This window comes from Myotis yumanensis, unplaced genomic scaffold, assembly GCF_028538775.1.
Source record: "Myotis yumanensis isolate MYYU_CA2020_CCGP unplaced genomic scaffold, mMyoYum1.0.hap1 SCAF_6, whole genome shotgun sequence".
Taxonomy (NCBI): Eukaryota; Metazoa; Chordata; class Mammalia; order Chiroptera; family Vespertilionidae; genus Myotis; species Myotis yumanensis.
This window is the reverse complement of record NW_027223757.1, coordinates 45,471,032-45,543,120: the sequence shown is the minus strand read 5'-3', so window position 1 is coordinate 45,543,120 and position 72,089 is coordinate 45,471,032. Positions and strand designations below refer to the sequence as shown.

The 72,089-nt window shown below is 37.4% G+C and overlaps 1 pseudogene; it reads right to left on the bottom strand.

Annotated features, from left to right (window-relative positions):
• Positions 1–46,679: 46,679 nt before the first annotated feature.
• LOC139012844 (ATP-dependent RNA helicase DDX54-like) lies at positions 46,680–59,839 on the bottom strand (annotated as a pseudogene).
• Positions 59,840–72,089: the final 12,250 nt, after the last annotated feature.

The window sequence follows — 72,089 nt, the reverse complement described above, 5'->3', positions numbered from 1 at the left end:
CAAAAGTATCTAATCCAATCCTAGTGTTGGTTGCTAGGAGAATATTTGATGCAAATTAATCAGTAAACATCAAGCAGCCAGCTACCTGAGGAGAAGGGGAGTGGGAGAGATTCATAAGCTGGCCAGCAGGGAAACTGCTGATGGGGAAATGACTGTCAAGGGTTTTTATGCACACTAGCTAGTGGCATCACACTGTGATATGTGTGTGTGTGTTTTCCCCTCTATAATTTTTGTAGGTAAGGAGGGGAAAGAAAGCAGGAAAAATTGGAAAGATAAATGGAGTCTTTCCAGTTAAGGTGAGCTCGATATTTTCTGTTGAACTCGGGCAAATCAGCAAGGGTTAGATTAATTAATGATTAAGAATAAATGAAGATTAGTGAGAATGGTGTAGAGTACCTAATCCTACCTAGATATTTGTATTTAAATTTTACTTTGCATTATATCCTATTTGAAAATAATATTTCTATAAACTACAACCACAAAACAGTTTGTGTTACCCTAAAATTTTGTCTGGGACAAAATTCTAGAATATTTTAGAAGAATTATGGACAAACATCTAGCTGTTTTTAAATGAATATTATGCTTTTAAAATATCAACAAAATAAGAATTTTTTAAAAAAATTTCAGTGGAATTTTGGTGTGTTCCACAGATTTAGGTCACTGATTGACATTCATATCTGTGGATACAAAGCATCAATCTATTAGAGCTGAAACAGGTTAGATACCAAGAAACAGTCACTCTAGTTTGCAATACCTGGATTAATTTATAACCTTAAGTTCTTTAAAAAAAAACACAACTTGTTATTTGTTTGTTTTTGTTGTTTTTTCTTATGGAAGAGAACTAAAAAGTAAAATTTATAGAATTTTACTTTGTAATGAATTTATGAGAACATAGGTGCTTTATATTTAGAAATGAGTATCTATGCAAATATATAAGCACAGAAATATCACACAAAATTACAAAGGAAATAAGAATAAAAAATATGTTCATTAGTTGCACAAAAACGCATTCAAATATTTTTTAAACAGGAAAATATTTGGTATGATTAGAGGGTTTATTAATTTTTGTACTGAAAATAAGTATTTTTGACTTTTCTATTATAAGAAAGTTTATTTATACAGCTTCTTTATAAAATGATTTCCACATACACACTAAAGTCATACCATGTATTTTAATCATAATCCAACATTAAAATTCATAATTCTCCTCAGAATTTTGCCATACATGATGCTAATCTAAGTTCTAGGATGTTGACTAAGATCATTTATTTTCTCCTTTGTATAAAATTACTATGTGTCCAATAAGTTTAACTTGCTGCTCCATTTTTAAATTATCTGCTAATAATTTATATAGAACATTATCTTATTTCCTTTGTTCAGTCTTTCTCTGTAGGGCTCAGGAGAAATAAATCTACCAATGTAGAGAACACCAAAAATATATATAATTAATATGGTTGCTAGGGACTATGAACCTTAAAGTGAGATATTGGAACCCTGATCTAAAAGAGATTAACTTCTGCTTTCAGAGTTAAAATTAAAACAAACATAAGAAGCAAAGTGAAGATGATACATTTTGGTAAGGATCATGTTCTATAGAAGTTTGTAAACAAAAGTATTTGAAAGCTTCTATAGGCACCAGAGTAGACCTCAGAGAGAAGAGGAAACTTGCATGGAAGCTGAAGAATGAGGAGGAATTAGAGGCAGCCGCAGAGCCTTAGAGTTACAATATGTTTCAAAATTAAGCGTTGAATTAGCAACTGATATCAACTTATTTGCCTTTGCAAATGATTATTTTTGCAAATGATATTGAATGTATTCATTTTTTATATAATCACATAGCATACACTCTCATAGAATTCTGCAAAAAAATTACCTAGTTAATAAAAATACAATTATGATATGTTCAAAATACATTAATTTTATATGTAGCAAAATCTAGGGTAATGAAAGTGCTGTCTACAGAGAAAAAACAGTTTGGAACAAAAGCTAATTTAATTAAGGGTATTTTTATAGCCTTTATTGAATAGCTACCTGAATTAATTTTTTTCCAAAATAAACAAGGTTATTACTTTTGTTTCAAAACACATGTATGAAAAGATACAGAAAATTGAAAAAGCATAACATCTAACTAAAATATTAAGAATATTGAACTAAAATTCTCTGATACCAACATGAATCTCTTGAATATATAGTGAATCTACATATACAGTGTAAGTGGACCATTGATTTTCCTTAATCTTTTTCAAAGGGAAATCTAGATCACCATAATGCTTTAAATTCTCTTATACTTGATCAGTGAAACAGACCCATATTGAGTGGTTATGATTTGGCTATAGTGATAATTACTTATATGAAAATTGTCCATCTGAATGTTTGTAATCTAAACTAATAAAAAGGTAATATGCTATTTAGACCAGGTCGACTAGCTATCTTCCGGATGTCCAACTTCCCTCCAGACAAACCATGGTGGTGGGGGCTGAGGCAGAGGCTGTTAGGGGCAATCAGGCTGGCAGGGGAGGGAAGTTGGGGGCGAGATCAGGCCGGCAGGGGAGGGCAGTTGGGGGCGAGATCAAGCCAGCAGGGGAGCAGTTAGGTGTCGATCAAGCTGGCAGGGGTGTAGTTAGGGGGCGATCAGGCTGGCAGGCAGAAGCGGTTAGGGGCAATTAGGCAGGCAGGCAGGTGAGCGGTTGGGAGCCAGCAGTCCCGGATTGTGAGAGGGACCCCAGATTGGAGAGGGTGCAGGCTGGGCTGAGGGACATATCCCTGCCCCCTGCACCCCCCCCCCCCCCAGTACACGAATTTCGTGCATCAGGCCTCTAGTGACCATATAAAGCCCATCTTGATTTTAGTGCACATTTCTCTTTCAATTGCTAGTTTGCCTCACAAGGCTACCTCAGCCTCTCTAAATCCAAACTCCCCTATTCTAACTTACTCAGGTATATCACATAGTGGTTAGCGATATCACATTTACCCAGGTATATAAGACAGCAGGCATGACCCTCATCTTTGAGAGCCATTTGACCTCAAATTTCTATTAGTAGTGCTCTGCACTACTTCTGTCTTTATTCCTAATTTCAAGCATGTGGTGGTTAATTTTGTATGTCAATTTGATTGGGTCAAGAAGAGCCCAGACATTTGGTCAAACATTATTCTGGGTATGTCTGTGAGGGTGTTTCTGGACAAGATTACCAACTGAATTAGCAGATTGAGTAAAGCAGATTTCCCTCCCTAGTGTGGGTGGGCCCCCTCCAATCAGGGGGAAGCCTGAATAGAACAGAAAGGTTGATCCTCCCAGAAGTAAAAGGGAACTCATCCTGCCTGGCTGCCTTCAAACTGACACTAGTGTTTTCCTGCCTTTGGACTCAAACTGAAACTTAATCACAATTATGACTCAAGTCTTTTTTGTGCCTAAATGATTCCCTGGCAGTACCTCAGGGAGCTGGGGCCACATTAACTCAAAACTGCCAGGGCATTTTGTGTCACAATTGGGTGTGCTCCACTCATGCTTTTAGTCCACACTGAATGTAATACTTGAAAAAATAGTGTTCTCTTGAGTGCTGCAGGTGCTGTGTATAATAAGCCCACGTAGTCCAGAAAGCACCACCAGACATGTTCTGTAGATACACTGTGGTGCCTGCTGCCTGTGGAGGCTCTGAACTCTCCATTGTCCTTCCCAGGAGGAAAGCACTACTACCCTGTCCCTTCAGAGCTGTTATCTTTCTCCAGGTCTGACTCCTGGGAAGCCATGGAAGCACCCATGGTAGTCTGGCCCAGGATGTGGTTGGCAGTGCAATGCCACTTTATTGTGCCCTTTTAGCATTTTGATCATATATATAAATATGATGTTTACAGGCTTAAAAATTGGAAGGGATGCATATGCTTTCACGAATGAACATTCTTGAAAAAGGAGACACTGTATTTGAGAAATTCATGCAAACAAACAAGTACAGTTCTCTACGGTTTTCAGATTTCAGAGGTCAAATTTTCTTATGCACTTAAGGTAAAAGGACTAAATTAGGTTGCCTATGAGAGCTACTTACTCCTGAAAGCTACTTTTAGAGGATTTAAAATTTCAGATGTTTTTTTTGCAGAAACAACTGAGTTTTCTGAGAGCTTCTTCAGCTTCATATTATGTGACTAGAGTGCACTTGAAAAACACCCTGAATAGACTCTCTGGTGTATGGGTGTAGTTTTTTTGAATATATATATATATATATATATATATATATATATATCACCTTGTATACATCTGGTGGATACCAAAAATATACTCTTTTTAAGTATGTCATTCAGATTTGATAAAAGTACACAAAGGGATTGGTCTCCAGATGGCATTAACGTATATAACACTTTGTTGCATACCTAGTCCCGTGCCCACATTAAAGTAATAGAACCAAAGTAGCAGATCACCAAGGGAATTTAATGCATAAACTGTCCCTTGTTAACTTCAAATCTAGGTTAAGATTCTGTCATGTCCTGAAAGGTCCCAGATACAAAGTCTAGTTTAATGACTGAATTTTTCTGAAGGCCGTGTTAATTCAACAACAACAACAAAATATATTTATAGGATGCATTAGACAACTGTACGCACGCAGTAACAATTTCTGTGAGTATATGAGCATTTCAGTTCCTATTTCAATTTAAACAATTGATCATCTAACAAAGTATATTGTTCACAGTGGATTCTATACATTATATGCAGATCTAAACTGAAAGTGTCTCAAGGGAAAGGGTGAGCCATAGAGGCAGAACCCCCCAGGGTGTTTTAGGTGGGTAACAGGAGTGATAGTCACTGTAGCCTCCTCTGATCTCAGTGGTATCAGTATATCCTGACTGATTATTGGTTCTGGCATCAGTGGAAGTTTCTAATGGAGGTAACTAATCCTAATGAAGCTGGAGAGCCTCAGGGAGTGGAAAGAACCTGATGAGTGGGAAGGATACAACAAGTAGACAATAGTAAGTCAAGACCAGCTAATTTTTTGCCAAGGCATTTGTTATGGCTAAGGTGGACTCAAAAGCACCAATATAGGGATAAAAACAAAATAAAACAAACAGAAAAGAACAAAGTAACAAAAGATAAAACATATGTGAAATTTAAGTGCAATATAAGTTAAAAAAGGAGGAGGAGTGCCAATCATATTTCCAGTTTCCAAAACAATTCCAAGAGATTCAGTTTATTTTGAGCCTCATTCAGGATAAATTGGTTTTAATGCGGGAAAGAAGGGATTTAACCCTGACATTTTTAGCAAAATTTCTTGCCAGAACCATTGTGGTTGGTAATTGCAGAAAGCAAAACAAAGAACCACAGAGGATAAGAATAGCTATAGCTCGAACCAACAACTGAGTCATCAATGAAGATAGGGCCCTTTCAGGGTAGAAAACACAGAATTCAAGGATCCTAATTAGATTAACAGAGACACTAAGGTGTCTTCAGGAAATGAAAGTTGTATGTTTCCAGGAGATTCAGAATAGATTGAAGTAGAACTTAAGCACACGGCATTTTCTAGCCAGACAGGCAGAGTTAGGCAAGTTGGCAGAATCCTCAGCAAATGGATTAGTCATGAAAGGTGAAAGCAAGGTGACTGCTCTTAGGTTGATATGGCTAGGGATAAATAGAAGGTACGATTTGGCTAACATTCTTGTGATGGGGTATTTTTTAAGATAATATTTTTATTAAAGTGTAATTGGCATAAATACTATGTTAGTTTCAGGTATCTACACTAATAAAAGATAAACATGCAAATTGACCATATCTTCACCATGCCTTAAGTCATGCCCACCAGCTAGTCAGAGCGACTATATGCAAATTAACCCAACCAAGATGGCGGCCGGCAGCCATGGAGCTGGAGCAAGCAGGAGGCTTGGTTGCCCCAATGATGGAGGAAGCCAAGCTTCCTGCTTGCCGCGTCGGGCTCTGAGCTCCACTCAAAGCAACAAAGTTTCAATTATAGAAGGTAAATAAACCCCAGATACCTGCTTTCAGCCAGCTGTGGCCACGGAGCTAGAGCGAGTAGGCGGCTTCCCTCCCGCCCGCCCTGGCCGGCTCTGAGCTCCTCTCAAGGCTACAAAGTTTCAATTATAGAAGGTAAATAAATCCCAGAATAAAAAAAAAAAAGAGAGGCTGGGAGCTTTTGTCACCGGGGGGTCTTGGCCAGCCTGAAAACGGCCCTCAGCCCCTCACCCAGACTGGCCAGGCACTCCAGTGGGGACCCCCCCCACCCTAAAGGGGGTGTGGCCAGCCTGAAAACAGCCATCAGCTCCTCACCCAGGCTGGCCAAACCTCCATGGGGTGAGGGTACCTACTGAGGGGGGGGGGGGGGGGGCGGCTTGACCAGCCTTCAAACAGCCATCAGCCCCTCACCCAGGCTGGCCAGGCACCCCAGTGGGGACCCCCACCCTGAAGGGGTTGTGACCAGTTGCAAACAGCCATCCGCCCCTCACCCAGGCTGGCCAGGCACTCCAGTGGGGACCCCCACCCTGAAGGGGGTGTGACCAGCCTGCAAACACCCATCAACCCTTCACTCAGGCTGGCCAGGCACCCCAGCGGGACCCCCACCCTGATCCAGGACACCCGTTAGGGCAAACCAGCCGGCCCCCACCCATGCACCAGGTCTCTATCCTATATAATAAAAGGGTAATGTGCAAACTTACCCTAACAGCAGAATGACTGGGAATGACTGGTCACTATGACGCACACTGACCACCAGGGGACAGATGCTCAATGCAGGAGCTGCCCCCTGGTGGTAAGTGCACTCCCATAGAGGGAGCTCTGGTTAGCCACAGCCAGGCTGATGGCTGCCAGTATAGCTGTGGTGGTTGTGGTAAATGCTTCCCTCCACGTCCCGTGTGGTTCAGGGTTCAGGATCTGGAAGAGGAGCCGCACACAAATGAAAAAGAAGAGATGAGATAATTTGGAAATATTGGGGTGCCAGGCGGGTAAGTCCAACTCAAGAGGAAGGACTTCCACTGGTGCTCAGGCCTCACCAAGCTTTTATTGGTATGAGATACACCCATAGCCCTTAGGCAGGGAGGTTCCAGTGACACACAGACTATTTTATCAATAAGGATTTACATGACTTTCTTATCAATAAGGATTTACACAAGTAAAGGTGGGGAGGTTGCTTCAGCTGGATTAACAGAGGTGGTGCACAGCTCTGACCTTTGCTAGGGCTTCAAAGGTCACCAGCCTTCTGGGTTCTCTGTCTACACCTCTCTGCTAGTGAAGACAATAGGTGGTTTCCCACAGGTGGTAGGAGCCTCTCCTGCCTCCTCAGCAGTGCTAAGGATGTCCGACTGCAGCTTAGGCCTGCTCCCCACTGGCAAGTGGACAACCCCCGAGGGCTGCCAGGCTGCCAGAGGGATGTCTGACTGCCAGCTTGGGCCTGATCCCCCAGGGAGCGGGCCTAAGCCAGCAGGTGGACATCCTCGGAGGGGTCCCAGACTGCAAGAGTGCATAGGCCGGGCTGAGGGACCCCCCCCAATTGCACAAATTTTTGTGCACTGGGCCTCTAGTATAAAATAATGATAAGACCTTACAATGTACCTTATGATGTGATCACCATATTAAGTCTAGTAACCATTTGCCACCTTGCAAAGTTATCACACTATTATTGATTATATTCCCTTTAACCTTTGTAAATGATCCCTCCACTCCCCTTCCTCCTAGCAACCATCAGTTTATTCTGTTTCTATGAGTCTGTTTTAGTTTTGTTCTGTTTATTTTATTTTTTTAAGATTCCACATGTAAGTGAAATACTTGCCTGAGAAGTATTAACCCACCCACCGTATTCACCAGACCTTGCTCCTTCACATTACCATTTGTTCCTATCGATGGCACACACACTTTCTGAGCAGCACTTCAAAATGTATGAAGAAATGGAAAATTGGGTCTCTGAATGGCTTGCCTCAAAACAAGAAAAGTTCTATTGGGACGGTATCCACAAATACCTGAAAGATGGGGAAATGTGTAACTAGCAATGGACATTATTTGAATAAAGCACTTTTGATGTTTCTCTGGAAATTATCATGTTTTGATTACAAAATCCACATTATTAACTGGTACACCTATGCTGTTTATATAAGACACTTCTTCCTCTAATGGAAATGTTAAATAACAACATTTAGATATCATCAGATGACAGCAAAAGAAAGTCTATTTCCTCATCAAACCATGCACAGTTCTAGATGCTGGCATCTACTTCTTAATACACACTGGAATTCTAGTGATAAAGGTCCCTTCCATGGGATCTATTGACCTTCCATGGGATCTATTGACCATTGTCCATTGCTGCATTATATCTGTAATCCTCATTGTAGACTGCTTTTAACAAACTTATTATTGCCTTCTACTGATTAGCCCATCTATCACCTAGCCCAATATCATGCCATCATCTGTAACTCTCTTCAGAAATGTTTTTTTTTTGACAGAAAGAAGACTATAAACTTTCCCTCCCAATGTGACTAGGGAATAGAATGTAAAGATGTTGTTGTAGCAATATAAAATCAGTTTCAGATTCTCTTATAGGACCCAGCCCAGAGAAGGTGATCAGTTTGTTGAATGGAAATACAGTGTGTAGTTCAGTGTGCTATATATAGCCTTGGATTCTTTTCTAACAGTGAAACTCACTGTTCTTTAACATTTTTTTTTTTGAAACTTTCCTCTTATTGACTTTTCTTGGGTGACATTGGTTAATAATATTGTATAGGTTGCACATGTACAATTCTATAATATGTCATTTGTATATTGTATTGTGCGTTCACCATCAAAGTCTAGTCCCCTTCTATCACCATTTAGTCCCTGTTCCTTTATTGGACTAGAAGCACACATGCCTCACTGCTCAGGGCAAGTTTCTTCTAGCCCTAGTGCCTTACCAACTCTCCTTAGGAGTGGGTGGATTGCTCTTTCCAAATGCTTGCTTTCTTAATAAGAAGCAATGGGACATTGTACTAAATAAGAAACAAAAACCCCTTCAACTATGAGATATGACTGTTTCCTGGAACTTACTTGGAAACTTGTTTCTTTTAGTGTTTCAACAAATTTATTTACTTTTTAAAATTATGACACCTTGCAAAGAATTCTTATGATATTGTCTGGTTTTTTTTTAATTTTTTGTTTTTAATATTTTCACTTATTTCAGAGAGAGAGAGAGACATAGAAACATCAATGATGAGAATCATTGGTCAGCTGCCTCCTGCACGCCCCCTACTGGGGATCGAGCCCACAACTCAGGCATGTACTCTGACTTGGAATCAAACCCTGACCCCATGGTTCATAGGTTAATGCTCAACCATTGAGCCACACTGGCTGGGTGATATTGTCTGTTTTAGTATCATGTAACCAGCAGTTCACAGTTCTTAAAAAAAATCTAGAATAGAGGTTGGCAAACATTTTCTGTAAAGGGCTCGAGACTAAATTTGGGAGGGGCAACTTGTGGGACTTACAGCCTTTGTAGCAACTACTGCCTTTGTAACCTGAAAGCAGCCAAAGATCATATGGAAAAAAAAAAAATGGTGTGGCTTGTGAATGTTCCCCCATGTCCCGAATGATTCAGGATTCAGGATCTGGAGGAAGGGCCGCACTCAAATGAAAGAGACAAGACAAGAGATAATTTGGAAATATTGGGGGCCAGGCAGGCAAGCCCAACTCAAGGGGAAGGACTTCCACTGGTGCCCAAGCCTCCCCAACCTTTTATTTAGTTTGGAATACACCTATAGCCCTTAGGCAGACAAGTTCCAGTAACAGGCAGACTATCTTATCAGTAAGGATTTACATCACTATCTGGTGTGGAAGTTGCTTTAGCTACCATTGTCTACCAGCCCAGCAAAATGCGGCCCAAGGGCTGGATCCGCCCGTTTGAAATGAATAAAACTAAAAAAAAAAAAAAAGACCGTACCCTTTTATGTAATGATGTTTACCTTGAATTTATATTAGTTCACACAAACACTCCATCCATGCTTTTGTTCTGGCCCTCAGGTCCAGTTTAAGAACCCATTGTGGCCCTCAAGTCAAAAAGTTTGCCCACCCCTGGGACTAAACAGTGGGTGCACAGTCCTGACCTTTGCCAGATCTCAAGGGTCATCAGCCTTTCGGTTTCCTTGTCCACACCTCCCTGCTAGTGAAGACAATGGACAGCTTCCTGCAGTGGCTGTATTTCAGTAAATTTTTATTTAGAAAACTTTTATTTAGAAAACCAGAAAATCGTATTTCATATGCTCTATGGCTGCTTTCAGGTCACAGAGGCAGTAGTTGCTACAAAGGCTGTATGTCCCACAAGTTGCCCCTCCCAAATTTAGTCCCTGTCAGTCCCTAATCTAGAAAACAATACAGAAGTACACCCTTAAAGATAGAATTCACTTTACTTTACCTACCACATTCCAGGCAAGAATATGCTCCATCCCCAGGATTCACTGCTCGAGTATATAAATGAAATTCAGTGGTAGTGATATTACTTCCGAACATTCCAACCTCACAGCTCCCATAGGTGGGAGGGGAAAATAAAATTTCAGTAATTTATTTTTTCTTGTTTTGATGTATTAGCTTCTATTTAATTAAATGTAAGAAAAATACATTCATAGTATAAAATGATGTAGCTAACATCAGCATATAATAGTTATACTGAGATTTGCAAAACTAGCTATATAGTTTGTATTTAGTAGTTTCACCCATTAATAGGTCAGTGATATTGGACAGATGCAGCATTTGATGGATCCCACTCCTGTGGAAGAGAGGTTTGTTTGTTTGTTTTTAAACTCTACATTCACAGTGTCACATTATATAAAGTTATTGCTACATCAGATGACACAAAAGAAACTGATATTACATGACCTGATGCAAATTCAAATAGAAAGTTTGGAGCATACAAATGGATTACACCCCTTGAAAATCAGGTAGAGTACAATTCCAAGGGATTTTAGGTCATTCAGAAATGCTATTACCTCTCAGCTAAGGACTGTAGACTGTTTTGTTAGTGATCACACTGAAGCATGAAATTGGGGAGGAAGACTGTTAATGGGTCAGGTAAGGTAAGAAATCAGAAATATTTTACAGGTGGAATGTTGTGACAAATATGGGGCAAAATGTAAAATTACCTCTCAGAAAAATCTGTGTTTATTTTCAGTCACTATTTACGGTATTATGACTGGAAAATCTCACTTGAAAAGTTCTTAGCTTAAAAATCTCACCAGCCTTCTTAGAATAGGTCTGTCATTATCTATGCATGCTGCACAATTCTTCTTGGAAAGCAATTTTTATATCATGTAGAATGGGTACTTTTTTCTAAAATAGCATTTTATAGTTTTTTAAAAACAGGTTTTTATTTTCTAGTCATTGTAAAACTACTGTGAACATATAATAGAAGAATGAGCCAACAAATATGTTAAGGCTGGAGTACTTTGCTAAGTTAATAAGTGTTTACTATCTTACAAACCCTGTACAGATTAAAATATATTCTTGATTGTAATAGATGGTTATCCATCAGTAGAATTAAGAGCTTTATTTTTAAATATTTTGAATATATAAAGTCAGATTACTTAATTGAAACCACTTTCTTTAACTTACTTTAAAAAAGTATTGATTGATTCTTCTTACACCTTCAGTATTTTTTATATTTAAAATGGATTATCAGGAAAATGAAGTTAATAATTGAAGATTTTTTAGTTGGTATTTCTTAACATGAAGTTATGTATTAGAATTGTTTTTAAAGATATTTACTGTAGGAAATGAGAAACATCTAAATTTTTAAATGTAATGCATAGAAAAAGAGTAGTAAATAATTAGCAGAAAGTTATAAAATATGCAATGAAAATTTAAATACTCTGATGATACTGTAAGAAATGCATTTAACAAGTTAATTTTGGTTGGATTCTTCAGTTACCACATTTGTAACACTCATCACCCCTTTGTTTCATTACCCATAAGTAACAGTACTTTAACTTTGAGGCAAGAAACATGCTTTATTCACCTTTTTATTCCCACCTACTGTCTACTCACCTAAATGCCATAGTCTCTTGGCTAATCTCTTTTTAAATGTCATTGGTGTACAACAGATGTATTTTAGAATAAATGAATGAAGTCAACAAACCAAACCTGCACATAATGCTCTCTCCAGGGACAATACCATGACATTACTTTATATTGACTGCTTTTAGGCCTTTAATTATTAAATGCACTCACCTGCTAAGTAATACTACTCTAAAATAATGTGGTCAGAGAACCAGTTCAGTGTACTTTAAATACATGCATGAAAACTATTATGGAATATTCCAATGTTTAATTCTTAATATATTTAAAATAATTGAGTATTTGATTTGTGTGTACTTCTCAGCTTATTTAGTATCCCATTCTAAAAATATTTCTGTACTCTATATCTTAATTATTTCCTTAAAGCGCACATAATGTATTTACCAAATGCTACAAATTTGAAATTCATTTTGTTTGAAATGGTATCTATTATTCAAAATAATGGTTGAAATATATTGGGCCCTGATATTTCAAAATATTAACCTTTCACTGAATTGATTAAAAGCTTATAATATGACTTTGAAATATTTTGAAAACCTGACTACTGAAAATCAATCAAATTATATTTGTTGTTTGGTAATGTAAAACAATTGCTCCATTTTTCAAAGACTGTGATTATTCCATGCACCCTGACAATGAATAGATTTAGTAGAAACCATAAGCTATTCAGAAGAATCATTAATAAAAGAGAATAAAAAAATAAAAGTAAATGGGTTAATTATGATAAATATGACTTGTGCATCTGTTTAGGTTACTAGGGGAATACAAAAGAGAATTTGAGAGAGATTAAAATCTAAACCCAAATTAACAAAACTCAAATAAGGATCACATTCTTTCCACAGCATGATAGACACATTAAATATTATTTTTATTTAAATTCAGACTTGGAGATGGACAGTAAACAGTATTTTCTTTAAGGTGGCATGAATATCTTACCTAAACCCTCTTACAAATAGAGCTGCCACAGGATCAAGCCAAACTTGACCTCGTGGTCAAAGTCAAAGTACATAAGTTTAAAACACTAGGTTGAAAAAAGTATTCAGGGCACAAAATGACATATTTTCAGTTATCATTGAAGTGGCATATTGTGAAACACTTTTTATATAACTTTTTTTGCTAAGCTTTTATTTATTAAATTGATTGGGGTGATATTATGATCATGTAGGTTTCAGGTATGGGTTTCTATATTACAAGATCTATATATTGCACTGTGTGCCCACCATCCAAAGTCAAATCTTCTTCCATCAACATAAATATAATTATGGTCACAATGTTTATGAGTAGGTACTTGAGTCTTTACAATTTCTACATTTGATTTTGATTTAAATATTATTTCTTTGTGGTCACTTATTTGATTGGTTTTGTTAAGTGTTTCGTAGATGTATAACTATTGCATTGATATTTCTTTGATCTATTTGATCATTTTATTTATTACATAACTAGAGGCCCAGTGCGTGAAAATTTGTGCAGTTGGGGGAGGAGAGTGATTCCTCAGCCTGGCCTGTGCCCTCAGACAATCCGGGAGCCCTCAGGGGATGTCTGAGTGAGGCTTAGGCCCCCTCCTCTGCAGGAGGCAACCCGGCGGGCCAATCAGGGGACAGCGCTGGCTGGCGAGCAGCGGGCCCTGCCCCCCCCCCCATTACCCCTCCATCATCGCTGGCCAACACCGCCCCCCATCACCGTCCCCTCCCTCTGCCCACTGGCATGGGCCTTGGCTGGCCTGGCACCACCTGCTCACTGGCCCCGCCCCCTGCTGACCGGTCATTCCACCTTTCAGTTGATTTGCACATTACGCTTTTATTATATAGGATATGATTAGTCTAGGTCCTTACTTAATTTTAACTAGGTCTCTATGATTCTAAGAGATAGTCTTTCTAATATGAATCTGATTTTTTCTATTTTCTTTCGAATTCTTAACTGGCCTCCCATGCCAACAGAATGAAATATAAATTTCTCGGTATGACAGAAAAAGCCCTCATTGCTTTTAACCCCCCATTGTACCTCCACATCTAAGGTACTGTCAGCTGAACCATACCAGGAAAACCTTATAGCTTCCTAAACTTAGCACACTCCCTCACACCTCTGTAACTTTCTATTGATGTTCAAGTCCCTTTTCTATGTACATGTGGCTAAATTAGAACCAATATTCAAAACTTATTTTAGTAATAATCTCTGGATCTCTTCTAATGTGTTTATTTGCTTTATAACTGGTGTTCAGTGCAGTAGCCACTAGCTATATGTAGCTATTTAAATTACTTAAAATAAAATTTGAAAATTCATTTTATTAGTAATGTCAGTCACATTTAAAGTGCTCAATGTCTATATCACTACAAGTTCTATGGGATAGCACTGCCTTAAAATCTTAGTCATCAAATTGTATTTTAATGAGTAGTTATTTTATTTCTCTGTTTCTCTTTTTAAAAATTTTAAAAAATCTTTATTGTTAAAAATATCACTATTGTCCCCCTTTTTCCCCAATTGACCCCCTCCAGCCCACCCCCACCCTCTGCCCCTATTTCTCTGTTTCTCAATCTGGAGATCCTTTAAAGCAAATAACCTAGATCATTGGTCTATACGGCATATTGTAGGAAAGATTTTTTTTTTTATTTTGTACTGTGCATACCAACACTCATAAACATGAAATAAAAAAAGCCATAGTGAACTGTGTAACCCAAGGGGTAAGTAGAATTACTAAGGCACTGAAAACATCCATAGGGAAACAGACTTTGAGTCATAGGACTAAAGTAAGTCTCAGCTTAAACCATAGTTAAATCTGAAAGAAGACAGACCTACTAGTAAACGCTGCCATCACAGATGCCACGAAGATCATGAGGATCTCATGTAGAGACTAGAGGTCCAGTGCATGAAATTCATGCACTTTTGGGGGTCCCTCAGCTTGGCCTGCACCCTCTCACAATCTGGGAGCCCTTGAGGGATGACCAACATCCTTAGTGCTGTTTGGAGGCGGGAGAGGCTCCTTCCAACACTGCTGTGCTCGCCAGCCATGAGCCCGCTCAGGGCTTCTGGCTGAGTGGTGCTCCCCTTATGGGAGCATATTGACCACTAGGGGGGCAGCTCCTGGAGGTCAGTGTGCGTCATAGTGACCAGTCGTTCTGCTGTTCAGTCTGTTTGCATATTAGACTTTTATTGTATAGGATTATGTAATGAAACATCTTAGGTTTCCAGCATATTTTATACAGTCACAATTAGATATTGAAGTAAAAGTATTGTTTATTTGAATGTTGTAAGACTAAACAATATGGTAAGTGGTGAGAAGAAGCTGAGAACTTCTAATTAATACACCATTTATGAGAAGGAACTGAAAACTATGGGCATATATAGTCCTACATGGACAATAGACACAGGTGGGAGGACCAGAGTGGAAAAATTAAGTCTCTGATTCCAACAATAAAAGAGCACCGTCCTAAACACTATTATTAAACTAATAATCTGTGTAGGGGTTATTGGTAATTAGCATCTTTGTTAAAATAGGTTTGTTGCCTTAGGATTATTTATTGTATTTACATATATGCACACATTAATTCCAATAAGGTGTGTATATTTCTTTTATCATTTGGGTCCAATTTTTATTAAAGTCCACAACTTGTCTTTAGAAAACTGGCATGCAAAGACCTTTGTGGTTCTACTTATGATTGAGATCTAGAAAGTTGCAGGAGAATTTCACTCCCACCTTAACATTAAGAAAAAAAAACAACTAATCTCCAAAATCACAACTTTTTCTTATCCCATAAGAGAGCTAAGGTTGCAGGTCAACCAATTAAACTGAATTCCAAATAGCGACCGGACCTTCCAAGTAGAAATAGGACATATAAACTGCTTTATCGTTTGCAGAGTACAGAAGGGGATGGTCAGCTTTCCATTTGGTAAGAAAAAAATCAACTAAAATGTTAATGATTTCTTAAGGTTTCCTATACAACTAGCAAGCCAGTTTAGAATAGCTAGGAGCCACAGACACAGGGATTTCACACTAACTCAAGAGTTCTTTCCGAAAGGTTTCCGCTGGGTGCTCATAAGAAAGACTGGAGGCAGGGAAGGAAACTAGAGAGAGTTCTCTCCATGACATAAGCATGCAGGAAGTGGTCAGCTGATACTGGGGTGCAGGGCCAAAGCCATGCATCTTCCCAGCCCCTCTCTAGTACACAGTGAAAGCTTTAACCTGGGAGAGCAGCAGCAAGCACTCTTGTCATCACTGATTAGGCAAAATCCCATTGTTTCTGGACAGGGAGGAGAAGCAAAGCACACACCTCTGGGGAGGGTAGGAGGCACACGCCTTCCTAGGGCACAGGTACAAATCCACTGCTTCTGGAAAGAATCTCCACTCCCAGCAAAGGGGTTGGAAACTGGTTTGAATCCAGGATGTTTATTGATACCAAGCAGAGATCTGCTTTCGTTGGAGAAAGGGCAAGACACTCCTATCGAGATCCAGTACTGATATGAGGCACAGAGTTAGACTGACTGCCGTGAAAAGGAAATGCATGCACACTGAAAAAGCCTAACTCAAATAACATCGTGGTGAGATCCCTGGCTTTTCTTTTTGCTGCATTTATTCCAGACAAGATATTAGAGAAGTTGGCAACCTGGCAGTGCTAGCAGCTGAAGACTAAATAAATAAATGCCCCAAGAACCCGCTGATTTCTCAAGTAAAAATATCAGGAAAGGGTAGCCTGGTAAGAGGAAAAACTTTTAAACAATAACTGCTGTATTCTAGCCTAAAATCACACAATAAATGGCCACTTGGCAGTTATGGTCAAATTGAGAACCAAGACCTCCACTGTTACCAGGCTGTTATGAGGTTCCCCAACACGCTCCCTCTGCACATGGTGTGAAGCAAGGCTGAGTGGAGAGCCAAGACTTTCATCCTTTGCCCAGTGAAGAGCGGGTTTCCTTCTGCAGTGTTAGTGCAGACCACATGGGTAGCTTGCACTTTCACCTCCACCTTTGCACAGTAGGATGGTGTCAGAGGAATTCTATTGGAGAGTTAGGACTTTCACCCACACCCAGCAGTCACAAGTTACCACCTCAGAGTCTCAGAGGAAACCTTGTCCCTCTCAGTCAGGGTCTACTAGTGGAAACCTAGTGGGGAACCTGGATATCCACTTCTCCCTTCCCTCACTGGAGCAGTGTCAGAGGAATACAGATTTAAATAAGATCCAATGTCTCATAATGTAATATGCAAAAGGTCCTGGTTTTAATGGCAAATCACTTGTCATATTTAGAATAAGGAACAATTCAAATTGAGTAAGAAAAGCCAACCGACAGAAGCTATAAAACCAAGTTGACACAGATGTTAGAACTTTCTGACAAAAATGTTCAAGCAGTCATTATAAAAATGCTTCAACAAGCAATTACAAACATGCTTGAAACAATTAAAAAATTAAAAATTCTCCAGTCAAAATATTAAAGAAAGAGAAGATGTAAGAAAAATCAAGTGGAAGTGTTAGCACTGGAAAATAAAAACTCAAAAGGATGGATTCAGCAGCAGAATGGAGAACACAGAAAAGGATCCAGTGAACTTGACATAAAACAATAAAAATGCCCCAAACTGAACAACAGACAGAATTAGACTTTTAATGAAATGAACAGAGCCTCAGGAAAATTGAGGGCTCGATTCCTCACAAAATCTAAAACTTATGTCATTTGGTTCCCAGAGGAGGGGAGAAAAAGGTTAGGAATGAAACATTATTAAAAAATAAATGTAGCATAAAAATTTCCAAAATTTGGGAAGAGCTGTAAACCTGCAATTCTAGAAGTGAGTGAATTCCAATCAAGATACATGCAAAGAAAGCCACATGAAGATATATAATAAAACATCTTAAAACTAACAAAAAAGAAAAAAAATGCTTAAAGTAGTCAGAGAAAGATGACACCTCATCTGAAACAAGATAAATGACAGCAGATTTATCATTAGTAGCCGCTGATGACAAGGGAAAGAGGCACAACAGTTTTCAGGGACTAGAAGAAAAAAGTGAGAAAAAAGTGTCAATCCAGAACCCATACTCAAATGAAAATAAGCTTTGGGATGGAGCGGGGAAACAAAACATTCCTAGATGAGGAAGACAGCGGTTGCCACCAGCAGACCCACGGAGGGACTAATGGAGCAGAATGCTGCAAGCAGAAAGGATATGAGAGAGGAAGGGGCCTTGGAACTTCAGGAAGGAAGAGTAAACATGGGTAAATGTGATAGACACTTTTTCCTTGAGGTTCCTTAATTAAATTTGACAGTTGAAGCAAATTTATAACACTTATCGGGTTCTAAATGTATGTAGAGGAGATAGAAAGACACTTACCTTGTGAAAGGAGAGGGAAAAGAATATAAAGAGGCACAAGATTTCTAACCTTCATTATTACCGGTAAAATGGTAACACCATTGACTATGATAAGTTATGTACATATAATACCTAGAATAACCACTAAAAAAAACTATACAGAGCAAATTTTATAGTAATTACCTTTCAAAACAAACAAAAAAACACTAAAAAGTTATACAAAGAAATGCATTAAAAAACCACGTAGGTAAAGGAAAATTCAATTTTTAAAAAATTTATGTAATCACAGGAAGGAAGGACACAGAAAACAGATAAATGGAGAGCAAATACAAAAAAAAAATGAATAAAGATGTAGATTTAAGCTCTAGTCTACCAGTAATTACATTAAATTAACACTAAAGGACAGAGATTGGCAGAGTGGTAAACAAGAAACAAACAAAAAAACATCACCCACCTCTATGTTGTATATAAGAAACTCACTTAAAGTCTAATAATTTAGGTATATTGAAAGTAAAAGTATGGGAAGAGATATAAAGTACAAACATTAATCAAAAAAGCAATACTGGCTATGTTAATATCAGATAAAGTGGACTTCAGAGCAAAGAAAATTATTAAAGACAGAGATGTACATTACAAAATGATAAAATGACTATAATAAGAGCAAATTAACATTTATAGAGTACACCTACACAACAATAGTAAAATGTACTTTGTTTTCAAGCACTCGCAGGTTTAATGTAATTCCCATCAAAATGCAAGCAAGATTTTTGTAGGCATGGAGAAGACTAAACTAAATTTAAACTTTATATGGAAAGTCTTAGAAATTGCAATAGCTAAAAATTGTGAAAAAGAGGAATAATGGAGAAGTCACTCTAATTTCAAAACTTATATAGCTATTGTAATCAAAACTTGGTTGTATTGGCAGAGGGTTAGACACATGGAAAACGGAACGGAATAGAGAACCCTGCAAGTGTAGCCACTGATTTTTGACAAAGTTTCAAAAGCAATTCAAATGCAGAAGCATAGCATTTCCAATAAATGGGGCTGGAGTAAGTGGATATCCAATGCAAACAATGAACTTCTACTAAACATCACACCTTAGTCAAAACTAACTCAAAATACATCATAGATTTAAATGTAAACTCTCTAATACCTTCAAAAGAAAACATGGGGCAAAATTTCAGGACCTTATGGCTCACTGAAGAGTTCTTGGGCATGACACTAAAAGCATGATCTAGATAGGAAAACAGATAAATTGGATTTCATCACAATTAAAAACTATTGCTCTGACAAAAACAAACAAACCTGTTAAAAGGTTGAAAAGACAAGCTACAGACTGGAAGAAAACATTGGCAATTCACCTGTCTAAAAAAGAACTTGTATCTAGAGTACATAAAGAACTCAGATAAAAAGGGCAAAGAGTGTGGACAGATATTTCATGAAAGGAGATGGCAAATAAGTACATTTAAAAATGTGCAATAGCACTGCCATAAGGGAAATGCAAATGAAGACCTCAGTAAGATATTACAGACTCAGTAGGATCACTGCTGGGAAAAATGATAACATCAATTGCTGGAGAGAATGCAGAGAAACTGGATCTCTCAGACATTGCTGGTGGGAATGTAACATAGTACAGCCACTCTAAAGCAATGCATCAATTTTTAAAAATTAATTATACATTTACCATACAACTTAATCACTGGACTTCTGAGCATTCCAGAGAAATTAAAACTTATGTCAACATAAAACATGTACATAATTATTCATAGGAGTTTAGTTTTAATATACAAAAACCGTAAACCACCAATGCCCTTCAATAAGTAAATGGTTAAATTGTGGCACACCTTATGAAATACCGGTCAGCAATAAATACATGTAATATTTTGGATGCATCTCAAGGGCATTGTGCCAAGTGAGAAAATGTTCATCTCAAATGGTCACATTCTCCTATGATTTCATTTAGATGGCATATTCTAAATGTCAACAGTCTGGAGATGGAAAACAAATTTGTGATTGCTAGGGGTTAGGGTGAGAGGTTGAGTGTCACTATGAAGAGGTAGCTTGAGGGAGACCTTTGTACTGATGGAGCAATTCCCTGTCTTTTTTTTTTTTAATTTTTCGCTTAAAGTATTACAAAGGGTATTACATAAGTGTCCTTTTTTCCCCCCCGCCCTTGACAAACCCCTACCCTCCCTTACCCCCCAGTGTCTTATGTCCATTAGTTATGCTTATATGCATGCATACAAGTCCTTCGGTTGATCTCTTACTCCCCTCCCTCCTGCCCCCCAACTCTCTCTGGCCTTCCCACTGCAGTTTGACAATCAGTTTGAGGCAGCTCTGCCTCTGTATCTATTATTGTTCAAAAGTTTGTAATGGTCTTTATTATCCATGAATGAGTGAGATCATGTGGTATTTTTCCTTCATTGACTGGCTTGTTTCACTTAGCATAATGCTCTCCAGTTCCATCCATGATGTTGCAAATGGTAGGAGTTCCTTCTTTTTAACAGCAGAATAGTATTCCATCGTGTAGATGTACCACAGTTTTCTAATCCATTCATCTACTGATGGGCACTTAGGCTGTTTCCAGATCTTAGCTATGGTGAATTGTGCTGCTATGAACATCTGGTTACATATATCCTTTCTGATAGGTGTTTCTGGTTTCTTGGGATATATTCCTAGTAGTGGGATCACAGGGTCAAATGGGAGTTCCATTTCCAATTTTTTGAGGAACCTCCATACTGCCTTCCATAGTGGCTGCACCAGTCTGCATTCCCACCAGCAGTGCACAAGTGTTCCTTTTTCTCCACATCCTCTCCAGCACTTGTTGTTTGTTGATTTGTTGATGATGGCCATTCTGACAGGTGTGAGATGGTACCTCATTGTTGTTTTGATTTGCATCTCTCGGATGATTAGTGACTTTGAGCATGTTTTCATATGTCTCTTGGCTTTCTGAATGTCCTCTTTTGAAAGGTGTCTATTTAGATCCTTTGCCCATTTTTTGATTGGATTGTTTATCTTCTTTTTGTTAAGTTGTATGAGTTCCCTATAAATTTTGGAGATTAAGCCCTTATCAGATATGACGTTGGCAAATATGTTTTCCCAAGAGGTGGGTTTTCTTGTTGTTTTGTTGATGGTTTCTTTTGCTGTGCAGAAGCTTTTTATTTTGATGTAGTCCCATTTGTTCAGTTTCTCTTTAGTTTCAACTGCCCTAGGAGCTGTATCAGTGAAGAAATTGTTTTGGCATAAGTCTGAGATTTTGTTGCCTTTGTATTCTTCTAGAATTTTTATGGTTTCCTGTCGTACATTTAAGTCCTTTATCCATTTTGAGTTTATTCTTGTGTATGGTGTAAGTTGGTGGTCTAGTTTCATTTTCTTGCATATATCTGTCCAATTTTCCCAACACCATTTATTGAAGAGACTATCTTGGCTCCATTGTATGTTCATGCCTCCTTTGTCAAAAATTAATTGAGCATATTGGTTCGGGCTAATTTCTGGACTCTCTATTCTATTCCACTGGTCTATATGTCTGTTCTTGTGCCAGTACCAGGCAGTTTTGAGAACAGTGGCTTTGTAATACAGTTTGATATCTGGCATTGAGATCCCACCTACTTTGTTCTTTCTCAGGATCGCTGCAGCTATTCGGGGTCTTTTTTTATTCCAGATGAATTTTTGGAGAGTTCGTTCTAGATCTTTGAAGAAGGCCATTGGTATTTTAATGGGAAGTGCGTTGAATTTATAGATTGCTTTGGGTAGTATGGACATTTTAATGATGTTGATTCTACCAATCCAAGAACATGGTATGTTCTTCCATCTGTTTATGTCTTCCTCTATCTCTTTTTTCAACGTCCTGTAGTTTTCTGAGTAGAGGTCTTTAACCTCTTTAGTTAAGTTTATTCCTAGGTATCTTAATTTTTTTGGTGCGATGGTAAATGGGATTGTTTTTCTAATCTCTCTTTCTGAAAGTTCACTATTGGTGTATAGAAATGCCTCAGATTTCTTGGGGTTAATTTTGTCTCCTGCTACATTGCCAAATTCATGTATTAAGTCTAGTAGCTTTTTGATGGAGTCTCTAGGGTTTTGTATGTATAATATCATGTCATCTGCAAATAAGGACAGTTTTACTTCCTCTTTTCCAATTTGGATGCCTTTTATTTCTTCTTCTTGCCTAATTGCAATGGCTAATACTTCCAGTACTATGTTGAACAGGAGTGGTGAGAGTGGGCATCCCTGTCTTGTTCCTGTTCTTAGGGGAAATGGTGTTAGTTTTTGACCATTGAGTATGATGTTGGCTGTGGGCCTGTCATATATGGCTTTTATTATGTTGAGGTATGATCCTTCTATTCCCACCTTTCTGAGAGTTTTTATCAAAAATGGGTGTTGGATTTTGTCGAATGCTTTTTCTGCATCAATTGATATGACCATGTGGTTTTTTTCTTTCAATTTGTTTATGTGATGTATCACATTTATTGATTTACGGATGTTGTACCATCCTTGCATCTCTGGGATAAATCCTACTTGGTCATGGTGTATGATCCTTCTGATGTACTGCTGGATCCGATTTGCTAAGATTTTGTTGAGGATTTTGGCATCTATGTTCATGAGGGATATTGGCCTGTAATTCTCTTTCATTGTGATGTCTTTACCTGGTTTTGGTATTAGGGTGATGCTGGCTTCATAGAATGAGCTTGGAAGTGTTCCTTCCTCTTGAATTTTTTGTAGTAGTCTGAGGAGGGTAGGTTTTAGTTCTTCCTTGAATGTTTGGTAGAACTCCCCTGTGAAGCCGTCTGGCCCTGAGCTTTTGTTTGCTGGAAGCTTTCTGATGACTGCTTCAATTTCTTCCATAGTTATTGGCCTATTGAGGTTTTTAGATTCTTCCTGATTGAGTTTTGGAATGTTGTATTTTTCTAGGAATTTTTCCATTTCCTCCAGGTTGTCTAGTTTGTTGGAGTAGAGTTGCCCGTAGTATTGTTTAACAATCATTTGTATTTCTGTGGGGTCTGTTGTTATTTCGCCTCTATCATTTCTGATTTGGTTTATTTGGGACCTTTCTCTTTGCTTCTTGGTGAGCCTGGCGAGGGGTTTGTCAATCTTGTTTATCCTTTCAAAGAACCAGCTCTTGATTTCATTGATTTTCTGTATTGTTTTTTTGGTCTCTATGTCATTGATTTCTGCTCTAATCTTTATTATCTCCTTCCTTCTGCTCACTCTGGGGTTTTCTTGTTGCTCTCTTTCTAATTCTTTGAGTTGTAGAGTTAGATGATTAACTACCATTTTTTCTTGTTTTTTGAGATAGGCCTGTAGAGCTATAAACTTCCCTCTCAGGACTGCTTTCATTGTGTCCCAGAGGTTTTGGATTGTTGTGTTTTCATTGTCATTAGTGTCCAGGATGTTTTTAATTTCTTCTTTGATGTCATCGGTAACCCAATCAATATTTAATAACATGCTATTCAGCTTCCAAGTGTTTGAGTATTTTGGGTTGTTTTTATTGTAGTTTATTTCTAACATTATGCCATCGTGGTCTGAGAAGATGCTTTTTATGATCTCAATCTTCTTGAATTTGTGGAGACTTTGCTTGGGACCCAATATGTGGTCTATTTTTGAATATGTCCCATGAGCACCTGAGAGGAATGTATATTCCGCAGCTGTGGGGTGTAGTGTTCTGAAGATGTCAATTAAGTCCATCTGATCTAGTGAGTCATTTAGGATTGCTGTTTCTTTGCTGATTGTTTGTCTAGCGGATTTATCCAGTGATGTCAATGGTGTATTAAAGTCCCCTACTATGATTGTGTTATTGTCGATCTCTCCCCTGATATCTTCCAGAAGTTTTCTTATGTATGTGGGTGCTCCTGCATTGGGTGCATATATGTTTACCAGGGTTATATCTTCTTGTTGTATTGATCCCTTTAGTATTATGAAGTGGCCTTCCTTATCTCTGGTTATGGCCTTCACTTTGAGATGTATTTTGTCAGATATAAGTATTGCTACCCCAGCTTTCTTTTCCTTTCCATTTGCGTGAAAGATATTTTTCCATCCCTTCACTTACAGTCTGTGTGAGTCCTTTCCAATGAGGTGGGTCTCTTGTAGACAGCAGATGTATGGGTCATGTTTTTTATCCATTCAGCCACTCGATGTCTTTTATTTGGAGCATTTAGTTCATTTACATTTAAAGTTATTATTGAAAGGTACTTGTTTGTAGCCATTTCTTTTTTTTGTGTGTGTGTGGCTGTTTTCTTTCTGAGCTTGATATTTCTTCTTTTACACCAGTCCCTTTAGCATTTCTTGCATGGCTGGCTTGGTGGTGATAAACTCCCTTAGCCCTTTTTTGTCTGTGAAGCTTCTTATTTCCCCTTCAATTTTGAATGATAGCCTTGCTGGATAGAGTATTCTTGGATTCAGTCCTTTGCTTTGCATCACTTTGTAGATTTCCGTCCATTCTTTTCTGGCCTGATGTGTTTCTGTTGAGAAATCATTTGATAATCTAATGGGAGATCCCTTGTATGTTACTTTCCGCCTCTCTCTTGCAGCCTGTAAGATTCTCTCTTTATCCTGAACATTTGCCATGGTAATTATGATGTGTCTTGGTGTGGGTCTTTTCGGGTTCACCTTGTTTGGGACTCTCTGGGCTTGTGTGACTTTTTTCTTCCCCACCTCAGGGAAGTTTTCTGATATTACTTCTTCGAATAGGTTTTCTAATCCATGTTCATCTTTCTGTTGTTCTGGCACCCCTATTATTCGTATGTTGCTTCGTTTCATGTTGTCCCAAAGTTCCCTTAGGCTCTCCTCCTGTCTTTTAATTTTTTTCTCCATTTGCAGTACAGTTTGAGTGTGTTTTGCTTCCTTGTCTTCTAATTCACTGATTCGGTCCTCCGCTTCTCCCAGTCTACTGTTGATACTTTCAATGGTGTTTTTTATTGCAGCTATGTCGCTCTTCATTTCTTCTTGGGACTTACTTAAGTTGTTGATTTTTTCATCTGTTTCTTCTAGCTTCTTGCATACGTAGTTGAGTTTTTCATCTGTTTCTTCTTGCTTCTTGAACATCCGGTGCATGTACTCTAGGAACCTTATTCTGAATTCTTTTTCCGTCATGTTGCATATCTCTGTCTCACTTAGCTGCTTTTCTGGCGAGTCCTCCTTTTCTTTCCTTTGGGGGTTTCTTTGTCTACCCATGTTTGATCTCACTGACATTACTAGTTGTTGAATCGTTCAGTGGCTGGACCCTGGGTGGCAGTGGCTGCTCCCTGGGTGGCAGTGGCTCCTCGGGCTGTGGTTGCTCCTTGGGCGGTTGTGGTAGCAGCGGCTCCTCTGTTGATAGCAGGGCCTCTGATGGGTGCTGTTCACAGTTGTGGTGGCTCTTCTGGCTGGTGGAGGGAGGCTTCAGACGCAGCAACTGTTCCCCAGGCAGAGTGTGTGGTGATCAGGAGGCCGCTGTTGCTTGAATCTGTTGCGTTGATTTAGAGGCACAAAATACAACACAACAAGGCACAACGTACCAGGCACTGAACACTATTGTATTTACGATATTACTAACCCCAAATAAAGGTGGCCACCCGAGTTAAAAGAGTTGGGAGATAAGGGGGAAAGAAGAGAAAAAGGTAGAAGAGAAAAAAGAAAGAAAGAAAAAAAGGAGTGCAAAAATGAGATTGGAAAAGGGAGGGGAAAAGGAGGAGGAAAAAAAGAAAAAAAAAAGAAAGAAGAAAAAAAAGTAAGAGAGAAAAGAGAGTGAAGTGTAAAAGGGGGAGAGACTATTTATGTGAGGAGAAAACTCCTATAGGTCCGCCACTAATACCAACAAATTGCAGCAACAGATTCCTGGAGATGAATACAAACTACAAACAACCAATAATATCAAGCGACGCAAGGGGACAGAGAAGCGCAGAAATAACCGGGGGGGGGGGGGGGGGAGGGAGGGGCAGGAAAATAAAAAGAATAAGCAGTCTAACCTCACAAACAATCAAAAAAAGAAAGAAAAAAAAAAGAAAAACAATATACTCGTCAATCAGGCAAACAACGATAAAACAATAGAGAGAGAAAAGAAGAAGAAGAGAGAGAAAAAAAAATGGATAGTGAAGGAAGATAAGGGAAAGGTGTATAAGGATTTAGAACAGGGGATTGGACATAGGATATTTAAGCAGGGTTAAATTTTGACAGAGGGTAAAAAGAATAGGGAAGATCTAAAGCTGGAGTAGGGTAAGAGAAACAGGACAGCAAAAGGGAAAAAGTGGAGAAGATTGTTTAGCACAGAGGCAAATTGAGGTAGAGAAAAATGTTGCTAAAGGAACGATGAAAATAGAATGGAGAACATTAGTCCCAAAATAAAATAAAGACAAGATAAGATGACACTTTAAAAACTGGTAAAATGGTAGCGGTAATAATACTAGTTAAAAATAAAAATGTAGTAGCTGAAAGGGCAAAATCGGGGGATGGAGAAAAAGAAAAATGAAAAAAAAAAAAAAAAGAAAAATGTTTTCTTAGTTAAAAGGAGAAAAAGTAATTTAAAAAAATAAAAATAAAAATGTGCATTAATGCAGGTGCTTCAGATCTTCTACTCTTCTTATTGGCACGCCCGGAATTCAGGAGAATGTTGACTTTCCCTCTGATACACTGTTCCTCCTTGTTGTAAGCCACAGTCCTTATTGCCTTATCTGTATTTACAGAGGAGTCAGTTCGTGGCTCTGCCTCTGGGTGGCAGTGTGTCTGGGTTGACCTCCGAGGCTATAAGTTCTCTCCAACCAGTTCTCTATTGTACCTGAACCAGCTCCGCCCAGAGGTGGTTCCCCCGGCGCCACTCCCAGCTCTGTTTCCCAGGCTCCCCAAAAACAATCTTCCCCCACAAGCTCTGCTAGTGACCCCAACTGGGCACTCACATGCACTGGGCTCAACAATCAAACTCACAGAAGTAAGAGGAAGTGTGCAAACAAGAGCCTGGGAAGCTGTTCGAACTCGCAGGGCTCCACCCTCCAGAACCGCGCGGAGTGTCTGCGCGCGCTCAAGCCCCTGGCAGCAACAAGTAGCCGGCTATCAGGGAAACTCTGAGGCAGCCCTTTTGCATCCAGTCCAACTATGGGCTCATTTATAGTGTTACCTTCTGGCAGCAGCCCTGCGGGAGCCCTCCCCCCTTGCGAGACACGCTGGCCTCTATAGGCACGGATTTTGGAGAGCGCGGATTTTGGCGGACGCAGATTTCCCCCTGCGCCCGCGCGCACGTTCCTCGCTCCAACCTGAACTGCGAAACCGCACCTTTGAAGTAAGTCTAACCTTTCTGTGGAGGGGTGCAGGTCTCCCCTTGGCTCTTGCAGTCGTGCTGTTTGCGAATCGTTGCCTCCGGGTTAGTAGCCGATCTCTGGATGCCGGTAAACGCTGCCTGAGATGGCGCGGTCTCGCCGCTGCGCTGGCGCCCAGAGGGAGGTTTCAGCCTCAATCTCTAACCATCCGCATTTTTTAGGAGTTTTCTGTCTTTCCTGGCTGCAGACTGTCTCTCAGCTGAACCTCCCCAGCTTTATCAGGCTGATTGTTACCCGTTTCAGCTGCTCGCCCCTATCTGGTCCGGGACAAAGCACCAACACGTCCGTCTAAGCCTCCGCCATTTTTCCCAATTCCCTGTCTTGATCCTGGTGGTAGTTACACAACCATACACTTGTGATCAGATGATAAAGATACACATGCATTGTATCAATGTCAGTTTCCTGGCTTTGATACTGTGCTGTGATTATTCAAAATATAAGCATTGGGAGAAACTGAGTGAAAGGTACACGGGACCTCTCTGTGCTACTCTCCTTGCAACTTCCTGTGAATCTATAATTATCGCAAAATAATTTTTTGTAAAAACAGTGAATCACTGAGGTTAAGCAGGATCTATTCTCTGTCTACCTTGAGTAATTTTTAGCCACATGTACATGCACGGTGGCCCAACAGGATAAACTACTTTTACCTTTATTAAGTGATTTTGGTGCTGAAATCGTAGCTGTTTATTCAAGTTAAAATTCATTTGATTCTTACATATTTAGGAGAATTAGTTTTGCTTTCAGCATTTATTTTCAGGTTCCCATGATTCTCAGCTCACTTTATTCTTTGAAAGCTATAATATAAAGCATTACTTACATTTATTTCAAATAAATGGTTATTATTATTTTCTAATTTTATTTTTTTAATTTTTACTTATTTAAATTCTTTATTGTTGAAAGTATTACATGTCTCCTTTTTCCCCCATTGACCTCTCCCCAGCCGCTCCCACCTCCCAGCACATGTCCTCACCTTCCCCTCCCCTGCTGTCTGTGTCCATTGGTTATGCTTATTTGCATGCATACAAGTCCTTTGGTTGATCTCTTACCCCCCAAGCCCTCCCCAGCCTTCCCTCTGAGGTTTGAGGGTCTGTTCCATGTTTCTGTGTCTCTTAATCTATTTTATTCATCTGTTTAAGTTGTTCATTAGATTCCACAAATGAGTGAGATCATGTGATACTTATCCTTCTCTGACTGGCTTATTTCACTTAGCAAAATGCTCTCCAGGTCCATCCATGCTGTTGTGAAGGGTAAGAGTTCTTTCTCTTTTACCGCAGCGTAGTATTCCATTGTGTAGATGTCCCACAGTTTTTTAATCCACTCATCTGCTGATGGGCACTTAGGCTGTTTCCAAATCTTAGCTATGGTGAATTGTGCTGCTATGAACATAGGGGTGCATATATCCTTTCTGATGGGTGTTTCTGTTTTCTTGGGATATATTCCTAGAAGTGGGATCACTGGGTCACATGGGAGTTCCATTTTTAGTTTTTTGAGGAAACTCCATACTGTTCTCCACAGTGGCTGCACCAGTTTGCATTCCCACCAGCTGTGAATGAGGGTTCCTTTTTCTCCGAATCCTCTTGAGCACTTGTCACTTGTTGATTTGTTGATGATAGCCATTTTGACAGGTGTGAGATGTACCTCATTGTTGTTTTGATTTACATCTCTCAGATGATTAGTGACTTTGAGCATGTTTTCATATATCTCTTGGCCTTCTGTATGTCCACTTTTGAGAAGTGTCTATTTAGGTCTTATGCCCATTTTTTGATTGAATTGTTTATCTTCCTTTTGTTAAGATGTATGAGTTCCCTATAAATTTTGGAGATTAAACCCTCATCGGATGTCACATTGGCAAATATGTTCTCCCATTCAGTGGGCTTTCTTTTTATTTTGTTGATGTTTTCTTTTGCTGTGCAGAAACTATTTTGATGTACTCCTATTTGTTTATTTTCTCCTTAGTTTCCATTGTCTTAGGAGATGTGTCAGTAAACATATTGCTACGACATATGTCTGATATTTTGCCGCCTATGGATTCTTCTGAGATTTTTATGGGTTCCCATCTTACATCAAAGAAATTATGTTTTAATAAGTGTATAGTTTTGCTTTTATTTTATTTCTTACTTTTATTTTTTTATAAACTAACATTGAAAGCAGAATAAAGTATAGTTTTGTGATCATCATTATGGCAAAATACTTTACATTCCCAAAACTTAGTTATCAAATAATAATTTCCATACTGTTAGTTTTAATTTAAGGAAATGGCAAAAACAAAACAAAAACACACATCTCTGAGACTTGCCTAGATTTTATAGGTATATAGCACCTATGAGTAAACTGCTAGAGGCAATTTTTTAGCAGAAAATTTGCTGTGCTATATTTCTTTCTTTAAAAATATTTTCTAAACAAATTTCAGAATGCTTATCTTTTAATTAATTTGATACTCCATACAGAGTAGTCCTAAATGGAAGCGAGTAGCTGTTTTTGCCATGGTGCCCAGAAGGATGCCTTTATTTTGCCAAAAAATGTTCTGTCACTAATGTGAGGCCTGTTGACAAACTGTTGTTTATATGTTGTCAATGTGATGCCAAGTCAATTGTCTCGCCACAGGAATCCTGGCTTGGCCCCAGGGGCTGTCTAAATATCTGTAGACAAACAGATACTTTTAGGGGGAAAAATTAAAGGTAAAAACCTCTTTTTACTTTTATCTGGCTCTTAACTGATGTTTCATGAAGATAGGAAAATAAGTAGTGATCAAACAACTTTGCAAGAACTGTAATTCTAAAAACTTAGACATATGGTTGGCTTTTAATTCCTCTAGCTGTTAATTAAGAGGCTAATTGTGCAAGGTGGTTAGGTGTGTATCAGTTTGCAAGTTTTACATTTTTTTCCATGTTATTAAAAAATAGCAAAGTAGGAGCAGTTTTATTTATCTGCCAAATCAGTGGTTGTCAACTGGGGGTGATTTTATCATCCAGGGGATATTTGTTAGTGTCTGGAGATACTTTTATTTGTTGCTGTTTGGGAAAGGGTGATGGTATGTAGTAGATAGAAAGCAGATATGCTGCTAAACATCTTACAATGCCCAATAATTATCTGGCCCCAAATGTCAATATTGAGGAGGTTTAGAAATTCTTGTTTATAGTAAATGGTAAGGTTCATAGAGAATAGCATTAAAAAGTTATGGAAACTCTTTTAATTTTTAGAACAGCAAAGAATATATTATATTTATAATACAGTCATTCTAATACTTGGATTATAGAAATGACTTAGGTTGCACATTTGTTTTTTCTTCATGAATTTATAGTTTTGTAAATATGTAAGATAAAACTAACATTTTTATTATTTTCTTAAAATGAAAGTTTCTTATACAATATCTTCAAATGTTCAGATATTACCCATGTGTTCAATATTTAGCATTTTCTTTCCACCATTCTTAAGATGTTATAAATGTTAATGAAAAATACTATCTAAAATTTTTTTTATGTTTATTATGCCAGGTAGTATTCTAAGTCACATACAAATGTACACATACATATATACACATTCCCATAATATATGTGTATATGTGTGTGCATATGCACATGTTCATTTACTTAAATAACTGATCCTTTGATTCAACATAAGACACTTCAGTGATTTGTGTGTGTGTGTGTGTGTGTGTGTACGTGTGTACGTTTGCGTGTGTGTGTATGTGTCTGTTAAACAACTTCAGCCAGGAAATGTAACCTTATTTTCATATGTATTCTGGAACTCTTCACAAATATATATGGCTCTTAGAAGTATAGAACACTGGTTGTGAATCACTGCTCTAAAATAGTGATTTTCAACCTTTTTTATCTCATGTCACACACATTAATTACTAAAATTATGACAAGAAAAATAGATAATTTTAATTTTTTTCACTCATACCACATGGCTATTGTGTTGGCTGTTGTCACATTTTTATTTGACAGTTTAAAGGAAAAGAGGTCAGTGCCCCTGACTAGTCAGGTATTGCATGTTTTAAAAATAATTGTGGCACACAGGTTGAAAATCACTGCGCTAAAAGTTGGGATTGTCCTTAAAAGAACAGATGGACTTAAAAGGAAATTCTAGGGAAATAGAGCTCTTTTTGTTTATTTTCAAGTAAGCATCTTGTTTTCCTTGTAAAATTTGGGGGCTAGGATGGGACAGAAAAGTCACCAATATTTGCCAAAATAATGAAATGTAAAGTGAATAAATTATTATTTACACTTGGAAAAATGAGAATTCAGTAAGGATAAGAAAATATGACAGATATGAATAACTAAGCCATATCTGTTTTAAAGTGAATTGTTTCAGTATTTCATTTTTGCAATTAACTTATTCACTTAGTAAAATTGTATTGAAAGCCCACTATCTACTATTATGAGCTATGGAATAGATCCACATTTTACTTATTCTGTTTGCACTTTGTTTAACATATGGTTCAGACTTTATTAAATTATGACCTCACATTTAAATAATTTAAGTAAAATATTAAGACTATTCCACAGTAATAGCCCAATGCATAGCCAGTAGAAAGGAGCATTCTACTCACCCTGTAGCAGATTTAATGAGAAATCAGGTAAACTAGTGAAGTTCTTCTTGAACAAACCAGATCATAGTTTATTATTTCTCCTTGAAAAAATTTTAATGTAGAAGGAATTGAAAAATGTGAAGCTATTAGGTCTTTAAAGATATCCACAGTAATCTACAATTTGTGGTGTCACAGACATTTTATGGAAGAAAGTTTACTTCAGAGGAAATAATCCACTCACCTACTCTACTTCTGAAACTTATAATGTTATAAGAGCTTTCTAATGATGTCTTCTAAATAATATTATTTGTAGTACTTCATAAATATTTATTTTCTCTACTTTATTTCAAGGCCATCAATTTTCACTATCAACTGTAATTTTAATCCACTCTCTATTTTTTCCTCAAAATGTTCTCTAGAATTTGATTTTAAAGTAGTTTCTACTGCTGCATTTTTCTTTATGCACTTATTTATCCTTTATACATATTTATTATTTTTATTCACATAATTATAATTGCTATGTCATATTATATAACTGGCATATAGAGATTTTTATATAAACTAAGACTTTAGAAATTCAATATTAGCTCTAATTTGAAAGGGAAAATTGAAGGAAACATGTAGAATTTGAGAGTATATGAGTTCAAGATTTTATTAAGAATATTTATTTTTTAAGTTTTTTTAAAATAATGATGTGGCTGACTAGCTAAATTAGTAAAAATATATCTTTGCTAGGTAAAAATCAAGGGTGAAATTGTATTATTGTGTCCTTACATGAGCTATATTGCTACCTTTAACCACATGTCTTTTAAATAGCTGCTATACTCACTAGGCAGGCGCTGGAGGTAATTGGGCAAGCAGAGTAGCAAAGAAAAATCAACAGAACCTGAGAGTTCTCTATCTGTCCAAAACCCATTTTTACCTGATACATCCTCTCCTTATCCTTTATCCTGAAGGAGAACTTTTGCTATCTTAGTTCCCAGATCTTCCATGATGCAAAATTAGGAAAGTTGAATAGAGAGTCAGATCTGTAGAAACCAGAGGAGGAGGGTGAGGAATTACGGAGAGGGCCCACAACAATCTGTGCAACGAGGGTGGGAGGGAAACTAGAGAATGCAGTATTGATGGAGCTGGAGGCAGAGCCTCTACAGTACCTGCAACTTCTCTAATCTGGGGGGAGATATGACCCTCCAGGTACATGAAGCTCAAAGACCCCCAAAAGATTCAATCTAGAGATTTTCACTGAGATCTTGTAATCAAACTCTTAAAACTCAGAGACAAAGACAGAATTCATCAAGAGAAAAAATAAAAAGACTCATCATATACAAAGAAACCAGGTGATCACTTAGTTATATAGTGTCTAATCACTGGGGTTTACACCTGAAACTAACGGAATAATGTATGCCAACTGTAATTGAAAACTAAAAATGATAAAATAATAAATGTGTAAATTAAAATAAAACATAAAATGTGAGAGGGGGCAAGCAAATATATTAAACTTTTTAATGTAATTGAAATTAACTTGCTATTAGCTTATAAGAACCTCACAGTCACCATAAAGCAAAAACCTGTGATAGATACATAAATGATAAGGAGGAAAAAATATCAAACCATACCACTGCAAAAAATCATCATTTGACAAAGACAGCAAAAGAGGAAGGTTTTTAGTTTGATGTAGTCCAGCCTGTTTATTTTAGGTTTTGTTGACTGTGTTTTTGGTGTCTTACCCCCCCAAAAATATTGCCCAGGCCAATATAAGGGAGCTTTCGCCTATGTTTTCTTTGAGGATATTATGGTTTCAGGTATTAAATTTAATCTTCAGTGAATTTTATGTTCATTTTTGTCAGTGGTGTAAGATAGAGGTCTAACTTCATTTTTTGCTTATGTTTATAAAGTTTTCCCAGCACCATTTATTAAAGAGATTACCCTTTCCTCATTATTGGTGCCCTTGTCAAAGATTAGTTAACAGTATGTATGCGGACTTATTTCTGGGCTCTGTATTCTGTCTCATGAGTCTGTGTACCTGCTTTTATGCCAGCACCAAGCTGCTTTGATTATTGTAGGCTTGTAACATATTTTGAAATTAGGAGGTCTGATGCCTCCACTTTTATTCTTCTTTATTAAGATTTCTTTGATTATTCAGGGTCTTTTGTGGTTCCATATGAATTTTAGAATTGTTTTTCCTATTTCTGCCATTGGAATTTTCAGAAGGATTACAGTGAGTTTGTATATTGCTTTGGGTAATATGAACATTTTAACAATAAAAATTCTTTCAATCCAGGATCACAGGATATCGTACCTTTTATTTGTATTTCCAATTTTTTTCATCAGTGACTTATAGTCATCAGTGTACAGATTTTTCACCTCCTTGGTTACATTTATTCTTTAGAGTTTTATTGTTTTTGATGCTACTGTAAATGGGATTACTTTCTTATTTCTCTTTTAGAGAGTTTATTCTTGTCAAAAGTGCAAATAATTTTTGTTTGTTGATTTTTGTATCCTGAAATTTTACTGAATTTATCAGTTTTATGGTGGAATTCTTAATATATTCTGTATATAGAACTACATCATCTGCAACTCAATAGCAAAAAACCAAATAACTCTATTAAAAATGGGCAGAAAACCTAAATGAACATTTTTCCAAAGGAGACATACCAATGGCCAATAGGTGCATGAAAGGTGTTCAACATCACCAATCATCAGAAAAATGCAAATCAAAACCACAATGAGATATCACCTCAGACCTGTTAGGATGTCTGTTATTAAAAAGACAAGAGATTACAAATGTTGGCAATGATGTGGAGAAAAAAGAACTGTGTGCACTGTTGGTAGAATGTAAATTTGTGTAGACACTATGGAAAACTGTTTGGAGGTTCCTCAAATAATTAAAAATACAACTACCATATCCAGAAATCTCACTCCTGGTATATATCTGAAGAAAATGAAATCAGTATCACAGAGATATCTACACGTCCATGTTCACTGCAGCATTATTCACAATAGCCAAAATATGGAAACAACCTAATGTCTTTCAACCGTGGATTTTTAAAACACGGTATATACCAGTACATACAATGGTATTTTTTTTTCAGCATTTTATAAAACGGAAATCCTGTTACTTTGATAACAATGAACCTGGAGGGCATTATGCTAAGTGAAATAAGTGAGGCAAAGAAAAATAAATACTCTATGGTATCACCTATATGTGAAATCTAAAAAGAGGGGGGATAAAAAAGAAAGAAAATTCAATTTCATAGAAACAGAGAATAGAATGGTGGTTGGCAAAGTCTGGGAGGAAGGCTAAACAAGGAGGTGTAGGTCAAAGGGTACAAACTCTCAGTTATAAGAAAAATAGATTTTGTGGAGCTAATGTACAGCATGGTGACTATGAGTAATAATGTGACACTATATACTTGAAAGGTGCTGAGAGGAGATAAGTGATTTAACCACACACACAAAAGAGTTAACTATGTGAGTTGATGTACATGTTAATTATCTTGACCTTGTAATTATTCTACAACATATATGTATATTAAATCATATTGTATCCTTTAAGTACATACAATTATATTTATCAATTATTCCTAAATAATGTTGGAGAAAAGGTGGAATTTAGATTTTGGAGGCGGCTTCCCATGGGGCGAGACTGCCACTGAGTGACCCTGGCCTGCTGATACTAGTGGCTGTGATGGGGCAATATGAGGCTGTTTCTAGGAATGTAAGAAAAAACACCTGGAAATGGGAACTAGCTACTGTTCCTGGAAGCAGCTGGCACTGACAGGAACAGGACGGAGACTGGAAGGAGCAGTCCTTTCTGCTTCTGTTATGGATTGAATTGTGTCCTCTGCAAAATTTACGTGGGGTAGCCCTCATACCTTAGAATGTGACCTTATTTGGAAAAGGGTCATCACTGATGTGATTAGTTAGGAAGAGGTCATAAAGGAGTAGGGTGGGCGCCAATCATTATAACTGGGGTCCTTATAAAAGGGTAAATTTGATCCCAGAGACATGCACACAAGAACACCCTGTGAAGATGAATGCAGGAACTGGAGTGATGCTTCTTCAAACCAAAGAATGCCGAAGACTGCCAGCAAACCACCAGAAGCTAGAACAGAGGCAGGGAACATACTTTATTTCATTCCTTCAGGGAACCAACCCTGCTGACACCTTACTTTAGCTTCCAGAACTGAGACAATAAATTTTTGTTGTTTAAGCCAAAAATAAACAAGCAAAAACCAAAAGTGAACATCATCAATAACAGGACAAATCAAAATTGTTTGCCTTTTGATACAGCATGCAATTAGAAGAAGACAACATCACATATACTTCTGCTAAAAATGCATAACTTAAATCTACTTGTGAGGAAGTATTAGACAATCCCAAACTGAGGGATATTCTACAAAGTAATTGGCCTACCAAATTCAGTATCAAGGTCACCAAAGAAGACTGAATAACTGTACCAGGCTAAGGACAGCGAATGAGACATGACTACTAATGCAAAGCACGATTCTGCACCAGATCCGTTTGCTGTAAGGCAGTGGTTCTCAACCTTGGCTGCACATTAGAATCACCTGGGAATCTTTTTAAAATCCTGATTTCTGGGCCTCATCCTCCGGAAATTCTGTTTCTTTGGTATGGGGTGGGGCCACAACATTAGTAACAGAGAAACAGAATTTCCGGAGGATGAGGCCCAGAAATCAGGATTTTAAAAAGATTCCCAGGTGATTCTAATGTGCAGCCAAGGTTGAGGACCACTGCAAGGCGATTGGGTGACTTCAAAGGGGTCTGAGGAGTAGGTGGCAGTAATTTCCTAACTATATTGCAGCTGTGTAAAAGAATGGACTTACTAGTATTTATAAGAAATACATAATAATTCAGATGTGATGGGGTATCAGGTTGACAAGTTACTCTCAAGTCTTTCAAGAAAAAAATTATTTTTGTCTTCTGGTATGAATGCAAACTTTTTCTCTAAGTTTGAGATTATCTCAAATCAAAATTATATTTAAAAAAAATAAACACCTACAAATTGTGAAAGAATAAACTTTTGTGTTTGCATATTTAGATCTGTTGATAGGTATGAATTATGGATTAGGTCCTTTTCAAAGTTATTTGAAAGAGATAAAGATTGAACTTTTTCACTTACTATTTGTTGGTTTAACTGGTTTTGTGAATATGATTTCATGAACTGGATGAGTCACATAGGCTAAAATTAATTAGGGTTACAGGTGAAATCATGTCAGTAACTAACATAAATTAATACTATTTGTGCAGACATCACTAAGCTTATAGGTATAGGAGCTTATAAATATGCACAAGTTATTAAAAGAAAATAGCAAAATGTATATTTACATGTAACTTGTACTAATAATGTCATTAAGAGGAATTGAAGTTTAAAGTTTATTTTAGTCATATTGCTAGAGAGTTAAACTTGAATCTATACAATCACATAATAGAAACAAACCTATCAGTAGAAAGTATTTATGAAGTTTTTCATATTTGGGTCTTATACGTATATTGTATGATTATTTTTGCTGAGACCTAGCAGAGTCAATCACATTGCTGTATATAATAATTATACATGTTGTTGTTATTCCATCTTTAAATATAAGAACTTAGTTTTATTTTTAAACGTTTCATTGTAGAAGCAAAAATCTTACCTATTACTTTCTATTTTACTGAAGTTTTAATGTACAACTTTGAGATAATAGTGAAATGGAAAATGATTTTAGTTGAAGTTATAATAAATATATCTGAGGAATATTTCAGAGCCAAGTTTTGTTTACTCTGTGCTTAAAATAGGTACCATATGGAGAGAAAGTATTAGGAAATTGTAACATAATGTCATATATTTGCAAAGTTGTTCAAGTGCTACTGGTTTACTATAGATTAATTCTTGGTCACTTTTCCTTTCAAATAAATATGTCAGATGTCACATTATTAGACAGGAAAATGAGGTAACAGCTCAGAGAGCTGTTATAAATACTGTTATTATTTGTAGAGATAAGTAATAGGGAGGTTTTCAAAGAAATCTAGAAACTCTATTAGTTCAAAGCTCTATTAAAAAAGCAAAGTGATTTTTATTGGGGGAGGCAAACAAATGACTATCTAAAGGCAACTCAATAAAGCATCAGAGGAGGCAGTCAAGCACTCAATTGAACACTTTGTAGTCAAACCTCTATGGTGCGTGGTCAAAGCCACACACTTTGTTTTATTTAATCTCCAATTTACAAGGTAGAAATTGGCATGGTTCAAGTCTATATTTTCTCCCTGCAATTACTGTTGTAGGTAATTACACAGATATTTTAGCCCCTTAGTTAAGAGATGTATCTAAATATGAAAGTATACTATCAGTACCACAATGATCATTACAATGTGTGGTGGGATGCATTACATATTTTTGATTCATGGCACTGTCAATACTTAATCATAAGTCTTACAGATCAATTTAGTAAACTCAGTATGCTTGAAAGTGAAAACCTCTACTTTGTATTTTGTTACATCTACTTTTAGATTATCCTTTGCCTTTCGATGCAAATGTCATACCCATGAGAGGTGAAGAGTTGGTAAAAGATATCACTGAATGCAAAATTTTCCACTCTGATAAGTTATTTTAACAATCCGTGCTAACTTACAGCTATCAATCAATCAGTAGACCAGTGAAATTGATTTGAAATAGTGTTAAAAATTATCAGTTTTCTATGCATAAAAATCTCATCTTTCCTTACTAGTCAGAGGAAGTTCTTAGATGTTTTATGAGACTCTCCTTGACCTTCCTGCATATATTCTAATTTCACAGCAATTTCTCTAAAGAGAAACAGAATAGAATTCTGAGAATTATATGAGATAAATATGCCAAGTGTGGCTTGTGTAGGTTATTGAATCTAATTTTTTTCATGTGCCCAGCCTAATATGCCACAGCAGTGTCAAAAGGTTTTTTTTGAATTTTATTAAACTAGCTCATCATTAAATACTTAGATTTTTAAGTTCACAGGAAAATATGGTCATAACAAAGCTTTATAAAATAATATGCCAAACATTAGCTACGATTCTCTTTGTAAGCAATATGCAAATTTCAAGTTTTAGTTTTCTTTGAACAGGTAAATTTCAAAGGTTTTCAAGAATAAACTTATAGTTTGAGTCTAAGGTTTTTTTCAGTTAACTATAAAGGCATTTTGATGCATATTGCTTAAGTGACTTGGTTTTCTTTTAATATGGATCTTGTGATCTGATAGCCAAACCATTATACAAGGATATTCTCATTTTCTACTGACCAAGGAACTACTTTTAAGAATTGACTGCATACTTCACAAAAATACCCAGAAAAAGAGTGTGACTTTCCACAGCCTTCTAACTCAGTCTTCCTTCTGCCACTAAAGCAAAACCTACGTAACGTTTGATGCACAACTCATGTCACATCTTTTCAGAGAAGCCCAACTGTCCGCCAAAACCCTCAGTGAGTTTCATCTCCTCTATATGATCTCCATCTCCATCTTTCTCTGATACCTATACGGCCTATTGTCCACATCACTCACCTCACAGTTACCCATGGAGCCTCTTATGTTTAGTTACGTTATGCCTGCTCAACCAAATTTAAGCTCTTTGAAGTCAAAGATCATGACTTCCTTATATCTGCCATAGCCCCAAATTCAGACCTTTGTACATGGCAGTCATGAATTTTTAAATCTAAAAGGAATATTAGAAATAATTTCAACCATATTAGAAGATAAGAGACCTAGATCTAGGAAAGACTGATTGATGACTGCTATATTTATTCCTGCTATATTTATTCCTGAGTATTAGAAAGAATTTTATTTATTTTTTCTCTTTTAAATGTCATCCTCAAAGAATGTCCTTTTTACACTTGATGCATCAGAATCAACTAGAGGGATTATTAAAACACAGACCGAGGAGCCTAAAGCCCAGTGTTTCTGATTCAGGTCTGTGGCGGGGCCTGAGAACTTACATTCCTAATAAGTCCCCAGTTGATGCTGATATTACTGGCCTACCAACTAACTACCTTTGGAATAGCACTGCTGTAGGACAGATCCACACAGCTCCATGTTAGCTCAATTATAGTTTTTCTATTTTTGAAAAAAATACAATTTAAAATGTTTCTGTTAGATTACCATCTTAAACACATATCAACAGATTCTATTATTAACATGCTTTTAATTTGCTCCTAAGGATTCCACTTCTATAACAATTCAATGATTTTAATTATTAAAGCAAGTTAATCATTTTTAAAGCTCCTTTCACTCGCTTAATAAAAATTCAGATCTTATGGGAAGGAACAACACGGCTGCCAACAGAGCAATGACCTCTTATCTAAATTTTGCATTCTCATGCACAGTTGAGAGCACGGCCAATTGTAACAACTTTCTGGAAGGCAACTGGCAATATATATTGAAAGCTTTAAAAATGGATGCACCTCTCTCTTCACCTCTAGTGGCAAAGAATAAAACAAGTGGTCAAAGATGGAGACGTTCTGTAACTTGATGTGATGATAGTTAACCAGGCATATAATTTTATCAAAACTCATCAAACTGTACACTTAAAATAGGTACATGTTTTGGTAAATTCTACCTGAATAAAATCAGTTGAGATTGCTCTAAAGTATTAGTAAGAAATTACTTTTCTCTTTCTTTTTTTAAAAGCTGCAGTCATGGCATTAGCCCTACTACACAAAAAAGTAGGGACAGTGTTGAGTAAAAAATTGAGTGAAAGGTATTTTCTGTGGCCATTGCAGTAAATGTCCTAAGTATGTGGGGAAGGCCAGGGTGTAGCAGTGGTTCTCAACCTTCTGGCCCTTTAAATACAGTTCCTCATGTTGTGACCCAACCATAAAATTATTTTCGTTGCTACTTCGTAACTGTAATGTTGCTACTGTTATGAATCGTAATGTAAATATCTGATATGCAGGATGGTCTTAGGCGACCCCTGTGACAGGGTCGGTCGACCGCCAAAGGGGTCGCGACCCACAGGTTGAGAACCTCTGGTTTAGAGTGTGTGTGTAACCAGATAATGCGAAGTAGCCTTGCAGCTCCTCCCCTGACTTTAAGCGTAGGAAAGTGCATGGCCATTTTACAGACTCACCTACTAAAATGGCCCCAGAGAGGCAGAGAAGGTAGAGACCTTGATGAGGCTTTCCGAAAGGCAAAGTGGTCCAAAGGCCCAAGTTCTCAGCTTGCATTCAAGAGTTCACGCTAGGGGTTCTGAGGCACTTTAAAGTCGAGTCTTTGGTGATTTCATTGCCACAACTCCCTTAGAGAGAGTGAAGCAAACACTAAAGAAATGGACAGGGTAGCTTTCCTAACAGGCACTCTGGGCTCATAAATAGGCTTTCAACTCCTTGAGGGTACTCACTCATCCTTCTGTCCCCTGGAGCCTGCTTTACTCATAACTGCTACTCAGTAATTATATGAACGGGATTATAATAAATCCTTATTGTTGAGTTTGTATTTTGTAAACGTTCATTTCAGCCTGGTGGAAAGATAGCAATGTACTAATTTGGGAACAAGAATATTCGGAAGGTATTTCCAACAGTAGTAGAAATTATTTTTAACATGACTTTTAAAATAGCATCTCTTTCATTCCTAAGTGACTTGTAAATCAGAATTTCTTAATTTTTAAATTAAAAAACACAATTTTCCGCCCTATATCCCAGAACTGCAGATGAATTTGGTTTCTAAAACTTTTGCCAAGTGATATGTTTTCATTAGCCACAGTGATCTTAAAACTGAAGCTTAGCTATAGGTTATGTTAAAGGTACATGAGGCAGCCCTAGCCAGTGTTGGTAAGTGGTTAGAGCATCAGCCCATGCATTGAAGGGTGGAGGGTTCGATTCCCAATCAAGGGCATGTACCTGGGTTGTAGGTTTGCTCCCCATTCCTGGTCAGGGCATGTGCAGGAGGCAACCATTCAATGTGATGTGTTTCTCTCACATCAATGTTTCTCTCTCTACCCCCCTTCCCTCCTCCCTTCCACTCTCTCTGAAAGGCAATGGAAAAATATTCTCTGGTGAGGTTTAACAAAACAAAACAAAACAAAATAAAAAAAGAGGGAGACATGAGGCAAACTACAAAATAGCTAGAGTTGATTGTGTTACATGGTATTGCAAAATTAGGGCTAGTTGCTTTTTCTTAATCTAAACACATATGTAGTCTGGAAAGATGCTTTGAGGTAAAATCTTTCAAATAATAAGTTATTTTTTCAAACTAAAATAAAAACATATCATCATAGGGGTGAAATTGTCTGGGAAATGCCTGCATTTGTGAGAATCTGCTAGTGTTTTTAATGTTAGTCCAGTAGAACAAGGACTTTAGACTCCAGAGTATATTATGGCAGATATACCTAAAGCTGCAACAGAAGGACGTTCATAGGGAAAGAGCACTTTACAGCCTCCAATTATCTGAGCTTCCTGATGACTCCCATATAAAATCTAAACCCTATTCTTCACTTGCTCTTTGCTGAAAGCATAATTAATACCCTCTGATTCTTTTTCAATGGTGCAGGCATTTACTAACTACAATTTTCTATGATAAAGTGTTTTTCATCTTATATGAAGGCAAAGAATGCCTGTCATAGAATATAAGTCTATAAAGTAGGCACTGTCAGAAAGATGGAGGGACTTGCCAAGATGATCCTGTTGACGGCCTCAGAGAGAGAATTAAATTCAGGTCTGTCTGACTCCAGAACCCAAGCAAATATGTCCATATATCAGAATTTTAAACATCTGTACATACTTTAAAAATGTTCTTATATAGTTTTTGCCATTGTTCCTCATACCGCTGTCTAAATCTTGGGCAAACTTTTTTGGGTAAAATTGGTTTTAATCAGTTCTTAAGTTTTCTGTCTAGAGAGCTATTTCTCAGAAAATCACTAAATATACTATGTATCTTCCATAGTTATTTGTTTATCTCAAATACCATTCTCTCAAAAGAGACTTTCCCTCACTATCCTACCTACTGTTACCCATTTACTCTATATTATTTTCTTCAAAATATTTTTCCCTCTGTAAACTTGTATTATTTACTTCTTTACATGCATCCTGGCTAAATCTCCTTACTAGAATGTAAGCTATCTTCTAGCAAGAACCTCATCTACTTATTCAACTTGTCCCCTGGCATTCATGTCCTAGACGTGGAATAAGGCTTACTACATTTTGGTTGAATGAAGAATCACTAGGTACTTAACACTGGGTTAACAATTAGCAGGGGGATGGCATCACTTCACACACACTTGGCTGAAGGTTTCCTGATAAAAAAAGAAGTACATTTTTATTTCTAATCACTGCTTTCCTACTGAGTTTTTCAAATGGGTTTCAGGAAATGATTGCCATTAATATGCTTCCTTTCCTCTAGAAGTTCCATAAATGAGATGGAAGATTATAAATTATTCTGTTTTGGTGACATTTGAGCAGTTTATATTTTAAGGTCTTCAAAACTGTTTTCCTTTGTAGTCACAGATATCACGTTTTGTTTAATTGTTCATTTCATCTACTTGTAGACATTTTACTACTGGAGAAAAGTGAATATTAACATGGAGATAAAAAATGACCTCAGGTTTTTTTTTCCTAATCTAATACCATTCACACAGTGCTTAGTTAAACTTGACTTTTTCTCATTTCTTTTTTTTTCTCCTATTGGTAAGTAAATACTTGTAGATTGTTTAATAAATGTGATTATAATGACACATTTAAAAGCTTAGTCACTTTTAAGTGCCTTGTTACAGTAATCTGAGAAAAAGATTGACATTAAATATCATGGATAATTAACTGTTTCCTGGTGAATTAATTATGTTTTATACCATGTTTAGTGATAATACCCTTTCCATGGGCTACAAGCAGAAAGCAAGAGTAGACCACATGGTAGATGAGTCATAAACTGTGATGTGAAGTTCTTTAAATTGGAAATGATATTGAAATAGAAATAAACCCATGGGTCATTTTTTTCCCCAGTGAATTTGAGCTAATAGTGACAGTAAACCATACGCACACATGTGCATATATAAGTATATGTTTGTATATCTATATATATAAAAGCCTAAGCGACCATTATGACCAGATGATCTGATGAGCATCCGGTAGCTATGATGTGCACTGACCACCAAGGGGCAAATGCTCAATGCAGGAGCTGCCCCCTGGTGGTCAGTGCATTTCCACAGCCAACCTCCCTCAGCCGCCCAAACTCCTCAGTCCCTCCCCCTGGCCCGCCAACCTCCCACGGTCCCTCCTCCCTGGCTGGCTGGCCCAGATCGGCCCTGATCGGGATTGGGCGAGATGGCCCCGATAGCCCTGATCGCCAGCCAGGCCAGGGACCCCAACTGTGCATGAATTTGTGCACTGGGCCTCTAGTATGTGTGTGTGTGTGTGTGTGTATCCATACACATATTTATCCTGACCTTGTTTTAAAGTATTTAAAGTTGTTTTTAATAATGATGTTTGTTATTCATAATAATGCTCTTCAAAGCAGCTGTTAGTTCTTTCCCACATTTTCCCAATGAGGAAAGTGGGGTTTGGGGCAATTATATGACCTATAGAAGACTGAACAATTGATAAAAGTAGAGTTGGGCCTTGAATTCTGGTTATCTGACTGGCATTTCACTACCAAAAAAGAATAGCAACTAAATAGGAAAGAAAAATAAGACAAAAATACCCAAACCAAAATTTGATTTTTATTTTAATTTGTCAGCCTTGTAAAGTTTTGATTTTAACTTGTCAATGTTGTTGGGATATAGTTCTTAATAGTGTTCTCTTAGTATTTTTTAATGTTTGTAGGTTACAACTCAATTTACTTTACTGCTATCATTAAAATTAACTCCTTTAAAAAAAGTAAGTCAGTTACTGTCTCAATTCAACATAATCCACTCTAGTTAATTAATGGAATGATGTTTATTTCAGGATATCAGTTAGCTTACAGAATTACTGGGAAGGCCAGTGTACCAGGGTTAAATGCCACCAAACTAGTAATAGTGAACCATGCCAAGAGATTGTTTCATGGGAATTCACTTGTTGCTGATGTTGAATCTCAGCTCTTATGGAACTAGCACTTCTAACAGCTACTGAAACACTGTGCCTTCACAACTGTGATGGCTTCTGCAATTCTCACTCTAGCCCCACAGTTCTTACTGGATAGCAGCAAGGAAACTTGGGGTATCATTACTGAATGCATCAAGGGCTGTATGTAGCATAGTGTTTGTATATAACATACTGCCTCAAAACTCAGTGGCCTAAAACAACACTCATCCTTTTTTTTCTCTCACAGGTGTACAGGTGGCTGAGGTTAGCTCATGTAGGTGGGACATGATTGGGCAGCTTTGCTTTGTGGTCTAGATATGGCTGGACATGGCTCTTTGTATGTTGGTTAAATTCTTCTGGATTCAGTTGTACTCATTTTGGGGCTGGAGCTGAGGGAAAGCAGATACCCAAAGGGAAACAGCTTTCATGGTGATGGCAAACTGTAGGCAAGCAAGCAGAAATACATAGTGTCTCTTTTAGCCTTGGGTCAGAATGGGCAAATTCTCCCTTTTGCTACATTTTTTGGCTAATACAAGTCACATGGTTGAGTTCAAAGTCAAGGTGACATACATTCCACTTTTAGTAGGAGGGACTGCAAAGTCACCTGGCAAAGGAATTGGATAAAGGTAGGGATGAAGAACTGGAACTCATACTTAAATCTATCACACTGGAAATCATATTTAATATGTCACACCAGGGAATATTGTTTTGGGATTCTGCCACCAAAGAAAGAGAGGCACAATTGGAGAACTATGAATTTAGAGACAATTTTCAAAAGATTTTGGACGGTGACAAAGAAAAGATATATACTACATACACTTAATGTAATGGAAAATCAAGAACAAGTATATACTTCATAGCTTCTATAAGCATCACTGTTAAAACACTAATGAAATTTTTGGATCACAATTGTGATTTTTCTCAAAAGATTTCTATGTCTCATTAATATATATATATATTATATATATAATGTATGTATGTATATATATGTATGTAGTGGACAACACTATAGGTGTAAGAGGATATAGAAAGCAATCTTATCACATTAACAAGGGAGAAATGAGATATATGTAAAATCAACAAAGATTGTAAGTTGAAATAGGTTTATGTTTCTGTGCATGTTTTGTTTATGTTTATTGTGTAGCAGACATGTGGCTATGTGCCAAGGATCAGGAGGGGACACTGATTTAGTTTTTGCTGGTACAGTCCAGTAAGTATGTGAAAGAATAGAGGCACAGGCTCCAAGTAATAAGTTGGATAAAAAGTGAAATAGAGGCATTATTTATTAAGTGAAGATTATATAATACTAGAGGCCAGGTGCATGAAATTCATGCAACTGTGGGGCCCCTCCCCCTAACCCCCCAATATTCATGTATTTATGTTTATGTGTGTATGTATGCATATTTTTGTTGTTGTTGTTGTTAATCCTCACCTGAGGAAATTTTTCATTGATTTTTAGAGTAGAAGGGAAGGCAACAGGCAGAGAGAGAAACATGGATGTGAGAAAGACACATCAATTGGTTGCCTCCTGCACATACCCCGATCAGATCAGCCAAAACTGCACCACTGACAGGGCCGACTGCTGGCGGCCGCTGGGGCTCAGTGTTGAGCGTATGGCAGTTTTCTGTTTCTGCTTCCACTTCTGGTAGAGGTCCCGCTTGTAGGAGCTGCTGATGTAGCGACCACTTTCTGTCTTGATCTTCTTGTCCTCCTGTCCTGACTGTCCCACAAACCGCTTCTTCTTCTGGTCCCACTTTGCTGCTGCCAGCCCCTGGTCAGGCTCTGGGCCTCCTTCCCCATCAGGTCAGGACAGCGCCAGCCACCTGCTGCTCAAAGGTGCCCGTTCACTGTCGAAGTCCTTGGGCTCATAGGGGATATAGACATCCTGGTCCAGCGTCCGGGCCTCCTCCTTCCGCCTCTTGGCTCCCCGCTCAGGTCCTGGCTGCTGCCGTTTTGGCCCACGACCTCTGTGAAGACGTCCTCCACGCTCTCTCCCGCCGTCTCTTAATCCTCCTCCTCTTTCCCAGGCTGCTCCGCCTGCTGCGCTGGGTAGCTCGGGGCTGGGCCAGCCAGGTCCTCCTGCCAGCCCTGCTGGAAGCTGGCGATGGCCTTGCAGTCCTTCTGCTGCTTGGCCCGCATCACCTGGCTGCTCAGGTCCCGGCTGGAGGCGTTGATCTCAAAGATGGTCGCCTGGGAGCGGTACTGCTTGATGCTGTCCACCAGCCTCAGCTGCTGCAGCTCCTCCTCCTCGAAGCACAAGCTAAGAGGGGGTGCAGGCCCAGCCCCGCGAGGTCCAGCTCCTTGGCCCGCTTGATGGACTCTGGAGAGGGTGCCGGCGGGGAACCCATGTACTGCTGCTGGGCATTGTCAGCCATGCGGCCCAGGCCCTGCAGCTCCAGTGACGCCTCCAGGGTGTTCCACAGGCCGCAGTCCTCATGTCCATCACGCTCTGTGGCACCTGGCACAGCGTGCCGTCCGTGCCGACCACACAAAGTCCTCATGGGGCCGGCAAAGGTGAGGGCATGGCCTAGGACAGTGGTCGGCAAACTGCGGCTCAGCAAACTGTGGCTCACCACCCACATGCGGCTCTTTGGCCCCTTGAGTGTGGCTCTTCCACAAAATACCAGCTCTTCCACAAAATACCGACTTCTGCGCATGGGCCATGAAGTTTCAATCGCACTGTACGTGCTCGCCCGCATGTGGTATTTTGTGGAAGAGCCACACTCAAGGGGCCAAAGAGCTGCATGTGGCTCATGAGCCGCAGTTTGCTGACAACAGGCCTAGGAACAGGTTGCAGGTCTAGCCAGTGGGGCACCTCATCTGGGGCCACCAAGGAGTAGGCTGTGCCACTTTGGCAGCCCAAGCCACATGACCCATGGGTGCAGGAAGAGCTTGCCTTTGGCTGGGAAGCTGAAGTTGATGATGTTGTCCAATAGCAGGATGTCCAGGCCCTGGTCTGCCAGGTCAGTCATGATGAGGGTGGAGCACTTGCCATGGGTGAACTTGGCCAGGTTGATCTTGCAAGCTGTCTGGTCCACGGTGCTGTAGATGTGGTCACAGCTTGCCCACTGGAGCAGCCTCGGCCCCTGAGACCAAGGTGGGGGTAGGCAGACGCTTAATGCCTAGGCTCTGAGTGGGCATGGGGAAGGCCAATGGGATGGGCTGGCAGGGGGGAGGGGCGGTGAGGGGCCATGGGCAGTTGAGTGGGGGACCATTGGGGTTGATTGCTGGTTGGCTGCAGCAGTGTGCATCATAGCAACCAGTCTTTCCACTATTTGGTCAATTTGCATATTAGCCTTTTATTATATAGAATAGTTATGAACTTGAGGACTTAACAGATTACTCATTTTGTAAGACCCAACTCCTTGGCCTTGTGGGATCCTAGATTATGTCATTGTTCCAGCCACAGCTTGAGCTCCACGTGGAGCCCCTGGAACCCTTTTCCTGGTTCATGAAACTCCATAACAATTTATTTTCCAGGGCCAGTCAGGACTTTGCCAGGCTTGGTTGGCAGTGATTTTCTAGTCCTGGTAGATAGGATCCTCTATTACATAACAATACCATCATGTAAGGAAAGAAGAGAAACATTCCTCTTAGTTCCTGATCTTTCCTGAGAATGGGCAGGGCCTTCACTTCAAAGACTGGACATGCTAGACCTTTGTTTTAGTAGCTTGCATGTTTCCATGCCAAAGAAAAAGTCATGTTACGGCTACATAGCAATTGATAATATTATAGTTAAACCAATTAGAAAAAGGCTGGTAAAATCAAGAGATGATGAAACTTCAAAACAGGAAAAAGGGTGAATATAAAGAATTACCTTTTCCCGGCCTGCATGGCTCAGTGGTTGAGCATCAACCTATGGACCAGAAGGTCACGGTTCAATTTCAGGTCAGGGCTCATGCCTGGGTTGCAGGCTTGATACCTAGTCAGGGGTGTGCAGGAGGCAGCCAATTGATGATTCTCTCTCATCATTGATGTTTCTATCCCTCTCTCCCTCCCCCCTTCCTCTCTGGAATTATATATAAGTGTGTGTGTGTATGTGTGTGTGTGTGTGTGTATATATACACACACACACACACACACATACACACTCACACACACATATACCTTATAGATGATTTCTTCAAGCACTGAGTTATAAAAAGACTGGTGAAAAAGTTTTACTTTTAATTTGATTTCACCAGGTATAAAAGAGCTCTATTTTCTATGACTCTAATATATTTTAATTGCAGCTATGATTATTTTATGATTACTTTAAATCATTTTCAAATATTTTGAATACTATAAACATTTTATGTTGTTGTTAGGAACTTAGGCTGTGAGCTAGAACATTTTTAAATGTTAACTGGCTTAACAGTCAAGTGGTTAAAATTCTCCCCCAATATAACAAATACCCCTAATTTTATAGTGTATAATGATGGAAAATAATGATGCTTTATAAGGAATTGAGTGTTAATGGACTATTGAAAAATGTACAGGTTGCCATGATGTAGAGATAAGTAATCCAGTTGTCAGAATCAGCAAATGGTCATGCAACTTCTTTTTGTTGTTGTTCTGCTAGTTTTACTTTTCTAATACGTTCTACAATATATACATTACAGTTAAACATTTAGAGTTATCCATGTATTTCTTAAAATCATCTCATGAACACACCATACTTGTTCAGATAAGGATTTTCAGCAGGGAAATGATAAGGTTAGATTTTAACTAGGCTGCTTGACAGCAAGTGAAGGATAGATTTCTCCCCTTAATTTTTTCAAAACTTTTGACTTTTATTTTTTTCATATTTAATACATTTTATTTTAGATCAGTTTTAGGTTCACAGAAAAATTGAGTGGAAAGTATAGTTCCAATTATACTCCCTGTCCAAGCATGTCAAACTCATGGCCGGTGGGCCACATGCCTCATTTAACATGAGATTGATATGCTTGTTACACACATACAACACATACATACACACACACACACACACACACACACGCATATACATGCACACACACACACTCAACCTCCCCCACTATCAATATCCCTCACCAGAGGTATATTTGTTAGAATTTATGGATCTACATTGACACAACATTATCACCCAAATCCATAGATTACATTAGGGTTCCCTCTTAATTTTGTATATTCTATGGGTTTTGACAAATGCAAATTATATGTATCCACCATGCGGTATGATATAGAATAGTTTAATTGCCCCCAAAATCCTTGTGTACTGCCTATTTATTCCTGCCTTTTACATAAACCCTGGAAACCACTAATCTTTGTATTGTCTTCAAAGTTTTGTCCTTTCTAAAATGTCATATAGTTGGAGTTCGGAAATATGGCATGGCTTCATGCACTTAATATGCATTTAAGTTTCTATCATGTATCTTCATGGCTTGATAATGTATTTTTTAAGCACTGAATGATATTCCATTATCTGGATGTACCACAGTTTTTTATCCATTCACCTAATGAAGGTCATCTTGATTGCTATCAAGTTTCTGCAATTATGAATAAGTCTGCTACAAACATCAGTGTGCAGGTGTTTCTGTTGACAGAAGTATTCAATTCCTTGAGTAAATTACACTTCAGTCTAATTGCTGGATCCTATGATAAAATATGTTTAGTTTTGTAAGAGACTGCCAAACTGTGCTCCAAGGTGGTTGAATCATTTTGCATTTCTACCAGCAATTTATGAGATTTCCTGTTGCTCCACATCCTTGTCAGGATTCGGTGTAGCCAGTGTTTTGGATTTTGACCATTCTGATAGGTATATAGTAGCATCTTATTGTTGTTTTAATTTTCATTTCCCTAAAAATGCATGATGTTGAACATAGTTTCATAAGCTTACTTGCCATCTGCATATCTTTTTTGGTGAGGTGTCTGTTCAGGTCTTTGGCCCATTTTTAAATCAAATTGTTTGTTTTCTTATTGTTGTTGACTTCAAGAGTTCCTTTTGTATTTTGAATAACAGATCTTTAGCAGATGTGTCCTTTGCAAATATTTTCTCATAATCTGTGGCTTGTCTTTTCATTTTCTTGACAGTGCCTTTTGCAGAGAAGAAGTTTTTAATTTTAATGGAGTCAACCTTATTAATTCTTTCCTTCATTGATCTTATCTTCGGTGTTGCATGGAAAAGGTCATCACCATACCTACATTTTCTGTATGCTATGTTTCAGGGGTTTTATAGTTTTGCATTTTACATTTAGGTCTATGATCAATTTTGTCTTAATTTTTGTGAAGAGTGTAAGGTGTGTGTGTCTAGATTCATTTTTTTGCACATGGATGTCAAGTTGTTCCCATGCTTTTTGTTGAAAAGACTATTTTTTCTCTATTGTATTATCTTTGCACTTTTGTCAAAGTTCAGTTGGCTGTATTTATGTGAATCTATCTCTAGGCTTCATTGATCTATGAGTCTATTCTTCATCATTACAACACTATCTTGATTAAAGTATATTTATACTAAGTCTTGAAGTCAAGAAGTGTCAGTCCTTCAACTTTGTTCTTTTCCTTCAATATAGAGCTGGCTATTCTAGTTCTTGTGTCTCTGCATATACTAGTAAACTTTAAAATCAGTTTGCTGATATCCACAAAATAACTTTTGGATATTTGACTAGGTTTATGTTGAATCTAGAATAAGTTCAGCAGAACTGAGATTTTTGACAACATTTAGTTTTTCTGTCCATGAATTTGCCCTATAACATCACTTTTTTCGTAGATCAAAGAAAGTTGATTTTAAAGTTTGTTTAGCTTTTGACTTGTTAGGATGGAGTGACAGCACCCAAGTCTCTTACATTTGGATCAGAAACCAGAAGCCCTGACTTGAGTTGTACTTTAAAAAGCTAATGTGTTGCCCTGACCAGGTGCCTCAGTTGGTGGGGGCTTCATTCTGTGCACCAAAAGGTTGCAGATTAGATTCCCAGTGAGGGCACATATCTAAGGTTGCCTCTTTGATCCCTGGTTGGGGGCATTTCAGAGGCAACTGATCTCTCTCTCTCTCCTCCCCCCTTCCTCTCTCTAAAATCAATAAAACATATTCTTGGGTAAGGATAAAAAGAAATAAAGAATAAATAAAAGGCTAATGTATTTAATTCTAAACAGAAAATGAAGATTTAAAAATTGTAAATTATAACTTTATAAATTGTCAAACATATTTTTCAGTAATAAATTATAGGTGAGTAGACCAATCAAAGTGTGGTGGAAAACCATACAGTGTTATTACAGGACCCATAGGAATAAGTTATAAATTTTTTTGTGAATGTTCTAATTTAATCAATTCCAGCAACAGTATTAATAAGTAGGTAGATTTTAAATGATTATCTAATTACAGTTAAATAGTATTAGGTACCTGAAATGAATTTATCACTGAAAAGGAAAACAGAAATAAAATCCTCTCTAAAAGAGGCTTACTTTGGGTGGTGGTGTTTTTTCTCTCTCTCCGAACAGAATGCCATTATGAGTCCTCTTCAAGCCTTAAATAACAGAAAATTAATACTGAGGCTCATGAATGCACCTTTTGTGATGAGCAGTTGCATAAAACATATTTCAACGTGATATTGAGAGCTATGGACATTCCTAGAGCTTTTCAGGTTCGTATACTTTAAGTCTATCACAGAAAGAATTTCTAGAAAAATTGGCATCCAATTAGTACAGGAATATTGTCCTAGATAAGTATTTAAAGGTAACATATTCTATTTTTTTAGCCTCCACTTAAAATAATTGAGACAGATGTAAGTAAAATTTGTTTTCAAAGACCTCTAGAATATTCAAAGAATATTCTACAGCTTTCTTTAGTACCACATTGTGCCTCTGCATATACTAGTAAACTTTAAAATCAGTTTGCTGATATCCACAAAATAACTTTTGGATTTGTTTTCAAAGATCTTGGTACTGAGAAAGTTTACACTAAATGTCTAAATGAAATTACCTCTATATTATAAAAATTCTTCTGATTACTTTCATGGACTGAGGGCTGCTATCTTTGAAGGCAATGTAAGAATCTTTGATGACCAAAGATAATTGTAATGTTCATATTATTTTTAAATTTAATTATTAATTTTTCTGGTAAGAGCTTTGAGGCATCAGATTATGGAGTCAAATCTTTGACTCTTGCACTCTCCTGCTAATGTAGCCATGAGCAAGTGATCTAATGTGTCAGAGGCTTCTATCCTCACCTGTAAAATGGGGATAACAATTCCAATTTTAGCAGATTGTTGTAAGGATGCAAGACAAAATATATGTAAAGTAAGAATGCTGTCTGGCACATAGTAAGCACTCCTAAGTGCAGTAGCTTCTATGGTTGCATTTATTAATATTATTTGATTAATCTGTTCATCTATTATAATTAGGCAAACATTTATTGCATACCTTCAATATTGTAGTCACTCTGTTAACTGCTTATTATTATGCTACAGAATTTGTTAAATTAATATACTGTTTATTTGATCAGATATTGCTCCAGGTCCTGTAATTCTGCTCTACTCCTCCTCCAACCCCAGCCACTACTAAATTCAGGAATATGCCAATTTATGTTCACAAATTGATTCCCTTTTATGACCCTAACATAAATGCCTAATTCAGAATGAGGCTTCTTTCTCCACATAAACACTAGTTTCTTTCCCTTCTTTTACACTAAGTACATTATATCAGTTTATCCTGGTGGGGAAAGTGCATACTGTGTTTTGAACTCAGGCTGACTTGGTTTCCAGTCAAAGCTCATAATTTACCCAGAAACCTGAATTATTATGCAGCCTCCCTAGTTTCCTCAGCTTTTCCAGACATAACACCAATTTCAGTGACTGGCTTTGAGACTTAAATAAGATAATGTTACCTAGTTTAGCATCTGATGCGGAGCTGGTTCTCATTCCATGAAGTAACTTAAAAGCAGGAACACATTTTAATCTGAAGGTGTCATTTCTCCTATATTTAAATTTTTTCATTAAAGTCTTATTTTGACAGTCCCCATAATTTTTTAAAATCACTTTTGTTAAAGAAATTGCCTGTTAGAAGAGCAGCATACTGTGTAATCTTAGTATTCTTTGTCAGATAAAGACCTCATGGAAAGTAGTTGAGGAAAATTTTAAATGGAAATCAGGTGTTAAAAGTTTAATTAGAAAAATGTATCCCTTACACATGGGCTAATGTAGACGATGGTAAGATGCTTAATTGTTGATTCTAGGGCTATTTTTACGCTGTCAACATTCTATTTAGTAATCTTGGGGGAAACAGCATCAAAAGCAGACAAAGAAAAATGTTTCCCTTTCCCGCAGCTGATTCCCGTGATTGCCTGACGTTTAGTTACATTTGGGCATCTGTCTCAGGAACTCCCATTGTCTGGAACCATATGCAAACTGAAGTGTGCACTGGGGTATAGACATGAGGACAGAATTTACACTTGGATATGCCATCCGCCAGCAGTGGGAGAAGCTGGACAAGCCTGGGATGCTCCACACAGTTCATTTAATGAACTGTTACTTTATTATTTTGTAAAGCTTCTGTAATGCACATTTATGATATAAAAAGTGCCTCACATACTGCTTCATCGGAAGGGGACCTCATTTAGATTAACCTGTGACTTCAACAGCAGGTGGTAGAATGAACCAACTGCTTCAATTACTGCTTTTGCGCATGACTTTCATGTGTTGCTAAGATTATCAGAGGAACCTGATTACATCCCCTTAGACACTATTGTTGGCACGATGATTAAGCTGGTGTGTGTGTGTGTGTGTGTGTGTGTGTGTGTGTGTGTGTGTTTAAGACTAGGGACCTAAAAAGCTTTTTGGCATGAGGCAAAAACAGTGTGTATAGAGATCAGAAAGATAGTGTATATCATTGCCCTGTAGCTTATCTCCACATATACAGCTCCCTGGTGGATCCCTATGATAAACATTATTGGAACAATTAGCTGCTGCTGACACAGAATCCAGACACAATAGCCATGGCCAGCAGCACAGAGCCAGGAATTATGGAGCCAAAAACCATAAAAAGCAACACCAAGCTAGTCTCCCCATTCAACTGCTGTCATAAAACCCTCCCAGTGCTATGTTTGCGTAGCTGGCTTTACCGATATGGCACTGCTAACACAAAAGAAGAAGCTGCAGCACTTGTCTTTGTTTAGCTGAAATTACAAGTCATTGAATTAGTATGTCATCTTTATTGTGCTGTCATGCAGCGGAGGTGAGGAAGGCTCCGTAATGGATGGTAGAGTTTGATGGCCTGAAAGGCAGGCTCACAGATGGTTGTCGATATAAAACAGTTTTTACCCCCTTAAAAAAAAAAAAAAGGGAAGAAAGGAAGGGGGAAAAGCAAATAGGCTGCTTGGAATGGATCTTCACTAATTGGTATATAATCCCAAGCAATGTTCATATCAGACCCATATGTAAGAACTTTAGTAGCCCAGAGAATATGATGCAGGTATAGAATGCTAACATTCCTAAGGAGTTTAAATAAAAGTGATGGAGCATTTTAGCTTTTTAGAAAGCTGATGGTGGTTGTTGCTCTGGGAGAGTTTTTCTTATAATATTTCCAAAGAATTCTAAATGATTAGAGAAAGAGTTGACAGTGTTATAGGAAGTTTAAAACTAAACAGAATTTTAGTCATTCTTATTAGCAGAAATTTAAAATTGTATACTTGTATGATTAAATATATTTTGATAGGGATCTTAGACCACATAATAATGAGACAGTAGACTAAATCTGGCTTAAAATATTTTTCATTTATTAATTTCTTGCTTTTCTTGCTCTTCTTCTGTAGTTTTGGTTTGATTTACAAACACATCATTGGACAATTATATTAATATATCTATTGAAAATCAATAAAATAATAACCTAAAGTTTGCTTTTAAAAGACACAATGTCCTGTTTCCTTTAACACATTTATTTAAAAGTTTGACCTGGTCTAAACAGCATTGTTTTGAATCTTATTTAACAAAGAAAACATTCTTTCCACCAGTATATTATTTCAGGTGGGATTCCAAGCCACCAAACATTCAGGGCAATATTTTTTTAAAGAAGCAAACAGGTTACACCTAAGAGTGTATAGAATTTTTAATGTGCTAGTAATTATTTTGGGTCAAATTTGTCTTTTTTTTTCTTGTGGCTAAGAGAAACAGGAGAAAAATTAAATATCTGATTTTCTCTTGTGAAACTGACATTCATGTCTGACCATAAAAGAAACCTCTAATGGGAATAATGTAAATGTGAACATATATTTAAAAATACACTTGACTACATGTAAGAAAATATAAGGGCTGAAAGTCAAGGTCTGTAAAATGGCAGGTATTAGCTCTGTTTGTGAATCTCTCTTTTGAAATGTGAATTAAAAAAGCTTTTTACATATCTTTAAAATAGCATTTGGGGCTTATGAAAAAAGCTGTCTAAAGGAGAAATAAGGAATTTTTTAGATACCTAGCTGGGACCCTAAATTTATCTGTGTTTACTCAGCAACATTAATACAGTTATTGATTTGTATTTAATGCTTATTTTATTTTTATTTGGGGACTATCATGCTGACTCTTGCAGTGTGTTATGAAAAGCAGCCTTTTTGGGAACTATTGTTTGTATGTATGTGTGTTTTGGAGGTCTGGGGAAAGATTACAGACTCTTCAGTTAATTTAATTTTGATTTGAATCTTGGCCTTGCCATTTACTTTTTAACTGCATTGCCTTCAACCAGTTCTACAGCCTCTTGGCATCTACTTTCTCATTTGTAAATCTGAGAGAAGAATGGGCAATGAGTAGGGAGGAGGGCATCAAGGACTTGGGCCACACATGGCCAGGCCACAGCTTGGAAGTGAGTTTTCATGGCTGCAGGATTACAAGTTATGACTCACTGTCCTAGAGTCAAAACTGCCCCAGTGTAAGGGCTAGGACCAACAGACCCAGATCCCAAATATGAAGCCTAACTTGGAGGTTTGGGCACAGAAAATACAAGGTTAGAGCTGACCGACAGAGTGAGCGCTTGATGGTACCTGTCAAACCCAAGGAGGGGAGGCTCCCTAAATCTATACCACTAGGTAGGGATGGTTCCAATGCCTAGAGACTGGGTTGAGGATTAGGAGGTCCCAGTGCAGAGTTTTATGTACACAAGTAAAGCAAATCAGTAGAGTTATACTCATTTACTGTTTAAAATGACTGAACCAGCTAAGTAAAAATATTAAAAGGGAGAAAAAAAGGAAGCACATAAGTATGAAAAACTGAAGAAATAAGATTTTTCCTTTATGGAGGAAAATGTTGAGGAAGGAGGAGGTTAGGATAACCAGGGATGAGATGCTTAATATTGTATTGTTGGAGCCACCTTTTCTGTTACCCAAACAGGGAAGCTCTTCCCTGGCAAGCACTAAAAAGCTCTAGATCTCCCCACTCCATGTCCTCTACCCCAAGGGCAGTTTGGTTCAGACGTGGTGGCTAGAATGGTGTGCGGTGTAAGAGATTTTAGGGGTTCCTGTTATTCCCATTGCTCAAACATCTCCATCTGTTCCATAATCCCTCAAATTCTTCTATGAAATGGGTAAAAACCTTTATCCAACCATTAGTTATACACAAAACCGAAGAAATAATAAGAATGGCCACAAAGAAAATTATTATTTTTTAATTCAGTTTACAAATCTAGTGAGATAATATATATAAAAGGCATGATAAATCGGAAGATGCCAGTGTACATGATAATAATTATTAAAATTTCATTTGATCTGTTCTACAGAAGTGAATGAGGATTAGGAATTAGTTATATGTTGACTTGGATTTACAGAAAGATGTAAACAACAGAGAAAGGCAGTTACCTGTGTGAATTGGAGCTGAGAGAACGATTGTTATGTTAAGGTAGAGGTCACCTGAGTAGATGGACGTGAGAAAAATGCAGAGAGAAGGCCCAGGAGAGCTAATGTGAAGTATTTTTAAGCTTTAGCCATAATAAAAAGAGCAAATTTGTATTTATAGGTGACCGGAACATTTTATTATGTACCCTTTTTATCTCTTTGATTTCATCCTTCCCATAAATTTTTAAAATATTTTAATTGATTTTTAGAGAGAGAGGAAAGGAGAGAGAAAAATATTGATGTGAGAGTAAAACATAGATCAGACTGGCTGCCTCCTGCATGCCCTCCTAGGATTGAGCCCTGGCATGTGCCCTGACCGAAAATTGAACAACAGCCTCTTGGTGCATGGGACGATGCCCAACCAACTGAGCCACACTGGGCAACCCATAAATTTTTAATTCATTTCCTGGATGAGGCCAAGAATACGACCAGTGAACAAGAAAGCATACCTATTCATTATATTCAAAGCGGAATATGTTTTAAATGTCACACATACACATATTTATATTCTGCTGTTCTAGAGTTATCCTAGACTAGTGTTCCAATGTTTAGGTCACAGGGTCATGTATTTTGTAATATAAGCTGATTTCAGCAGGAACATTTTTTTTTTTTCATGCGGCCTGTAACTTGTTCTTTCAGAATAAATGTCACTTACTGTGTTTGAACTGCCTTTGGTTTCTGTTCTTCCCCTTTTTTTCTAGGCTCTGTAGTTTGCTTAAGCTGCATGATTAAATGAGAATTGGATGATAATTTGAAATGATCACAGTGTTATAACCTTGTCAAATCAACTGGAATATATTTAGCAATTATTTCAATAAGCAATGCTACATAAGTAATATCATTATTTCTTATTGTTATTTTTATTCACCAAATGTATAAACAGTAACTAAATACACCCTAATCCATTGTAAAATTGAATTCAGGTTTTCTGACTTGGCTCCTGTCTATGTCTCCATGATTCTACCTTTTCCCTTTTTTTCAACTTTATACTTTTGCCCACTTTTATACCTTTTCCCTCTGGATACTATTGATTCTTGTGGTTTCATTTCTATGCAGATATTTGCTTGCAAATCTAGCCCAGGGAATTCTGTCTCCAGCTTCACTTTTATCATTAAGAATTGGATTAATAATAGTCACACGAAGCTCAGATTTTCTCTAAATCATAAATCTCTAAATCTCAGCCCCCCCTGTGTAAGCTGTGACATAATTTTTCTGCAGTCTAAGATCCTGGCATAGAAAGTTACTGAAAATTTACCTTTTCATTTGGGAAACTTATCAGCATTGTCACATTGCACAATCTACTCAAATTCTCTGCTAATGTCTCATACTCAGTATATCCAAAACCTGTCCTCCATCTTCCCCAAACTACCACCTCCTTCTACCTTAAGCCTCCCAGTCGAGGGTCTTCAGAGTCCTTATTAACTCCTTGTTCTTTAAGCATTTGCCACATTCACTAGAATCTAGCTTTGCAATGTCAGTGACTTCTTCCTCATTGTCTCTCACACTATTAATCTCCTTTATCAAGCTTCAGACTTCTTGCCTCCATGCCAAAATTAGCCTTCCTAGGAGTCCTGTCACCTTTATTTTCTTCTTCCTTTGCAATAATTTTCCTACACGTGTCTTTGTCTTTCCCAAAGGTTTCAGACTCCATGTCCCTAACAAATTCAGGGTATGCTCATGAGCCTGGCACCCAGGTACTTCTATATCTCCTGTGAAGTCCTTGAACAGAGCCTATATTTCCATAAATCCACCCACTTTCCATGAAATCGTCCTCACCCAGTAAAATTCATTTCAAATGCTATCTCCTCTTCTGATTCTCCCAGGCCAATGTCATCTTTTCTTCTGTGAACTTCACCCCTTGCATTTTCTAACTGTTCAATGGTCTTAATCATATTATACATGCTTGCAGATTATCTTATCCCTTCTTTTTCCACCATCTTTGCCCCTATTCAATTTTAAGATCCGTCTAGGCCAGATCTGATCTAATTGTCTTTACTTTTCCAAAACATATCACTGCATTTCCTATACCCAATACTAAATAATAATAAGTATTTTTGTAGGGAAGCAACTACTGGAAGTATATGTCTCCTTGCTGTTTGTCTTAGCAGAGGCTTTCCGTATAGAACTGTGGAATTCCTTGGATCCCAGTTAGCTGAACTAAATAAGGGATTGGGTAGCTTTTCAAGGCAATGAAATGAATGAATTCCTATAATCCTGGCTTGATTATTGGGGCTTTCTATGTGCTAGTCTTTGGGTTTATATCTGAGAAATTGAGATTGTCATTGTAACACTAGTGTAAAATGACAGTGTGAAAAAACTTCCCAATTAGCAGATAAATTTTCAATAGCTACCCACTCTGGTGTAATTCTTGAATTATTAAGATAGACTCACATTTTACATGGAAAATGGACTTGGAAAAATAGTTCATGACTTTCAAATCAAGAAAATCTGTGTTTTAAATGACTGTTCTTTAACAGAAGGCAAAAGATACAAGGACTCTCTATTTGGAAATGATTCTCAAAAATACCTTTGTTTTTCAGGCTGTGTTCCAACCTCCCAGTTTCCCTGAAGTGAGGGAGGGGCAAGGGTATTTACAGCATTGCAAAGGCCTTATTCACCCCCTGACTTCACACTCAGCTAAACTTGGAAATGCAATTGGTTTATTTTGTATAAATAAGCAAGAATGCTAGAAGAAGCTAAATATCTTCATAAAACAGAACATTATGATACCAGAAACCCTTAGGAATAGCACTAATGCTTTTAAATGAAGGTTTTATTTGTCTCAGAGCTGCAAAAAGGAGTCACTAATGAGATGTCATTTAAATTCTAACACCTGTTTAATGGCAGTTTTTCTCTATCCCCAAAGAGTAACTGTTTATGAATGTTTGCAGTTTTCCAAGTGTATCTACAAGAATTGTTTTTTCATAAACAATGCGATGCCTTTTTCCTCATATGCTACAGTCATGTTACAACATATGATGAAAATTGTTGGTTGTGGCATTTTTGTTTTATATAAGTTTTAAAGATCGTGTTATTTCATACCCTGAAACTTAAAATTTTATAAATCACATAGTAAATATTTTTTCAAAAACTTATGTACTACAGGTTTATGAGTATATATTGGTATAAGGAAAATGAAATTTCTAGTATTATTTACCTAAATTTAAATAGCATGTGAAAAGACATTGCTGAAAGAATGTTTGCCCCCATATTCCCTGTTATGAAAAAATTTATATTTATAAATAAACACACACACATAGATTCTAGGAGTTGCAAAAAAGAAATGCTTGCTGACTTTTTTTTTCACAGACAATAAATAACTGAAAAAGTCAGAAATGAGAGTGTACCAGTTCTTTCATGATTTTATGTTTTTCTTATACAAACAATTTGTTATTCATGAAAGGAGCCCACAATAACCATGTTGCCATTTTTCTCTATGCTTTCTCAAGAAATTGATAATGATGAGTAACAGATACCATATAGATGAATATATGAATAATTGCTTACTGTTGGAAATGCTTTTCTTTAGGGTGTGTTCCATTTAATATTCATAGCATTTTATGTAGGTTATTTTTATGTTTAACATCTTTTAATAAAACTACTTGTACTTCAGTAAAATAAATGACATATAAGTTTATTTTAAAATAAATTAACCTCTAACTTGAGAAATTCAAGTATAAGTAATTGCCTTGGAGGAGCAGTTAGGCCCTGGATGTTCACCAAAGTGATTAGATGAACTCTTGAAAATGCTGGCTTCAGGGGAAGCTGCAGGAAACTCTTCCCTTAAGGATCGTGTCCCTTTGAACTAATAGGAGCCATGGCTTCTCTGTTAGCATGCTGACTGTGTGACAGAGCGGTCCTTGTTTGTGTGGGGAAAGCAGGAACTCACCTTGATGAAAGGTGAGACCAGGCCCTGTGGACTGAACCTCTCTAAGAACTCTTTGGGATTTAAGCTGAATGCACCAGGTTTACCGCCAAAGGAAATGGCTGAGCCACAGAAGTCTCAAAGTGTGGACCTGAGCGTTTCTATAAACCTAAACGTTCTGCACATTAAAGGAGGAAAGAAGGAAATTATTGCAGATGTGATTGGATTTCCTATTATGCTGAGAACTATTCTAAATTCTTTCCTTATGATCATTATTCCCTAGATTTCTTGGTATCAAATCATTTCTTCTTGCCTCCAGTCCATGAGATTCTTGCCAATTTAAGGCATTTTTTTGAGTGAATAGAAGGACTGGATGTTTTTTAGTTTTTAGAATGCTTTCCTCTCTTTCTATCTCATTCTCTCAACGTGTGTGTGTGTGTGTATAAGACACTGAAGAATTGAAGAATATACATTTGATCCTGGTTCATTCAATTTTTATTTATAGGTGGAATCTCAGCACTTAATTGGTATGTTCTCTAATTACCCACTAGATTTATCCACAACCAGTTGACATATACCTTGCACTGAGCCGAGGGAAATAAGCATATTCTTTTTCCTCTGCAGTTTCTTCCTGACTTATGAAAGCAAAATATCTATTCTGTATGGAGAGATGAATCAGCAATCCATATAATATCTATCCATCATACATATTTCACAAGGAGGATATTGTGGTGACTGCAAAGTTCTTACAGAAATAATATGGAAATCCGGAACTTGATGTGGAGTGTCAGAAAGCCTCTTACTATTATTTACCTTATCAGCTTTTGCTTTCTGAAATCAATGGAAGGGCATCAAGTTCAGCTAATCCATATTTCTGAGTATGAAATTGAATTTATAGTCTGTAGTATGTTGACTACCGCTCGCATTTAAGGCATAATTGATTTTTATTGAAAAGCCAGCAGGCACATCAAAAATTTCCACAAACCACAAGGATGTTAAATTTTACCCTGTTTAGATAATAGTGTGGCTTTATTTATCCTTTAAAATGAAGCTTTTATATTTATATCAGCAGATGCTATGGAAGTGTGACTGATACCTTATGAAACCATCAATCCATGGTTCTGTAGAACTGTACTGTACAGAAAAAAGCAACTTTATATTTCTAAGGTAAATGTCTATGGTTCGCTTGTTTTAAGGATAAATGGATAAATGGAATAATAAATCTAGCACCATATCATGTTATGTGGCAAAGGTGGGTTTTTTTGTTTGTTTGTTTTGTTTTTTATTGAAACAACTGCTTGTGCCAGTGTTTCTTTTTCCCCAAATTCCTTCTACATCTTATTTTTCCCTCTGATTAATAAATAACATTTTTGTGTCTGGATTAATTCTTTATGCATGTGAAATGTATTTCCTAAAGGCAAACATCTATTCTCTCTATTTTAAAATTAAGCAGTCTTACCTGATCCTGTGTGACACTCCTTTTAGTAGGTTTCATTCAAATGTCCCCAATCTATGTGCTGAGTCCACGCACTTTTAACAAAAGGTTGTGATCTGAAGACTCTTGAGCTCTCCTGCCACAGAATGTGTAAACACAATGTGAATTGCATGATGGATTTTTAAAAATCAAGCTTTGCCTTACCTTAGCGAAACCAAAATAAAATAAAAGCCAAAAGATACAGGTACCATTATTTGTTTTAGCCCCTTTGCTGTAATTCTGTAGCACTCGTTCTGACTGGGGAACAATATCACACTCTAAGGAGAATTTGGGGAATTTGTGAAGGTTTCTGAGGTTTGTACAAAAAGTGAATGAGGTGAGGCTGGAACCACCACTAACATGGGTGGAGCCAAAAAAGCTAGACATTTGCAACTTGCAGGAGGCTACACACATTGAAAAACTGCCTCATGCTTGCTGGACTTTTGAGTATCCTGTTAGATATTCATGTAGATGAAAAAGGTCATTTATTATTATCTGCAATAAGAATCTATTTCTATGTGAATCCTATTTCACGTAATTATAAAAGGCTTTCCAAACTGTAATATATACTGAATTTTTAAAAAGTAATCATGTAAATTAAGAGACTTTTGTTTTGAACTTTATTAAGTGATAGTCACTGACGGCAGCTCTCTGTGGTGTTTGCTGCATTAGCGCAACAATCTTCTTTCAGTTTGCACTGGTAGCTTACGCATTCACAAGTTTACAGGATTCTTGGCAGGAGTATCAGCATTCACCTTCTTTAAGTTTTCATTATGTAGCAGTGCTCAGGTATTTGCACTTCACAATACATTCTATTTTATTATGAAGAACTTTATATTTCCTCTTTATTTTATAATTGGGGCACTGTATTGATTTTTAAAAAATTATATACTTAGAGTGGTTACAATATCTACACATTTTATTTCAGTATAATAAATGGGTTACAAAATATTTGTTATAAAAAGGAGACACTGAGTCTGATAAAGTTGAGAACAATAGCCTATGGCATGCAGGCACAAATGCATTAGTTGGAAAATTTTCAATGATAAATCTAGAGATTATTTTAATAGAACAATTATTTCCAATAAGGAAAGTAGGATCTCAGGGATTTTTAAATATGCGATGATAAGCCCTTGGTGCCTACCTTCTTATGTGTATGGATGACGAGTGTTCAAAACAATTTGTCATATGCACAGAAATACAAAAGATGAAACCTAAAGAGATTATACATTAGTCTCTCAAGAGTAAAACTGACGGAGAGAAGCAGTACACCTTTCACAGAGGCAGATATTTTCAAAGCAATGTGTGACAGGTACAGGGACAAATCCCGTTAATAAGTAAGAGGATTTGTGCTTGGCTCTGTCACATGCCACTTTGAAAACCTACCCTCAAACTGTCTATAAATTTTCATGCCCATCTTTTTTTTCCCTTGCTTCTTCCAGAGCATCTGATTTTTTTGTTCACCATTTTCCCCTGCTTTATCTCATGGTGTCCTTTAATGATTTTTTTGAGGTTGGAATGTGTACTATGATTTTGTGGATACTTTGTTGTTAACAAAATCAAATTTGCTGTATCTATTCATTTTCACTGTCCCTTTTACTGCTTTGTTACAGGGCATTTTTCTGCCACTTATGACTTATAAATATGAAAGAAAAAGCTGCCCCATGGTAATTAAGGAGGGAAGTAGCACTTATCACATTGGCTAGTTTTTTCCTTACTATATAGTTCTATTTTTAAAGGAAAATAGTATTGAAAATGTGATTCTATGATATGTGAATGATACACTACCTGGAAATAAAAAGAACCATTCATTTCTTTTAGTTATGCATTTTAAAATTATTACAGCTAGAGGTATTTACCTTTTGCAGAGTAGACTCAAAACAAATTTTAATTCTTGTGGCTGATGGACTGCCTCTGCTTCTGGACCTTGACTTGATGCCTCATCACATGTGAATAAACTGATGCTGGTAGAAGGACCAAGTGTTCCCAGTAGAACATCTGTTGGTTTATAATTTAGTGCTGGATGATGATGCATTCTTTCCCTCTGCCAATTATTATTTGTTTTCTTCTTCTTTTTTATTTGTACTTTTCTTCTATAAAATATTTGCCTCTAAATATGAATCTGGAAGTTTTGCTAGTAGGAGTCAATTACCCCAAATTTCAGTATTATTTTAAGACAATAAGTGTCTGAAAAAGAGTTGTCCATGAAAAGTGTTTTGTTTTTTAAAAATATATATATTTGTATTAATTTCAGAGAGGAAGGGAGAGGCAAAGAAACATCAATGATGAGAGAGAATTATTGATTGGCTACCACCTGCATGCCCCACATTGGAGATCAAGCCCACAATCAGGGCATGTGCCCTGACCAGGAATGAAACTGTGACCTCCTGGTTCATAGGTCAAGGCACAACCACTGAGCCACGCCAGCTGGGCATAAAAAGTATTTTAAAGTGGGTAGTTCTAAACAGATCACTGCTCTATGAAATTTCTATTTTCCTCCCTCAAAAACTTAATGATGCCTATTCAATTAGAATTGTTTTCTAGAGATCTAGCTATATACATCTGACACATTTTCTTTGCATATCTTTTTTTAGGGATTTTTATTTTTTAATGAATTTATTGAGGTGACATCGGCTAATAAAATTATATAGGTTTCAGATATACATTTCTACAATACATCATCTATATATTATATTGTGTATTTACCACCCCAAGTTGAGTCTCCATCCATCATCATTTATCCCTCCTTTACCCTTTTCTACCTTCCCCCATCCATGGGTTCCACTGGTAATCACCATAGTGTTGTCTGTCTCCAGGAGTCTTTCTTTTTTCTTTGCTTAATCCATTCATCCTTCTCACCCACTCCGCTCCCCCCTGACAGCTGTCAGTCTGTTCTCTGTATCCCTGAGTCAGTGTTGACTTTGTTGCTCATCTTTAAGTACAGACCTATGCTGTCCTTCCACAGCACCCAACAGCTGGATGTAAAGTAAAAAACTAAAGTTATCTGCCCAGATGGTTTGTTTACATTAAATCCAACATCTGGATATTTTTTAAACATTTAGATGATTGGCTGAGTTTTTCATATTACATCTGCATATTTTTGGCACTGTATTGCTGTGTGTGTGTGTGTGTGTGTGTGTGTGTGTGTGTGTGATGCTACCCCTCAGACAAAACGAGCCAGAAAATAGAACAATGAGGTTTGAATTTCTGTGCATTCTATGAACATCCAAATCTGGACTCAAGGACCAATTAGCTCAAGTTCAAATTACAGACAGTTTTTGAATATCAATAACAAAGGGTGAAAAACAGGCTAATTTCTTGTGGTGTTCAACTCAGTAACCACTTAGATACCAGTACAATTCCCTGGAGTATAGTCAGAGGCCACTTGGTTAAAATCAATTTAGATGTTAGGAACTTACCTGTTGCAAAGTAAAAAGTCAAGATAATGTTTTCTAATTTTAGTATATTTTTTTCTTAGAGATCAGTTTAGTTAAGACATATGCAGAGCTGTGCCCTCAACATAAAATGGCATTTATCTCTGGAAAGACAATCTTAGAATGCCAAACAAGCAAGCAAATAGTCCAGGGATTGTTTATCTAATGTGCAATGGAAATTTGTATTTATGAAGACTTGAGTTTTTTTAAGCTCTTTCATAGTCATGGTCTTGTTATCCTCACTTGGTAATAAGGACCATTCTCAAACGCAGGTCTTCTCATTATTATTTTGGTGTAATTCCCATTAATCCATGAGCAGAAAAAAGTAGGAAGGGAAGGAACATTTGTTGAGAAAATCTAGAGTGAGATACATGATATCAGGGGATTTCAAATGCATTTATTTAATTCTCAACATTACTTCTAGGGTAGAGAGTATAGAAACAGAATTTGCTTTACCTCTGAAAAGTTGGGTTTGAATCCTGCTTTTGATATATAGTAGCTAGCTGTGTATCTTTAGTCATGTTATTTGAATAATTCGTGAGCCTCGGTTTCCTTACATATAACTTGGGAATATCATCTTCTTCATATACTTGTTATAAAAAGTATATGAGATAACGCATACTAAGTATGGGTTAAGTACATAAAACTTACCACATGGGTAGTGCTCAATAAATGTTTGCCATTTTACAAATGAAGAAACAGACACTTAGAGTTAAGGGTGGTCATAGAACTAAAATGTCCCCAAGGAGGGATTAAAGTTATATCTGTCTCCAAGCCTTTTACTGTGCTCTCTTCATCGTTGGGATATTGATTATTTATAGAAACAATGATTTCCACAGTTCTGTAGCTTTTATAAGATTCATCCCCAAATAGCATCTTGTAAGTTATATAGTAATTTCACACATCTTTATTTCTCATCATGAAGTGTCATAAAAATGAAACAGATGAGTACATAACCATGGTAGTATTGATGATGTTTGGTTTCCTATGAAAATCTAAAAGTACAGTATCATAACAACGGATATACTCCCATTGCTTTTCCTAGGTTTTATTAGCAACACCAGCAATCCTGAAAGGTGGTAGGGTCCAGCCCTTACCATGTCACTACATGTCTGTGTGACTGTAGATGATATGATTAGCTCTACAAATATTTACTATGAACCTGCTTTGGGCAACAGGATTCCAGGACGAACCAAGTGCAGACCCTGCCCGTAAGTAGAATATCAGGCAAGCCCTTAAGTATACAGTGAAATCTAATAAGCTGGAGCATATGTATGTTATGCTTTGGGAATGAGTGAATATAGAATTTTAACTGAGAAAGTCCTAGAAATCCTCATGGAGAAAGTACCATTGAGAGGGCCTCAAAAAGATTAGCAGGGTTTGAAGGGGAGATGAGCAGAAAACCCAAAAGTAGAAAACACTGAATGTCTTTGGGAAGTAGCTCTACACTTGTGACAGCACATTTAGATGATACTGAAATTACCTGTTCGGTTCACTCAAACCACAGACGGCCATGCTAAGGAGTGTAAATTTTAAACTATATTAGCAAGGTAATTTTGAGATATTTGACTATTACATAAATTGACAGGTGCTGAGCAATGAGAAGTTCCTCGAACAGAAATTAGGGGAAAATCAGTTGGCATGGGGTAATGTTAACTAAAGGAAGCTGATAAACTAAAATGTGATGTTTCATGAATTTGCTAGACATCATCTCAATGTCTAAGTTTACTTATCAATAAGGTCAATGGGCTGGACTTGATTTATATTATAGGCCTCTTCAAGCTTTTATTTTTTGAGTTAGTATTTTCTAAATCTTGTTCTGTTGAATGTTATTTCTGTTAGATAACATTGCATGCTATGTTAATTAAAAGAAAAAGTTCTTTGAACAAATTTATGAGACATTTATTAAAATAGTAATAGAGTTTGTTTTGGAAAGAACTTCTCAAACCTTATTCTATTCATTAATGGACAGTTTTTTCCAAGATAGAGAATATATGTGTATTGTTTTCCACTATTATGTGACCATGGAACCCTTCTATCTTACATCTTTTGGTGCCAGAGTTTTATTAAACATATTTATTTTTATTATTGTTCCACTAAGCATATTAGATTTCTTACTAAAATTACAATAGGCCTTTATTCTCTGTTTTAAATGATCTATGCAATGTAACTTTAGAGACTCAGGTGGTACATACAAGAATTTCAGTGGGATATTTTCCCTGATATTTTAAGAGCCATGTAGGAGACAAACCTATAAGTAATGCATGCAGCTCACTCCACATACTGCTGATATTTGAAGGTAAAATAGTTGTTTCCCCAACTATCCAAGGAGAAGTTTGGTACTTCTTGTAGTAGACTATAGTACTACCTAAACTCATAAGTAAAATAATTCCTCCTCTCTCTGGAAAGACAATTCTCTTTGACTTATCAGGTACTTTTTGGAGGGGAAAATACATAAGGTGTTGAGAAAGAAAGGGTTAATTGACTAGACAGTAGACTAGTGCCATCAACCCCAGCTTTCAGTAGGGTGGTAGATGTCATGACCGGAATGCCCACACTTCTATCAAAGTAAGCTGCAAGTTATCTCCTCAGAAGAAAAGAGTTTTAAGGAAAGTCTTAAGTAAGATATGACACTTGTCAGGGAAAGTAAGAAAATTGTTCCAGATGGTTGAGATTGTGAGACGGAGGTGAAGAGGTCGGAGGAGGCAATGACTGGTGAGAAAAAGAAGAGGAGTGGGGAAATCCTTGGGGACTTGGACAGGTAGCTTAAACTTCAACTGAATGACAATGAGATTCTAGGGAAAAAAACTCAATATAAAAATTCTAAATATGTTAGCATACAAAACCAATATTTTAGAGACACCACTTAGAATTAACTAGACGTAGTTGTCAGGCTAAGAGAAGTTCATGATAAAATGACATAACATTTAAATGAGAAGAGATCCAAGTGTGATGTATGCTGTAGTTGGTTGCTTTCTCCCCTTTGCCATAGCCTGTTTACACCTTGCTGCTGACTGTACTAACAGTTCCCTCTACTGTCTACTAGCACGATGGTAAGAGTGCAGTCAACACTGTCTGGTTTAGTGTTAGCGATTTTAACTATCTTAGAGAAATACTGAAATGAGGCATATGCTTTTTTCATTAACTACTTTCCAGGTTTGGAAGCATGACAAGTTTTCAGTTTATTGGTATGTTTTTTTAAACAAAATATATCTCTTCAGAAACTGAAAGTATTTAATTCTACCTAAACCTGATCTTCCTCAAATCTGCTAAAACAACATAAAACAGAAGGGCAGGTCTATCTCTGTTTCCACAAAATATTTAAGAATGAGAAAATAGGCTGCATGGTTCAGCGGTAGCCTCACCAGGCTGCCTAAGCATTCTGGTTCTGAAAGAGAATTAGCATCCTGGGCCCAGGTGACCTTGACCAAATTATCATCCTTGGTTTATTCATCTTGAAAAGTAATATGTACATACAGAGTTATTAGGACTGAAAAATACAGTATAGGTAAAGGCCTCGTTATAGTTCTGGGACCATGGTAAGTTTCAAATTCTACTTTAGTTTTTGGATTTCTTTCATTAATTTATTTAGAAAAAATACTTATTGATCACTTTCTAAGTACTAGTGTATAAAACAAAAAAAAGTTCCTGCCCTTATGGAAATCATATTCCAGTTAGGGAAGATAGATAATAAATAAGCAAGGAACATAGAGTATATCAGCTATTGACAAATGCTGTGGCATTAGGAGTCAAAATACTGGTTTTTTAATCATTGGTAGTTTCCTGGATAGCCTAGAGCAGTGATTGATTTATCTGCATGGCTATGGATGCATTTCCCTACTGAGTGAATACAAAAGCAGATGCCTTACAGTCAGTGTATAGCAGGATGATCATTTAATTTATGGTCCAAATCAGGACTCTTTTGAGAATGATAGGATTGCTGTGGGTATCGTACAGGGACAATAGACGCAAACTGGGACTGCCCCAGGTACACTAGGGAGATAGGGTTACCCCAGCAGTCAGGGACTTGAGCAGAAGCATCTCAGGCAGGCAGTGCTGATATCAGTGTAGCCTGGTGTAGGCAGCATCAGGCAAAAATGATGTAGTCCGAGTAGTAAACATCTGCATAGGGTAAGATTGACGGTGGCCAGAGGCTAAATGGGATTCATAAATAAAGTAGCTCAGTGTCAACTCAGAAGTTCTTGTCCTGATGGAAATGAGCTGCCTAGCATGACTGTTTTTCTCCCGGGCTGCCCTGCTGCAAGGCAGCCGGAGTCTAACTTTATATGGGTCCTCCTGGGCTTGACAGCCTGGCCCTGTTGGTTCAGCAGCTGTCCTTCATGTGTTTTCCTCTAGGAGCCCACAGTGAGCCCACGCTGGATGACAGGGAGGATAAGCTCATGCCTGTTTGAGGTTTAATGAATGGCAGGGAGTGGCTCAGGCTCCTAGGAGGCTGGTGAGGCTTTAGTTCTTGCAGCTCTCTGGATCATCCTTGTTGAGGTCCTGTTCTTCCAAGTGCTCTCTCCCCTCTCTTTTCAATTCCCACCTCCCTGCTCAGCTTCCCTATGCCTTGGATTTAGGGAAAGTTGAATGTTTCAAATAAATGTGAGTGAAGTCATGATTAAAACTGGGGTCCTTTCTCCTTTATCTCAAGTCAGGAGGTTATTGTCAATTATTGCTAAAAGTAATTATAATACCAAAGTGTATAGTCTCTTAAAATGTCAACGTGCTTTACATTTTAAAATCTACTTTCAGTGATAATAATGGCCTTGTCAGATATGTTTTTAAGTATCATCATTGTCTCTTTCTGTTTTTGCTAATAACCCTATTTTATAGGCATTGGCTAGTACATAGGAAAGTGGAGAGCCTAGTATATAATTTTGAACCATTTTAATTCTTAGAGGGTTTCTCTAGACTCAATAAACACACAGCACTCTTATATTTAAACATACTTTGAGACACTGCACTTAATAATTTCAAATTTTTGTTTAAGCTTGTATTTATCTTTTGCAATCTATTCTTTCTTCATCCTCCATTTATCTATTCAACCAACACAGATAGATTAAAATGCCATTTGAAGAATGGCATAGATGTAAATGCTAATCTAGATACAATAGAAGTATAAAAAATGGTATAATTCAAAAAAACTTTCACCCAGAAGATACTTCTGGCAATTATACATTTTTTGTTCCTAGCTAATCACTACAACAGTAGTAATATTTACACAGTTCTAAGTACCTTACATCTTTTATCTCCTACCTATGAGTCAGGTATTATTCCTAATACATAGATGAAGGGGGTTAAGAAATTTTCTAAATTTGGACCTGAATTTCCTCAGAGATTATTCTCTTAAATATTTGCTGTTGCTCACAGGTGTG